General features: G+C 42.2%; 1 protein-coding gene across 1 annotated transcript; it reads right to left on the bottom strand.

The window, feature by feature from the left end:
• Positions 1 to 671: 671 nt before the first annotated feature.
• On the bottom strand, positions 672 to 20,096 carry pld3 (phospholipase D family member 3). Its single transcript, XM_061072763.1, has 11 exons — positions 19,981 to 20,096; positions 5,349 to 5,396; positions 5,039 to 5,196; positions 4,570 to 4,750; positions 4,359 to 4,476; positions 3,942 to 4,069; positions 3,271 to 3,462; positions 3,010 to 3,149; positions 2,424 to 2,589; positions 2,184 to 2,283; positions 672 to 2,082 (listed from the first exon to the last, which is right to left on the bottom strand). The coding sequence occupies exons 1-11, from the start codon at positions 20,038 to 20,040 to the stop codon at positions 1,895 to 1,897; spliced, it is 1,479 nt and encodes a 492-aa protein (XP_060928746.1). The 5' UTR covers positions 20,041 to 20,096; the 3' UTR covers positions 672 to 1,894.
• Between the last annotated feature and the right edge of the window lie 40,852 nt (positions 20,097 to 60,948).

Below are 60,948 nucleotides of genomic sequence, written 5' to 3'. Positions count from 1 at the left end.
CAGGACTCACTGGTGCGTTAATGCACAATAAAGACACATTGGAGATGGAAACAGGTTAAAAACTAATATTCCGACTATGGAAAATGTAGATTTCTTTATATTGTCCTGGATTAAATGTAAATATGTGTCTGTACCTTCATCCCGTTGAAGCAGCCGCTGGTTCGAGGCTCAGTCTGGAAACTTCGCAGCTTCATTCACAGAAAGTTTTGCCGCACCGACCATCAGGAAGAACTAGAACCCGTCCGTGTGGACCACAGACTGTTTACATGTCGACAGGAGGAATCGAACGTTCCGAGCTGGACTCGTTCAGAGAGAAGTTCCTCCAGAGCAGCAGCAGCAGCCATGTCTGTGCTCCTCCTCTGCTGCTGAGCACATGGAGGCTCCAGGGGAAACATATATGGAGGCTAGAGAACTGTGATTGACAGCTCCAGGTTCCATGAGGATATTAATAGTAATAGCTGAGTTCTGCTGAGTGCAGGACAAAGTGTTCAGTATATCTCCTTTTCACTTCTTTACAGTTCATTGAGTTTTAGATTTAATTCTTAAATGATAGAAGATGTCACGTTGTTCATCAACACACACTCAATAACTCACAACAATGACAGAATCAAACGCATTTAAAATAAAAAAACATGAAATATCTCTTTTTATAAAAATTCAGTCAGGAACACTTGTCCTCATTAAATCATTTATTGCAGCAGAAGGAAACAGGCTTGGTGCTGAAGGCTCCAATTGAATTAAAAACTCCCAGGACACTGATGAACATTTAATACTTTGGATCCTTGTTACGACTCTGAACTAGAAAAGGTGGAGGCTTGGATAGTGGAGGTTATTGTAAATGCCTTGGTTGTGAATCAGCTGCTGGAGCACGTGACCGCTCCAGAGCTTTGTCATACACTGTAATGTAATCATACCCATGTACACACGCTTCTTAACAACCATGTCTTCGCTAATTAGAAGTTTGAATTCACTCCACACAGTGGAAAGTAAATTTGATCATCGTCAATCACTACAGCTGCAAACTTCTAACATCTAATGTATTTAAAAACAGTGAGTTTAAAATCCTAAATCCTGATAATTAAAGTACAGGCACAGCAAAGTCCAGCAAAGATAAATGATCCGTTAAGAAAACACAATATTTTCTCCCTGAGATGAGCGAAGATAAGAACCAAGTGATTGATCTTTAAAATGAGAAATCCATCAATTAATATTCATGAGTAATGAAGAGATGTAACAGTGCCCCCTAGTGCTATGGCATGACATAGCACAAACCACTGGATTATTCTAATGTTTAACGTTCATGTTGGTTGAAGTTTTTTTTTGTTTTGTTATTAAACTGTATATAAAGATTTCCCCCCCAAAATGTAGAGGAATTCCTCTTGGTCGCCCCCTGGTGGCTGGCTGTAGTGTAGGTAATAAACTCAGCCCCCTCCATGTTAGCAGATGGGACATTGTTCTTAAAGAAGGTTTATGCTGTTAGGTTTATGTACTTTCTTATCACTTGATGTGATTTCAAGTGTTATTTAAAAAGGGGTGAAACAAAAAGGTCAGTTTTGATCGGAACAGCCAAGAGACGTAAAGACTCTCTCGCCTGAGTAACACTGAAGTAGCCACTGAGCTGTTAAGTGGTTTGAAGGCGTTTTTCCTCTCATGGTGAAGTTTGGCACTAAAACTTGTGATAAAACAAGTCAACTGGAAGTTTTGTTCTCTTTCTTTGGACCCAAGCACACGGAGAAAACGTGGCTCCACCGAGGGCTCGGCTGATGTTTCAGCTCAGGGGTTTTTCTATTTGAGAATCTGAAGGAATAACACTGCACCTCCAGCTCTGTACACGTTAAGCAGAGGAGCTGAACTGTGGAGCAGCTCCGGGGTTTTGAACTATTGGCTGTGGGAACTAACAGACGACCTTGAGGTCTGAGTGTTGGGTGAGAGGCGTGCTGTAGTCGGAGTTCCAGTCCCTCTCGAACACGTCCTTCAGCTGGGACTGGATGGTCGGCTCCGGGGACTGGGATGCGGTCTGATTGACAACCAGTGCCGAGCCAGCGGTGCTCACAAAGTAGTCACCTGACCAGTTCGACGTACCTGGGAACAGAACCACAGCGATCATATTGAAGAGCATTTTTTCACTTTTACTTTGAAAAGGCTGAGAGGACTCATGAATCATAATGCATCTACAGCCGTACCTATATAGGCGACCTTGTCCGTCACCATGTACTTGTTGTGGTTGACTCTGGCGAAGGGAATCTCCTTCTGCTCCGGGCTGGCAGGAACCACAAACAGCCTCTGGACAGGAGGAGAAGAAGAAGAAGAGTTTACTACAGGATTCACAGTGTTGGTTCTACTCCAGGACACACACCACGATATGCACAACTTCCTTTCCAATTTTCTTTTTCCTCGTAAAGAAATAAAGCGGGTGCACTTACCACCTGGATGTCGAGTTTGCTCTTGGGCTCGTAAACGGAGGCCAGAGACTTCAAGAAGGGGATCATGACGGGCTGGGTGCTCGCCCAGCAGCTGATCAGCAGGCGAACTTTGACCCGCTTCTCGTAGGCCACTCTCCTCAGCTGGGTGTCAATGTCAGCCCAGTACCTGCAGGGGGCGCCATGTTAATAGAACCAGGGCATGAGACCATCTCAAATTCATTATTGTATAATTCATTGCATGAGACCATCTCAAATTCATTATTGTATAATTCATTATTGTATAATTTCAAATTCATTATTGTATAATTTCTCTAAAATATAATGTTCTAAATGACACCGGTGCAGTTTCTTTAGATATTAATCAATGTCTCGTTACACTACTTTTATAGATTCTGTATCTATTCTGATTTTCCCTTGTGCTGCTCTGCCAACTTTGAATTTCCTCTTTCTTATCTTATACATATTAGTACTGTGCTGTTATAAAAACCAGCTGACCTAAGAGGATGAAACAGACGCTCTAACCCTCGGACTCTTCTCTACTCTCTCCTGATGGAGCTACAGCTCACACGTCTCTGGGCATCTCTACCTTTTAGGGTGGGAGAACTCCATGGTGGGCAGGTAGTTCATCACAGCGATGTAGATGAAGCTGTCTGCATCGTCCATCACGCTGAGGACGGACTGGAGGTCCGGAGTCCGGCCGGCGGCACAGAACGACGGGGGGGAACTCTGAGAGAACGGTTAGAAAGTTACTGGTTCCTCGTTTAATAAAATAAATGGTTTCAAGAAGATTAAGTAAAAACACAAAGGAGAACATTTCTCTCATCCTTTATCCCTGCGTGTTTCTCACCGATAGATAAACGCTGGCCGGCGTGTTGGTGAGCTGCAGGGGCGTGTCCTTGTTGTAGAGGGTGGAGAACGTGGTTGGCCATGGCGATGGGATCGACTCACTCTCCCCCAGGAACCAATAGGCATCAAAGATCTTACTCAGGTCTTCGGCCAAACAGCTGCAGTTGTAGACGACCACGCCGAGCTCCTTCACCTGGACGCCAACACACCACAACATTCACTTACTCTCAATCACAGAGTTCTGTGTTAAACACGAGATACCAAAATATTACAACTATAATAAAACTATGTTTACAACTAAAAATCAACCTGTTGATTGTCAGATCAGATATTTAAGGATCAGAATAAATCTGAATCACTCAGAAACACATTTTCCTTATTGCATAGTTTTATAGGATGTTCGTGCTGAAATATCTGATGATGTGAGTGAAACTCCGGATGTGGTTTGTGTGTTGAACAAATTTTGATGACTGTGACAGTTTGTCATGTGACCGCAAGTTGAGCCAACGCAAGAACTTTAAGAAGCAGAAGAAACATTCTGTCTGGACTGAGCACCATGGTAACCTCTCACTGCCAGTTCAGGATTTTTGAATGAACTGAAGAAACATGTTTGGGAACCAGGTTATTCTGGTGTGTGTGTGTGCGTGTGTGATTGTGTGGTTGTGTGTGTACCTGTGTGAGGGACCTCCAGTCCATGTTGGCACTGCCGATGTAAATGTGCTTCTTGTCCACGACCCAGAACTTAGTGTGTAGGACGCCTGAAGTGAGTTCTCTCATATTCACCTCCCTGATGTCAGCTCCTGAAACACACACACGGAAACACACACACACGGACACACACACACAAAGACACAGACAAACACACACAGTTCAGAAACATTTATTTGAGTATGATTTACATAAAAAGAAATTCAGATGTGAAGTGTTGACAGGAAACAGAATATACATGAATTGAAGGTCAATTTTAATACCAGATCTACATTTGAAAATTGGTAACAGGAAAATATCCCTATCAATAAAAGGAATACAGCTTTGAGTGAAGTGACCGGAATCAAAATATCTCAAAATGAATAAAGATGATTTTGGAACCTGAGCTGTTGAGCAGCTGGAGGTCGTCCTGAGGTTGACTCGCTTGCGGCGTGTTGACGGCGATACGAACGGACACCTTCCCTGAAAGTTCAGCCAGTTTCTGCAGGACGGTTTCCCCCTGTGCACACAGACACAACAGAGTTCTCATAGTCTGTCATTCAGTCAAAGCTTTTGTCAAATAAAATCCCGTTTGGTTCCAGCTGCGGCCGACCTGATAGGCTGACGGCTCCTGGGTGCCAGTGTCTTTGTTGGTGAGCGTCCAGTAGAAGGAGGCGATGTCGAGACTGCTGCGAGCCTCGGCTGCCAGACCGAGCCAGGCCTGGAAGATGGAGGGGTGGGTGGTGCTGGAGTTGAACTCCAGACCTTCAGGGATACTCTCCACCAGAACAATCCTGACAGACGAGACCAGAGGACATGTCTCAGTGACACTGACTACTACCTGAAATCCTGCTAATCACCAAAGAGCCTGGACGATATGTTGGTCTACTTGAGCTTATTGCTTATACACCATGTTATTCAACATGATATGGAATGAATTTACAGATAAATGATAAGATATAATAGTAGAGAACTATTGTAATGTGAAGAGAAAATACTTTCAATGTTTAAAAAAACTCATATGAAACAGTTGGAGTAAATGTGCCGGCTCCGTGTCCGTGTGTGAGCAGATGTTCTCTCACTTGCAGGGGTCGGAGCAGGACTCGGCCGTGGGCAGACGGAGGCGGCTGCTCGGGGCCGGGTGGGACGAGGTCAACCTGGGCGTGAGGAGGTCATAGATCGCCATGGCAGCCAGCAGCACCGTGGCTAACGTGGCCAGTGCCAGCACCCAGCGGGAGTACTGGAGAGAGTGAACAACACTGAAAATGTCTGTGTGGAGTTTCTCTGCAATGCACTTTATGACACATCTTAATCTGTGTGTGTGAGTGTGTGAGTGTGTGTGTGTGTGTGTGTGTGTGTGTGTGTGTGTGTGTGTGTGTGTGTGTAACATACCATCAGTGTTTTTCTGCTCTCTTGCCTCTTCTCCTCCACGTTCACCAGCTACAAGAATCAAAGGAATAATCAACACAATGTCTGGACAGTATTTTGAGAATCAAAATAAATACTAGGGCTGGAGAAACGGCTCCGAACCACGCCCACTAATCACTCATGACAGTCCACGCCATCACGTGCAGCGCCGTCAGTTTCAGTGCCCACAGACTGATCTGTTTTAGGTCAAAAACAGAAACTCCTGATTCGCTTCAGATCGTATAAATCTCTCATATTTGCAATCAGAGGAGTCTAGGACCCCCCCCCCACCCACACTGTGACATCACAAAGAGGCGACAACTTCGTGTTTTGATGGCGTGTAATCAAACGCCACCTAGTTTGAATCTCCATGTTGTTGAGATGACTTCATTTAAAGTTGTTATAACTTTTATAAAATTGGAAACTTCCTGTTGCATTTTTCCATATCGCCCTGCCATAACATCTTTTCTGTAAATATGTATGCAGCCCTAATTATTTTAGGAGACAGTGGGAGGCCCTATTGGAATTGTAAGGATCATATTTTTTACTATTGTGATTGTTTGATTTCATCTCCAGCATCTTCAGCTGGTTCCTGCAGTAAACTGTCCACGTGTGTCGAGCTCAACTAGAGAACCGAACACATGAGAACCATCAGCTCAACCAAAGCAGCTGCAGGACACTCACACGTCATGAGGTGAGTTCCTGGTAAAAGCTGAATTATTCCCCTGAGCTGCTCCATCTCTAATTTCTTTGAACTTCCTCTTCCTCCCGGCTGATGATGCCGGTTTACAGAAGTCACAGAATGACTTTTAAGCAGAAGTTATGTCTCTTCTTCTATTCTCATGGTTGGATAGTTTTAGTAATAATTTAGGCATCAACATTTTAAAAGAAGCGGTTTCTAAGTAAATCTCTGTTTGTGTTAATTCACACAAGAGCAGCTCCAACATAAAATGTTCCAATATACAGGTCCAACAGCATCAAAAGATCACGCTATTCTTTATTAAAACATTTTAGAATAATGATTTTTTTGTTTTTTATTCAAATATTCAAAGACGAAATAAAACTTTACTGATCCCACACCGGGGAGATTCCTGTGTAACAGCAGCAGTCAGGATGAGGTAGACAAGAGAAGGAAATATGAAAGAATTCAACTGAATGATTATAATAGTAATGCTTTTAATCGTATTGTTTCATTTCATCTCTACAACCCTGACAGCTATTCACTATGTACAGCATGAAAAACCTGAAAACTGCTTTGCATGTCGCTGCTTCCGGGGACGTGTCTCCTAACAGGACAAGTGGAAATCTTCCTGTTAGGAGCTTCACACCGTGGACAGTGAGCAGATCAGCTCAGCAGCTCAGACCTCAGCAGAGCGGCCAGCACCTGGTCCTAAAACTATATTACATTATTATATTTGCTTCTTTCTTTTTCTTTTCAACATTTTTGTTTGTTATGATCATGACTGAAAACAGATCCATCCTGATGAAAAGGAGGCAACTTTTTTATCTGATCTTAATCACAGGTTTGTATTTTCCATAATTGTTTCTGCTGGTATTCAAACTGCTGTGAGGACTTTTCCTGCTGTATGATGTGAATGTAAAATGTATAAAATAAGTATAGACATTGATGTTTTAAATAGGGATAAAGGTTTACTTTTTTAAAGAATGTACAGTAATGTCAGATAAAGGTTAGAAATGATCAATGGATAAAATACTATTTTAGGGGTTAGGGTTGGTGGTATTCAAACTGCTGTGTTAATTTCCCCTGCTCTACAATATGAATTTAAAATGCATAAATTAAATATAGACACTGGTTGGATACAATAATAATTGTGTGGTTGCTGTCGCTGAGGTTCAAACTGTTTTGACTCCACATGCTGTCTCTAATTCTACAGGATTCAGCTCCTTTACGGTGGAATCCTCAGAATTTCACTTTATTAATGAATCAAAGACCTACGATGAAGCAGAGAGTTACTGCAAAGCGAACTACAAGGATTTAGCCAAAGTTAACAGCAAGGCTCATATGAAGAATTTGATCACTTTACTTTCAAAAGCCGCTAACGGAGCCTGGATAGGACTGAATGATACAATTGTGGCATTGGATCAACCTGGCAAAAGGTGTGGTTGTACAAAGTGGAAAATGTTTGTTTGTTGGTGTAAGTGAATCTGTTTGTTTTTTTCACATTACAAAAATTCCTGTTTAAAAGGCAGAACCGCAATGTACTGTATGTGACAAAAAATGTCAATCCTTGGCACTTGCAGGTCCCACTACTCAATCCAGGTCAAGGAGGACTCCGCTTCAGTGCAGGACACTGTCGCTGGTGACAGCAGCCTCAGGGAATCCGAATGAGATTGTGTGGATCCGCGACATGAAAAATCTCTGTAGGAATTGTGACGGAAGCAGCAAGGGACATCAAGACTGTCCTGCTGCCATATTAAAATATGATGGGCATGTGAAAGGCCCGGAGTGCAATACAAATATCACGTTTATCTGTCAGGGGGGTAAGTTGTTGTTCTTTATTGGTAGAATACTGTAGAAAGGTTTCTTCCACAATATACAACAGAGCTACATCTGTCCTCCTCTCAGTGTCTATTCATTCGTTACTGATTTTTACAGCAAGGAAATTAATTCAAGAAGGAGAAACAACTGCCACTGACACGACAACTGCAAATACCACAGATGTCGTACACAGCACCTCAAGCACTGAGGTCAACAACACAACTCATGAGCCAGTGACCAACACTACCCAGAGCACAACACAGCTTTCAACTCATTTAACTTCCAGAGGAAACAACCAGTCTGTTCCTCACGGTTTGTTGACAGCCATGTGCCGTTCGATCATTTTGCATGCTTTGCCAAATTTGCATCCAATGTACTTCCTGCAATACAGATCAAAGGGTTGTTTCTCTTGTTGTCTTCCTAAAGGAAATCTGATACTGATCCAGCAAAACCTGACATGGATTGATGCGATGACTTACTGCAGGGAGCACCACAATGACCTCGTCCAGGTTACCAGCAGCGAAATTCAACTGGAGGCGGCTGAAAAGGCGAAGAACGCCACCTCAGCCCACGTCTGGCTCGGCCTACGCTACACCTGCAAGTTAAAGTTCTGGTTCTGGACCAGGCCGATGTCCACCTGCTACCTGAACTGGGCCGAGGGACAAGGTCCTAACGGGACATATGACTGTGGTTTTACAGGCGCCATTAAGGCCACTGGGGGGCAGTGGGTGGGCTTGCCTGAGACCGACAGACTGAACTTCATCTGCTCTGTATGTGCTGGCTGAGTGGGGACGGCCTGTGACACTGCAGATGAAGTCGAACGTGCAGTTGGAATCATTCTGTGTGAAGGTTATATTCATATTGTTTTTCATTGTTGATCTAACATTCATGATTTTGCCTATTGAAACGCTACTGTCAGCTGTGACGGACTTCAGCAGTGGTATCATGGGTGTTTTAATGTTCACGTGTGATGTCATACTTTTATCTTTGTTAAAACACAGCTGCCTTCTCTATGGTTGAGCCTGAATTTCATTATATCTGATCTGCTCTATGCCTTTCACTCAGGGGGGGGGGGTTACTATTTGCATGATGATCCCTTGGGTTCGGCCCCAAGATTGTCTTTTTTAGATCACCGAAAACTGCAATTATTAGATCTCAAACTGTACAACATGAAAACAACTGACTCTTTTAACTCTCGTCGGACTGACTTATTCACGGCTGTGAAATTTAATTGAATTTTTTTACTTTGTGCAACACAGTACAAGCTTCCTTACTTTTTTGAAATAATATCACCACATACATGTTTGAGTGAGCTTTAGTGCATGTTGGTCTGTGCTGACTTCTTAAACGACCCAATGACAATAAATGTTTTCTAAATCACAAAATATATCTGCTGTGTATTTCTGTCTGGAGAGAAGTGAATGCGATATTTTTAATTATGGCCCGAGGACCTACGATGGGAGGCCCTGTTGTATTTCGAAGGATTTGTATTTCCCCTTTTGGGCTTTTTACTTTTTACATTTTTACTTTGACGAACTTGTCCAAGGGTTTTCATCAGATCAAAGTCAAATTGAGATGAGTGTCATCACAACAAGACGGAGATACAAACTAACCCAAAGATCGATTGTTCGTCACACAGTGTGACCGTGGCGTGGCGTCAAAGTTTGATTAAACGCCATCAAAACACAATGTTCTGGATCTCTGACGTTCAATGCCTATAAAAAGTATTCACTCTCCCCCCCGTTGGATGTTTCACCTTTTTGTTTCTTATATACATGAAATCATGGTCAATATAATTTGGCTTTTTTGACAAGAATTTGCAAAAAGAGCTTCTTTCATGTCAAAGTGAAAACAGATTTTTACAAATTAATGTCTATTAATAAAAAACATATAGTGTAAAATAAGTGTTTGCATTAACATTCACCGTAATGAGCAATTAGAAGGAAAGAATCTACACCATGTGACGGACGCAGGAAGTGAAGTGTTTCTCCTCGCCGCAGTGCAACGCAGAGACTTGGTCATTGATCGCTCTCTCCTGACTTTTAAGCAGAAGTTATGTCTCTTTTTCTATTCTCATGGTTGGATAGCTTTAGTAATAATTTAGGCATCAACATTTTAAAAGAAGCCGTTTCTAAGTAAATCTCTGTGTTTGTGTAAATTCACACAAGAGCAGCTCCAACAAAACATTTTCCAATATACAGGTCCAACAGCATCAAAAGATCACGCTATCCTTCATTTTTTGAATGATAGTGTGATCTGTGATAAAATTTAAATATGATAAGATAAAATAAAACTTTATTGATCCCACACTGGGCTAATTCCCGTGTTACAGCAGCAGACAAGTCAGGATGAGGTAGACAAGAGAATGAAATATGAAATAATTCAACTGAATGATAATAATAGTAATGCTTTTAATCATATTGTTTCATTTCATCTCTACAACCCTGACAGCTATTCACTATGTACAGCATGAAAAACCTGAAAACTGCTTTGCATGTCGCTGCTTCCGGGGACGTGTCTCCTAACAGGACAAGTGGAAATCTTCCTGTTAGGAGCTTCACACCGTGGACAGAGAGCAGATCAGCTCAGCAGCTCAGACCTCAGCAGAGCGGCCAGCACCTGGTCCTTAAACTATATTACATTATTATATTTGCTTCTTTCTTTTTCTTTTCAACATTTTTGTTTGTTATGATCATGACTGAAAACAGATCCATCCTGATGAAAAGGAGGCAACTTTTTTATCTGATCTTAATCACAGGTTTGTATTTTCCATAATTGTTTCTGCTGGTATTCAAACTGCTGTGAGGACTTTTCCTGCTGTATGATGTGAATGTAAAATGTATAAAATAAGTATAGACATTGATGTTTTTAATAGGGATAAAGGTTTATTTTTTAAAGAATGTACAGTAATGTCAGATAAAGGTAAGAAATGATCAATGGATAAAAGACTATTTTTGTGGTTGTTGTTGCTGGTATTTAAACTGCTGTGTAAATTTCCCCTGCTCTACAATATGAATTTAAAATGCATAAATTAAGTATAGACACTGGTTGGATACAATAATAATTGTGTGGTTGCTGTTGCTGAGGTTCAAACTGTTGTGACTCCACACGCTGTCTCTAATTCTACAGGTTTCATCTCCTTTACTGTGGGATCCCCAGAATTTCACTTTATTAATGAATCGAAGACCTACGAGGATGCAGAGAGTTACTGCACAGCGAACTACACCGAATTAGCCAAAGTTCACACCTTGGCTGATATGAAGAATTTGACCACTTTACTTTCAAAAGCCGCTAACGGAGCCTGGATAGGACTGGAGGATGCAATTGCGGCATTGGATCAACCTGGCAATAGGTGTGACTGTGGAAAGTGGGGAACTATTGTGTGTCTTGGTAAGTTAATCTGTTGGTTTTTTTTCACATTCCTGTTTAAAAGCAGAACCGCATTGTACTGTATGTGATAAAACATTTCAATCCTTGGCACTTGCAGGTAACAGTGAACCTAGTGACTCTAGTGACTCTAGTGACTCTAGTGACTCTAGTGACTCTAGTGACTCTAGTGACTCTAGTGACTCTATTGACTCTATTGACTCTATTGACTCTATTGACTCTAGTGACTCTAGTGACTCTAGTGACTCTATTGACTCTAGTGACTCTATTGACTCTATTGACTCTATTGACTCTAGTGACTCTAGTGACTCTAGTGACTCTATTGACTCTAGTGACTCTAGTGACTCTAGTGACTCTAGTGACTCTATTGACTCTATTGACTCTAGTGACTCTAGTGACTCTAGTGACTCTAGTGACTCTAGGGACTCTAGGGGCTCTAGGGGCTCGAAGGGCTTGAGTGACTCGAGTGACTCTAGTGACTCAAGTGACTCTAGTGACTCTAGTGACTCTAGTGACTCTAGGGGCTCGAGTGACTCTAGTGGCTCTAGGGGCTCGAAGGGCTCGAGTGACTCTAGTGACTCTAGTGACTCTAGTGGCTCTAGTGGCTCTAGTGGCTCTAGTGACTCTAGTGACTCTAGTGACTCTAGTGACTCTAGTGACTCTAGTGACTCTATTGACTCTAGTGACTCTAGTGACTCTAGTGACTCTAGGGGCTCTAGGGGCTCGAAGGGCTTGAGTGACTCGAGTGACTCTAGTGACTCAAGTGACTCTAGTGACTCTAGTGACTCTAGTGACTCTAGTGACTCTAGTGACTCTAGTGACTCTAGGGGCTCGAGTGACTCTAGTGGCTCTAGGGGCTCGAAGGGCTCGAGTGACTCTAGTGACTCTAGTGGCTCTAGTGGCTCTAGTGGCTCTAGTGGCTCGAAGGGCTCGAGTGACTCAAGTGACTCAAGTGACTCAAGTGACTCAAATGACTCAAATGACTCAAATGACTCAAATGACTCAAATGACTCAAATGACTCAAATGACTCAAATGACTCAAATGACTCAAATGACTCAAATGACTCTAGTGACTCTAGTGACTCTAGTGACTCTAGTGACTCTAGTGACTCTAGGGCTGGGTCTCACTGCAAGAAACTGTCGCTGGTGAACGTATCCTCAGAGACTCAGGCCATGTCACAAACTGTGTGGATTGGCGACATGAAACATCCCTGTTGGTGTAACGGAAGCAGCACAGTAGATCAGGTCTGTCCTGCTGCCATATCAAGATATGATGTGCAGAAGAATGGCCAGGGGTGCAATCAAACATTCAAGTTTATCTGTCAGGGGGGTAAGTTGTTGTTCTTTATTCGTAGAATACTGTAGGAAAGTTTCTTACACAATATACAACAGAGCTACATCTGACTTCCACAGCTCCTACAAAACAACCAAACACGACTGATGTTGCCACAGATGTCGTACACAGCACCTCAAGCACTGAGGTCAACAACACAACTCATGAGCCAGTGACCAACACTACCCAGAGCCCAACACAGCTTTCAACTCATTTAACTTCCAGAGGAAACGACCAGTCTGTTCCTCCAGGTTTGTTGACAGTCATGTGCCGTTCGATCATTTTGCATGCTTTGCCAAATTTGCATCCAATGTACTTCCTGCAACACAGATCAAAGGGTTGTTTCTCTTGTTGTCTTCCTAAAGGAAATCTGATACTGATCCAGCTAAACCTGACATGGATTGATGCGATGATTTACTGCAGGGAGCACCACTATAACCTCGTCCAGGTTACAACCAGAGAAATTCAAAAGGAAGCGGCTGAAAAGGCGAAGAACGCCACCTCAGCCCACGTCTGGCTCGGCCTACGCTACACCTGCAAGTTAAAGTTTTGGTTCTGGACCAGGCCGATGTCCACCTGCTACCTGAACTGGGCCGAGGGAGAAGGTCCTAACAGGACATATGACTGTGGTTTTACAGGCGCCATTAAGGCCACTGGGGGGCAGTGGGTGGGCTTGCCTGAGACCGACAGACTGAACTTCCTCTGCTCTGTATGTGCTGGCTGAGTGGGGACGGCCTGTGACACTGCAGATGAAGTCGAACGTGCAGTTGGAATCATTCTGTGTGAAGGTTATATTCATATTGTTTTTCATGTTGATCTAACATTCATGATTTTGCCTATTGAAACGCTACGCCTGTCAGCTGTGACGGACTTCAGCAGTGGTATCCTGGGTGTTTTAATGTTCACGTGTGATGTCATACTTTTACCTTTGTTAAAACACAGCTGCCTTCTCTATGGTTGAGCCTGAATTTCATTATATATGGAAAAACTCATGTGGAGGCGTGAACATTCACAGTCATGGGCAGCCAGAGTAATGCGAGAGCAATGATCTGCTCTATGCCTTTCACTCAGCGGAGGGGTTACTATTTGCATGTTGATCGCTTGAGTTCGGCCCCAAGATTGTCTTTTTTAGACCCCCGAAAACTGCAATTATTAGATCTCAAACTGTACAAAATGATAACAACCAACTCTTTTCTCTCTCGTCGGACTGACTTATTTTCTAGGCTGTGAAATTTAACTCGAATTTTTTTACTTGCAAACACAGTACAAGCTTCCTTACTTTTTCTCCACATACATGTTCGAATATAGTGCATGTTGGTCTGTGCTGACTTCTTAAACGACTAACTGACAATAAATGTTTTCTAAATCACAAAATAAATCTGCTGTGTATTTCTGTCTGGAGAGAAGTGAATGTAATATTTTTAATTATGGCCCGAGCACCTACGATGGGAGGCCCGGTTGTATTTAGAAGGATTTGTATTTCCCCTTTTGGGCTTTTTACTTTTTGCATTTTTACTTTGACGAACTTGTCCCAGGGCTTTCATCAGATCAACTTCAAATTGAGATGAGTGTCATCACAACAAGACGGAGATACAAACTAACCCAAAGATCGATTGTTCGTTACACGGTGTGACCGTGGCGTGGCGTCAAAGTTTGATTAAACGCCATCAAAACACAATGTTTTGGATCTTGGACATTCAATGCCTTTAAAAAGTATTCACCCCCTTGGATTTTTCACCCTTTAGTTGCTTTTATACATGAAATCATGGTCAATATAATTTGGCTTTTTTGACAAGAATTTGCAAAAAAAGCTTCTTTCATGCCAAGTGAAAACAGATTTTTACAAATTAATGTCTATTAATAAAAAACATATAGTGTAAAATAAGTGTTTGCATAAACATTCACCGTAATGAGCAATTAGCAGGCAAGAATCAACACCATGTGACGGACGCAGGAAGTGAAGCGTTTCTCCTCGCCGCAGTGCAACGCGGAGACTTGGTCATTGATCGCTCTCTCCTGACTTTTAAGCACAAGTTATGTCTCTTTTTCTATTCTCATGGTTGGATAGCTTTAGTAATAATTTAGGCATCAACATTTTAAAAGAAGCAGTTTCTAAGTAAATCTCTGTGTTTGTGTAAATTCACACAAGAGCAGCTCCAACAAAACATTTTCCAATATACAGGTCCAACAGCATCAAAAGATCACACTTTTCTTTATTTTTTGAATGATAGTGTGATCTGTGATAAAATTTAAATATGATAAGATAAAATAAAACTTTATTGATCCCACACTGGGCTAATTCCCTTGTTACAGCAGCAGACAAGTCAGGATGAGGTAGACAAGAGAATGAAATATGAAATAATTCAACTGAATGATAATAATAGTAATGCTTTTAATCATATTGTTTCATTTCATCTCTACAACCCTGACAGCTATTCACTATGTACAGCATGAAAAACCTGAAAACTGCTTTGCATGTCGCTGCTTCCGGGGACGTGTCTCCTAACAGGACAAGTGGAAATCTTCCTGTTAGGAGCTTCACACCGTGGACAGAGAGCAGATCAGCTCAGCAGCTCAGACCTCAGCAGAGCGGCCAGCACCTGGTCCTTAAACTATATTACATTATTATATTTGCTTCTTTCTTTTTCTTTTCAACATTTTTGTTTGTTATGATCATGACTGAAAACAGATCCATCCTGATGAAAAGGAGGCAACTTTTTTATCTGATCTTAATCACAGGTTTGTTTTTTCCATAATTGTTTCTGCTGGTATTCAAACTGCTGTGAGGACTTTTCCTGCTGTACGATGTGAATGTAAAATGTATAAAATAAGTATAGACATTGATGTTTTAAATAGGGATAAAGGTTTATTTTTTTAAAGAATGTACAGTAATGTCAGATAAAGGTTAGAAATGATCAATGGATAAAAGACTATTTTAGTGGTTGTTGTTGCTGGTATTCAAACTGCTGTGTTGCTCTACAATATGAATTTAAAATGCATAAATTAAATATAGACACTGGTTGGATAACATTATAATTTAGTGGTTGCTGTTGCTGAGGTTCAAACTGTTGTGACTCCACATGCTGTCTCTAATTCTACAGGATTCAGCTCCTTCACTGTGGGATCCAAAGAATTTCACTTTATTAATGAATCAAAGACCTACGAGGAAGCAAAGAGTTACTGCACAACGAACTACACCGATTTAGCCACAGTTGATAACTTGGCTGATATGACGAATTTGACCACTTTACTTTCAAAAGCCGCTAAGGGAGCCTGGATAGGACTGGAGGATGCATGTGTGGCATTGCCTCAAGGTGGCAAGAAGTGTGACTGTGGAAAGTGGGGAACTTTTGTGTGTCGTGGTAAGTGGATCTGTTTTGTTTTTTTTCACATTAGAAAAATTCCTGTTTAAAAGCAGAACCGGATTGTACTGTATGTGATAAAAAAATGTCAATCCTTATCCTTGCAGGTAACGGGACATCTAGTGAATCCAGTAAATCCGGTAAATCCGGTAAATCCGGTAAATCTGGTGAATCCACTGAATCCAGCCCAGGGAACAAGGATCAGACTTACTGCACGAACATAACCTCAGAGAATCACGATGAGGTTATGTTACAATATGTGTGGATCGGCCTCATGAAAGATCCCTGTAGGAGGTGGTCGGACAGAAGCAACTCATCATTCGATCAATGGACATCATGCAAGCCTAACAAAAAAAAGGAACACGACTGTCCTGCTGACATATTAAAACATGGTGGGCAGTGTAATGGGAAGGGGAGTGGCCAGAAGTGCAGGGAAACATTCAAGTTTATCTGTCAGGGGGGTAAGTTGTTTTGTTCTTTATTCGTCGAATACTGTAGAAAAGTTTCTTACACAAAGTACAAGAGAGCTAAATCTGTCCTCCTCTCAGTGTCTATTCATTCGTTACTGATTTTGACAGCAAGGAAATTAATTCCAACAACCAACGAAACAACTGCCACTGACATGACAACTGCAGATACCACAGATGTCGTACACAGCACCTCAAGCACTGAGGTCAACAACACAACTCATGAGCCAGTGACCAACACTACCCAGAGCACAACACAGCTTTCAACTCATTTAACTTCCAGAGGAAACAACCAGTCTGTTCCTTCAGGTTTGTTGACAGTCATGTGCCGTTCGATCATCATTCTAAAAATAAAAATAAAGAATAGCGTGATCTATTGATGCTGTTGGACCTGTATATTGGAAAATGTTTTGTTGGAGTTGTTCTTGTGTGAATTTACACAAACACAGAGATTTACTTAGAAACCGCTTCTTTTAAAATGTTGATGCCTCAATTATAACTAAAACTATCCAACCATGAGAATAGAACAAGAGACATAACTGCTGCTTAAAAGTCAGGAGAGAGCGATCAATGATCAATGCTTGCACTGCGGCGAGGAGAAACACTTCACTTCCTGCGTCAGTCACATGGTGTCGATTCTTGCCTGCTAATTGCATAAATTAAATATAGACACTGGTTGGATACCATTATAATTTAGTGGTTGCTGTCGCTGAGGATCAAACTGTTGTGACTCCACATGCTGTCTCTAATTCTACAGGATTCGGCTCCTTTACTGTGGGATCCAAAGAATTTCACTTTATTAATGAATCGAAGACCTACGAGGATGCAGAGAGTTACTGCACAGCGAACTACACTGAATTAGCCAAAGTTAACGGCTTGCCTCATATAAAGAATTTGATCACTTTACTTTCAAAAGCCGCTAACGGAACCTGGATAAGACTGGGGGATGCAATTGCGGCATTGCCTCAAGGTGACGATAAGAGTGGCTGTGAAGGGTGGAGACGTTTTGTGTGTTGTGGTAAGTGAATAGTTTTGTTTGTTTTTTTTTACATTAGAAAAATTCATGTTTAAAAGCAGAACCGGATTGTACTGTATGTGATAAAAGATGTCAATCCTTGGCACTTGCAGGTAACTGTGCAGCTACTAAATCCAGGTCAAGGAGGAGTCCTACGCGTTGCTGCAGGACACTGTCGCTGGTGAACGTATCCTCAGGGAATCCGAATGAGATTGTGTGGATCCGCGACCTGAATCCCTGTGGGCTGTGTGACGGAAGCGGCAGTGACGGCTGTCCTGCTGCCATATTAAGATATGATGAGCAGGATAATGGCCTGGGGTGCGATGAAAAATTCAAGTTTATCTGTCAGGGGGGTAAGTTTCTGTTCTTTATTCGTCGAATACTGTACAAGAGTTTCTTCCACAATATACAACAGAGCTACATCTGTCCTCCTCTCAGTGTCTAATCATTCGTTACTGATTTTTACAGCAAGGAAATTAATTTCAACAACCACCAGTCTGCCAACGACACAGAAGACGATGACAACAAGTCAACTGCCAACATATACGACGACTCTTTCAAACACCTCTCCTCAAGTGGTCACGACAACATTGACTTCCACTGCTACAAAACAACCAAACACGACTGATGTTGCAACAGAAGGAGAAACAACTGCCACTGACACGACAACTGCAAATACCACAGATGTCGTACACAGCACCTCAAGCACTGAGGTCAACAACACAACTCATGAGCCAGTGACCAACACTACCCAGAGCACAACACAGCTTTCAACTCATTTAACTTCCAGAGGAAACAACCAGTCTGTTCCTCACGGTTTGTTGACAGTCATGTGCCGTTCGATCATTTTGCATGCGTTGCCAAATTTGAATCCAATGTACTTCCTGCAACACAGATCAAAGGGTTGTTTCTCTTGTTGTCTTCCTAAAGGAAATCTGATACTGATCCAGCTAAACCTGACATGGATTGATGCGATGACTTACTGCAGGGAGCACCACAATGACCTCGTCCAGGTTACAACCAGAGAAATTCAAGAGGAAGCGGCTGAAAAGGCGAAGAACGCCACCTCAGCCCACGTCTGGCTCGGCCTACGCTACACCTGCAATTTAAACTTCTGGTTCTGGACCAGGCCGACGTCCACCTGCTACCTGAACTGGGCCGAGGGACAAGGTCCTAACGGGACATATGACTGTGAAGTTACAGGCGCCATTAAGGCCACTGGGGGGCAGTGGGTGGGCTTGCCTGAGACAGACAGACTGAACTTCCTCTGCTCTGTATGTGCTGGCTGAGTGGGGACGGCCTGTGACACTGCAGATGAAGTCGAACGTGCAGTTGGAATCATTCTGTGTGAAGGTTATATTCATATTATTTTTCTTTTGCATTTTGATCCCTTGGATCCCTCTCTACACTCGTCGGACTCACTTATTCACGGCTGTGAAATTTGACTTGTATTTTTCTACTTCTTATTACTCTACTAACACAGTACAAGCTTCCTTACTTTTTTGAAATAATATCTCCACATACATGTTTGAGTGAGCTTTAGTGCATGTTGGTCTGTGCTGACTTCTTAAACGACTAACTGACAATAAAATGTTTTCTAAATCACAAAATATATCTGCTGTGTATTTCTGTCTGGAAAGAAGTGACCGTAGTATTTTTAATTATGGCCCGAGCACCTACGATTGGGAGACCTACAATGTATTTCGAAGGATTTGTATTTCCCCTTTTGCTATTTTTCAGATCCTAGACCTTCTCAAATTCATACCAAAGTTTGCAGGAAACTCAAACCCCCCAAAAGTGATTGTATTCTGGAGTAATTTGAAATGGGTGTGGCAAGACGGCTCAACAGCGCCATCTAAGGAAAGGCCCCTCAGTTAGCTTTCATTATGATTATTATTATAACCATATTTATCATAATTTATATCTTATATCACTCTCTCTCTATCTCTCTCTCTATCTATCTATCTATCTATCTATCTTCCTAAATTGTTGTATTTTTTTTAGAAAAGATTAATTACATTTTTATTAATTTTACATTCATGTATGTATATTTGTCTTTGTTTTCCATTATGTCATAACCTTGAAATTTGGAAGAGGTGTCAATGTTTGTTTACATATATTTCAAGCAATTCTGCAGCTATATGATAAACTAGAGCTTCATTATAAGAAATCCCTCTTTTTTGGAGAATCATCAAAATTTCACGCCACGCCACGGTCACACTGTGTAACGTACACTTAAAATATTATTATTTTACTTATAATCATGAACTCAAGTTATCTCTCAAACTACAAATTCCCCATGTACAACCATCTAAGTTTAACCTTTCACTCCCTTCACATTAGTTTCTTCTTCTCTAAGCAGGTTTGTTTTTAATGTAAATATTCGATTTATTAGGAAACATGAAATCTTCAGGGCTACAACTAATACCTGAAATCAATATATCTGTTAAGTAAAGTCATTGTGCCTTGTTAACTGCTTTAAGTAAATAATCAAACCCAATCGAAGGTGGAAACTATTGAAAAGTTTGACTCGGTCACAGTAGAACATCTTACCTGATTGTAAGGGACGTCCATTTTCATGGTCATGTTCAAAGCAACATCTGACTTCAGCATCAGTCTTGTCCGCTCAGAGCTTCCTGGTGCAGATTCAGTATCAGGTCACTGGGTCTTTGCTGCAGAAACATGAAAACATGAAGAAACGTGAACACATGATGAAACAGTGCGGGTTCTGTTCCTCTGTTTGAAACATGTTTCACTTTCCATGACCGAGGAAAAACAAAACAAAAGAAGTGTGTTGATACTGAAAATTAGAGAAGGGTTCTCAACAAACTGATGTTAACCAAGCTGTGAAGAGATGGAGATAAATATTATGTTTAAAGAAGTATATATATATATATATATATTAGGGCTGGGCAAGTTAACTCGTTTTAATCGAGTTTACTCATCACTTATTTAACTCAGACAATTATTTTATCTCGCATTAACTCAGATTTGATTATTTATTGTTTTATTGTGAAAGTCAGGCTTTTATTTTGTGAAAGTCTGTTGCTGACTGCTGCAGACCAGGAAAAAAGAAAATAATTGGCGGATAAACAGCCATGGATAAGGGTACGGAGCTTTTACATGGCCATTTTCATTTTAAAGTTCTTCCAGACGGCGGAGTCGACAGAACCAAAGTTATTTGTAGCCACTGCCAAGGTGAATTTTCTTATCACCGGAGAACTTCCAGTCTAAAATATCACCTGAATGCAAAACACACAGTTGATATCAGCAAATCACTCAACGAAACAGCGAGCGGAGCGAGGCTTCGGCAGACTACGTTAGACGCAGGGAGGAGTATAGATTCTTCATAACGAAGACGATAACATTAATGCCCTGGCAGTGGCATTGAGCTTTAACTTTGTATTTGCTTTGATAACATTGTTAAGTTGAGATTTACACTGAATATTTTATTTAACTGCTACTGTATTAAATGCTGATGTTAAAAGTGTTTGCACAACAAATGTTATGGCACTTTCGTTCAAATGGCAGAACATTGAAAATAAAATTGCGCTATACACTACTTTTTAATTCATTATTGGATTTTGCGTATACAAATGCGATTAATCGTGATTAATCAGGGAAATCATGCGATTAATTGCGATTAAAACTTTAAATCGTTGCCCAGCCCTAATATATATATATATATATATATAATGAATTTGTCAGTTGAATAATTTGGGAAAAGGGGGGTTTAGCAGCAGAGCAACATGTCAATCTCACCCCCCATTGTCCCTGATTTAAACACATAAAACCACCTCTGCCTAACCTTTCCTGGTTTTACAAAGAGAAGGTTCTAGATGTGCTCAACACCAACAGAGAGAATAACCTGCACAGTTCATCATCTCTGGCACAAAGACACACGAGGGTCCAGCTGCTGACGGAGCCCAGCTAAAAAAAATAACACTGTGCATTAGCTACTGTAAAATGGAGCCTGACCGACATGGATTTATGAAATGTCTTTTCTGCAATGCTTATATTATGAAGCAAAAGTTGTCATATCCCCAAACGTAGATACCATAACTGACATGTCTAAGAAATGCTCAGATCTGATGTTTTAAGGACGATAACTCGGTCAGACTCAGTAACAAGGTTAGAAATGAAACCTAATGAACTGTTCATTGGATTCTGAGGTCTTGTGATGTGAGATTTGATCGAACTGGGAGAATGAGGAAGTTTGGAAAGTCGAACGCTGACAGCAGCGTTTCTAAATGACAGTGGCCGTCACTTCCGAAACAACCCGTGACTCAATGCAGCTGCTGATAAACAAACAAACACTTTCATGGACTGTGGAATAAAAACATTTTAAATTGGAATCTCACAGAAGCATTTGGACATTTTCAAGTCGAGCAAACAAGTTTCTCCAGCGTGTCTGATTTGACACAACTGGATTACACAAACATTTCCTGCTCAAATCTTTCCTCAATGACCAAAACACACTGCTGCTGCTGCAGTCGTTTGATAATCTGTATGTTTTATAAAACAAATCAATAGTTGTGGCAATTTAATTTCAATCAATAGCAATGTAACAACAGTTCAATATGGATAGGTTGAGTTAAAAACTAGAAACCTTCACTCAGGAGCAAAACTCTATCAAACTTCAAAATAATAACGTGGCATTTATTGTGATTTATTGATATTTGTAGATAATGATCACGTCGTCTCAAAGTTACAAAAGTGAACATTAATTAGAGGAGAAGGAGGTTTCACATTTTAAATCTGCACCAGCATTTCAACCACATTGTCCAGAAACAACTTGTGTGGTTTGTCGCACATTTACATGAAAACGGAAGAGATTCAAGCTATTGTGTGATAATGAAAAAACAAATGCTATTGTCTGATGGTTGCTGATTGAACTGATAAGGATTGAAAACGTCAACTCAATGAAAACTCCTGTCACACAACACAGGAAACATACTAAAATCACATTTTAACTTTCTTACTTTGTCCAGATCAAAGGATCGAATCCCTTTCATCTCTACTGAACTACATGATATGGATTTTAAAAGTATTAAAAGTTAACAAAGAGCGACACACGTTTCAGCCACACAAAACAACAACTGGCTGAGGAACACGTGAGTCCAGATGTTTCTGGCTCCAGTTGTGAAGGTGAGTGAGAGCAAAAAAACACACAACAACACAACAGAAGAAGAGCAACACACTCCTTGTGTGAGCTCCACATGGAGTTAGCAGATATCTGAAGGACACACAACACACCGAGGTCATTTATAATCCACTAAATAAAAGTTCTTCTGACTTTAAAGTGTTATAGTGATTTAATTTAGAGAAATAAACAGACTGGAAACAGAGGAAGAGTAGCTGACGATGCAAAACAACAACAACAAACTTCCCTGTCGTGTAGAAACGTGAGTAACTCGCCTGTTGTCATGAGTCCAGCTTCAGCTCGACCTCCAGGAACCTGCTTCCACTCGAGTTCTTCACCAAACTTCAACCACACGAAGGTTTGACAGGAGACTTCATCTGAAACGTGGAGGAAAACAAAGCAGACGCTGCACGACGCTGTTACAGTCCAGACTGGAGCACAGCCGGTCATGTGACCCGGGTCCCGAAAGCTCATTGGAGGAGAGCTGGTCATGTGATGTACGTCCGGCAGCTCATTGGATCAGAGCTGGTCATGTGATGGATGAAGTTACACTGGAGCTAAAAATAAAAGGTCATACAAACAAACTTGGAGAAAATAAGTAAATAAGTAAAAAATATTTATTTTAAATTTTGCAGCAAATAAATGCAGCAAAAAAAAGAGTGAGATTAAATAATTATTATAAATCATTTGTTCTGTCTCCACATGTTTTCCATTCATTATTTATTTTTATAATTAATTTATCCAATAATGGTATTTACACAAGTACTAAAATAATTCTATATTATAAACGGTTAAATAAAAAAAAACACCAGGCTTTCCACCCTCAAAATGAAATATTATTTCCTCTATGTTTTCCTTTCCTTTTTTTTTTAAATATTATTTTTGTTTCGATTTATTTTCAGTCTTCTGTAATAATTTAATTTGCTTATTTTATAAGTTGTGTCGTATCGATCTAAATTTAAACTTGTGTTTTCCCACTGCTCCTGAAATAAAAGTTCTTAGGCTTGACCATCGGAGGGCGTTGTTCATCCATCACACACTTAATTAACCTCTGATCTCACTTCCTGGATGAGCATCCCCTGAGGCTACGTCAGAACCGTGAACAGGTTAGAAGAGTAAACACGTGGTTTTTATTTTAACCTGCTGCTCTTTGTGAATCCATAATAAATGTGTATGAATGAGCTCATCAGCTCCAGAGAAAGACAGACATTGTTTTTGCTGACACCTGCTGGCTGATAAGCTTTATTGGCATCAACATCATCAGCTTCTTCTCATCAAGTTGTTATTCAGTTAAAAGTTAAAACCTTTTAACCTTTTATTTAATGTGCTGAGGCCTCTGAGGCAGCTGGACCGTCACAGGTGAGTTTGTCTGACATCAACTCAATTATCTTGCACATAATTATCTCCTATAAAGTCATTCTGTGGCTTTCAGTTTTAAACCGTAAGTGAATTCATTCTCCCTTTAAATTAAAAACTGTGTTAGATAGTGAGCCATAATCCATATGATTAATTTAACATGCTTTATAAACATAATGTCAAATATTCTAGAATTTGATCAACACTTTAAGACTCTGATTCAGGACCTGGGTGTTAAAATTCTCCTTTTGATGCATTTTTATTTTCTAATTTTACTAAAAACACAGAGCTCCATTTCTTAAATATTTCTCTTGCTTTATGCGTATTTTGTGGAAATATGACATATTAAATATGATAAGACGTAATTCTGCTGCTAGTTTCTCATCTTTACTATTTATTTATGAGTTTTTTAAGTTAGAATTCTAATTCATTTGATTAAAGGTTGGCAGTTTTTTTTGGCACTAATATCTCACTTTCACCATTTTGTTTTATTTTGTGCATTCTGAATACTACTAGTTACAAAGAGAGATGTATTTTTGTTTTGTTATTTATTTGAACTCATTTGCTAAATTCTTCTATCACACCCTTCTCACACACTGACAGCACAGCCTCCAGGGTAATCTGGGGTTCAGTTACTTGCCCACGGACACTTCGGAAGGCCGGCTGGAGGAGCCAGAGATCGCACCAACAACCTTCTGTTGTTTTCTTCTCTTCCTCCTGATCCACAGACACTAACTCTCACATTGTATTCAGTTTAGTCAGAACGTTCTTGTTCAGCTCTATAGTGCATCTCCTTATAATCCAGAGCAGCGTCCAGGTAGATTACAGAGTAGCTCAGTTTAATTAAACTAGTTTTATATAGATATTCTATACAGCGTCTATAACAATTGCCTTTTCTCTTTGTAGCTTCTATTGACCCTTTTCCAGTTTCCTCCGGCTGAGATGACGCAGGAAGGACAAAGACCTGAAGGTGTTTGCACAGCTCCAGGTGAAGAGGTGAGAAACATACAATCCTCAGAAAGAACATCAGGAACCTGTTTAACAAACAGGAACATGAGCAGCTCCACAGTTTCTGTTCCTGAGCAGCTGATCTGAATGAGTTCAGTCAGCTCTGAGGTGATCATCCATCACCAGCCATGGAGCTGTGGTACTCTGCTTCACCATGGCAACGTGTTCAAATAGAGCCTCTGTTTCAAAAGTGAACATAAGTAAAACCTGTATTCTGCAGAGTCCAACCGACCAAATTCTTTATCAGACTTAATTCCCATAAAATAAATAACTGAACTCACTGTTTGTAGGATTCAAATGTTAAATATATATATATATTCAAATGTGAAATGATGAGAACAAAACTGAAATTTATACAATAATCTGAATCTAGTGAATTCAATGTGGTTTCACGAGGCGACTGTTGGGCCTTGGTGGAGGATGGAGCTCTACTGGGGGACATTCCAGTTTAATAACACTAACTACAACTGAATCCACAGGTGGTTGGTAATATTTCAACAGGGGGCGCCATAGTGCAAGCACAGACAGGGATAGCTGAGATCTTCATACATGAGGTGTTGTTGGATATTAAGACGTCAGAGAGGATGATAGAAGGAAAGAGAGAGAGAGAGAGAGAGAGAGAGAGAGAGAGACAGTTTGTGATTCACTCTTCATTATTAGTTATTTTTATTCTGCACTGTGCAGAGTGAGCGAGTTTTAAAAATTCCCCTTGATAAGAGAGAAGGAGCCAAACTGAAAGAATTCAACTTTGACACACACACACACACACACACACACACACACACACACACACACACACACACAGACACACACACACAACTCTTTCCTCTCTTCACTGTTATTTTATTTTGCCGAAACAGAAACACGTGCGCCACTCAACACTGTCACTATTGCTGAGTGTACTTTTTAAGTATGTTTATTCCCACTCCGCGTGTCATGTGCGTCTGTGTAACCATGGAGACAGGCCAAGAATATCCCAGACGGTTTTATTTTTTTACAGCAGCCGAGGCAGAGTTATGACCGAGGTTATAAAAGACTGACTGGCTTCACTTCCGCAGGCGAGATCCCTCCTGTCCTCTGACGCTTCCCTCAGTTACCTGGAAACATGACTAATCCATCTCTCAGTTAGTATTTAATCTGTATCTGCTTGAATGATAAACTGTTTTCTATGAAAGTATGAAACTGTAGAAATGAGAGTCTGACTCATATGAATGATATTTCTATGGAGCAGAGCGACATTCTTGCATTTTACCAGCTTTTTGTTGTGGAAAATGAAAAAGCAGCTTTTGTTACATGAGTGATGATTTAAAAAGTTATTTTACAAGTTGCAGCGTCACTTCTTTAATCTTATGTGAGCACGTCACGTATTCCCTCAGTGAGCCGACAGCCAACAAAGCCACGAGGCCCCTTTTTCTTTCACTTCCTGAATCGTCGGGCGATGGAGGATTAATGTTCTGTGAAGGATTATGTTTTCCTCTTGGTCGAGGTGTGTTTCTCTCCCTGTGATATAACGTGAGGCCTGAGTCACCGAGCAGCTGCCTGATTACACCTGAGATGCTTTTCACCCTAATGACTTTGCCCCTTTTGCATTCTGGGTAACTAATTCTCAACCGACAGTCTTGCAGTTGTTTTCAGGTGCTTGCATTGTATTCATATTTCTCTGTGTGTGTGTGTGTGTGTTTGTGTTATTAAAATGTTTGTGCATCGACCAACAAACCCTGAAAAACGAGCTCAGCACCTTCCAGTTAACTCCATTAAGTCAGATAGAGCAAATCAAACTGAATCAAATCAGCACGTCTTGTTTACACTCGTCTGAAATGTGTGAGTTTATGCAAATAACAAGCTCTTGTCTTTTTTTTCCTTCTGGCTTTTATAAAGTAAAGAGTCTCTCTCAGGTTTTGATTCTGTTTATGACTGTCGGCCATAAAACGCTGTGACATCACCGGAGCAGGCCGCTCACGGCTGGTGATCCTATCGGCAGCGTTACACTTCTACTTTGAGATTGAAAATCTGGATGAAAATAACATTTCATTAGCAGCGTGTGTCAGAATTATTTTATTTCAATGCTCTGATGCTAGAAAAAACTACTTTAAAAATGCATTTGCATATTTAAAACAAATATCATCAGTCTGTCATTTTTCTCCCTCACTCTTCTATAAAATCCCCAAAAATGTTAACATACATAATGACCAACCTTGAAACAAATGTAGATTTTAAATATAATGAATGTAGTAGTCCATAATAAGTTAATCGTAAATTAATCGTTTATTCATTTTATTTGTATATGTTTATCGATTCTTTTACAATATGAAAAACAAAGTGAAGATAACAATCGATGGTTTAGAACCTAATGTCACTTATTTATTCCAGGTTTTCAAACAGTTACAGTTGTTCTATTCTAATCTGTCTGTAGATCTACATATTTAAATCTATGTCTTTTAAATACGGCCGTTGGTCAGATAGAACAAACTGTGAGGACGTCTCCTCAGGCTGTGGATCCCCCCCCCCATTTCTGGCCCCTTTTGTAGACTGAATTTAATAAGTTTGATAATAAGTAACAATTAATTAATACTTACTTATGTACTGACTTAGTTCAAATAATAAGTAAGTGATAAGTAAAATTATTCCTTTGCAGTTGATTTCATTAACAGATTATTTATTTTTAGATAACTTAGATAAATAACTAATTTAATCCAGTTTGTTATTAGTGAGAATTTGCTGCTGTTCTTTCTCTAATGTGAATTTTAATTAATCCATCAAATCCAAGACGACAAATATCAGTTGTTTTTTTTCTAAATTCTATCCTGGTTCAAACAGACACGCATCCTGATCCTGGTTAGTTAACACACGACTGATCACCAGAGTTCTACTGTAGTTTGGACGTGTGGTTTATAAACTGTGCTGTTAACTAAACAAGGTTTAATTCTCTTAAAGAGTCGGAGGTTCACGCCCACACGGTTCGATGTTCTGTGGTGACTCACGACTTCCTGCTCCGTTCATTAGTCACTCATATTGATCTGTTGTTCTCGTTCTGTCCTCCTCGGGCGCTCTCTCTCTCTCTCTCTCTCTCTCTCTCTCTCTCTCTCTCTCTCTCTCTCTCACTCAGCTTCCCGGATCTTAGGAAAGCCCTCCACCTGTGCAGTTAAAGGATGTGGAGAAGGAAGTGGAAGGACTGGTGGAGCTGTTACTAACCAGTCACCACCCAGCAGAGCGCTGACAGGTTGAGTGACTCGTTAACGCGCCCACAGGCAGATTCAGCCTCTTGTCACCCGAGCTTTTTACAGCTTCTTTACGTGACTCCAACCGAAATACAGACCAATAAAACTATTTTAATAAAGGAAGGAAGAAAATGTCAAAAAATTCCATTCTTGACAAACACGCAGGTAAAAGAGAGCCCACCTACATTAGTGGGACACACCCAGCTCTCCCAGCTCTCCCAGCCTAGTGTGCCACAACAAAACATTCCTACAAGACCCAGTTGCTCAACCCCGACGCATGATAACGTTTTATTATCAGGGTGAAAACTATACATTCCTGCGCTCTAACCTCATACGTGTCTGCGGCCCTGTTGTTAAATGTCCCTCCCTCTATAGACGCCTCAGGTTCGAGCTTTTAATAAACGCCACGTGAAACTTGGATGAATTTCTCTTATTGCTGATTTTCCTTTGAGCAACTGTGCAGAGACTCGGTCGAGACTCTGTTGCTGACACGCGTCACCTCAGCGGATAAATTAAAGAGTAAATAAAACAAGGAGCAATTGATTTTGACTTGGGGCCCAGTTCATTCTGTTCATCCTCCACCCACGTCTGACGGAGCTGGACTCGGTGACCAGGGGCGGGGGGGTACGGAGGGGGGTGACAATGGTGGGATGGCAGCGGAGAGAACGAGGAGAGCAAAGAGAACAGGTTGTTCAGCCCCAGGTGAAGGCTGACAGATAACCCACTTACTGGTCCGGGGGTCAGAGACTGCACCGGGCGGCTGCTACACTCTTAAAGTTGTGGTTAGTTTCGGACAGTTTGTGCTAATTGAGATTTGTAAATATCTCCAGAGCAGCAGTTGTAGCTGCAGGCGCCACAGTCCGGTCAAAGTTGGTTTAGTTAAGAGGATGTTAAATAGAACCTGTAGAAGAGTAGATCTTTTTATAGAGTTATTTAGAACGTGAAAATTTGTTTGTTTTTTATTCTTTTCTAAGTAACTATAGGTAATAAATTTGTGTATGTGGTCAAAGGTCAAATTGTCCGGCTCGTGAAGTTAACATTGAAATAAGTTTTTGAAATGTGCTCAAGTTTGGTTTTAATTATTTATTTGATATTAAAAAACCCGGGTGAAACTTTCTGATTGACAGCTGAGACTAACGAGCGATTGAGGTGTGACCTCAGCTCCCTCCCTCCCTCTCCACACACTCCAAAATGATGTCATCATAGGATAAAGTTGCATTTCTGGCCAGTTTGAGGAAGTAGAGACGTGTCATCCATCTTTATTTACAGTCTATGGATGTGAAGCTGAAACGTTTCCAGACTTAAATAAAGTGCTCGTGAGCTGCCTCCATGTTTCTCATTGCACCTGATAAGAAAACATCAGCTGAAGCCGTAACATTAACCATTTGTAAGATTCTATATGTTCATAAGTCTTTCAATGTGTGGCAGTTCAACATTATCCAGAGGAAAATGGCCCCAGTGTCAGTGTGTCGTCCTGGTGGTCGTTAGAGGAAGGAGCTGCTCGGGGGAGAAGTGGCTGCAGCGGTTGGGAATTGGAGGAGGAGCAGATATGGTTCAGGTGGATAGAGGGAGATACTGAGATAAGAGACAAAGAAAGTCTGAGGCCGTGTGGACCCACACACACAAAGTGGATTCACTACAAGATGCTTTCCTTCCATTCACGTTAAATCTGGAATTTTTAATAATCGAGCGCTTTGGAAAACGAAGCTTTCTGAAGTGTCTGCAGTGGGATGTGGAGTGTGGTCGTTTCCAAAGACTCAGCTGAGTGTAAATTTGTCGTGATCGTATAGACTGCATCGGCCCACCTGAAGATTAATTAGTAACTCGCTTGCTGCTCAGCTTTGCATATTTCTTTGCTCCAGTTATTTCACCGACCAATCACAGAGCACCTCTAAACAAAACTGGATTCAAATCAATGGGACATTTACAACGTGCTGAATAATTCGGCTTCAAGTTTGAAGCTCTGTGTTTCAGGCACAAACAAACTTCCACTTGTCTTTATAAAGTTAGTATTCATGTTGCTCATCACATTTGGTCAATAGAACAAAAAACACACAAAAAGAAAGAAGTCACAAAGTGCGTGTGAAGCTGGGATGTGAAAACACAATGTCATAAAACCACACACACTATTCCAAAGTGTCATTTTGACATATCCACTGTAGTTTGTACATGAGTCGTTTTTAAGTGGACTTTGGGGTTTGTGTGTGTGTGTGTGTGTGTGTGTGTGTGTCTGTGTGTGTGTCTGTGTGTGTGTGTAGTGGGCTATGTGGGTAGCACAGGTCAGCTGGAGCAGGTAACTGATTACCCAGTCCGGTCGAACCAGGTCTGTGTGTGGGACGAGGAGGGAGCCGCTGCATCCTGAGGTATATCTTTATATCCTCATTAGTTTAACCCCTCAAAGCTCCCGACCCTAAACTTTACACCCTGGCCGTGAATGCGGAGGATTTCCTCTGCATTGTTGCGTTTAAAGTCGGCTTTTGTTCCGTTAAGACGCAAGAAAAACAGAGTGCGGAGCCGAGCTCTTTAGGAAGGTGAAGATTCTGTGGTTTGGACAAACAAGATTTGGCCTCAGAGGGTTTCAAATATCAACCTGCAGAGATGGTTTCAATTGAAGAAAGGATTTCTGTCACTCAAATCTACTTAAGTTATCAAAACAAGTTTCCTCGTGTCAGAGTCTTGTGAAGAGAAAGACGAGGAAATTAAATAGATTAAACAAACCAAAGATGCTCTTAAATTTTCCAATATTAGAGGAAAAATTGCAGCATCAGCAGAGTCCTTGTAATGATGGTATCTATAGATGAACTGATTGAAAATGTTCCTGATGCCAATCTCCCTCCGGTTTCCCCCCCGTCTCGCTGTCTACAACGAGCAAGTGAAGCTAAAGTGCCGAGGTCAAAGGTGACGCTGGTTGTCGTGGCGACCTCTGTAAGGTCAGTATCTGGGGGTCTTATCTCTGAACGTCTCTCCCTGACGGTGCAGAGATCAACGTGGTTCACCTTCACATTCCTGCTCGCTCCACCGCGGCAGAGAGAGACCGAGGGAGGATGAGGTGGGCCACGTCTGAAGCGTTCCACTCGGGGGTGCAACAGTGACTCCAGCTGCAGGACGCAGAGCCGCTCTCTGATTGGTCCGTGTGTTACGTTAATTACTGTAAATCAGCCGCAGGTGGAACCTCCCACTTTGAGATCAATAAACCAGGACTTTGCTGCCGCTAATGTTAGCATTAACTCGGCAATCACAAATACTAATACTACGATATTACTTCTTCTGTTACTCATTGAAATAAGTTTCCTACGTCTGGGATTTCTACCATCACTACTTATGCATCTACCATTAACGTTACTACTACTTTTAATACTTTTAACTACTTTATTACAACTACTTCATTACCGCTGAAGTAAAGAATCGACATTCACATTTTTTTTAGCTTTACAACATTTAGGAGCATAATGAGTATAAAAATGTAGGTGTTCAATATGAAATATTACAGTTTTAATTTATTTAATTAAAAAAAATTTATGATTAATGTTCTTTTATTTTAAGAAATTCATTATATTTAATAAAATAAATATTCAATTTTTGTCTAACATCTAAAAACTTTATCTTAATCGAATATAGTCCAGAAATAAAAGTACAAGTTCCTCAGGGCTAAATACAAATTGACCCTGATGCGTCTCTGCAGCTATAATAATAATAATAATGCTGCTGTTGTAACTACAACTTTATTACAAATGCTACTTATCTACTGTCTCTGCTGTTACTAACACCACAACTTCTGTGTTTACTCTCATCTCGACCAACACAGGCCTATTCCTGTAGTATCACTGTTAAGATTGTGTCTATTAAAAATACTGTAGTCTTCTATACACACTGTAATCTTATAAAGTAGGTGAACGTGAGTGAGAGGTGAACGTGTTCTCTTCTGTTGTTTATTTAACTGAACACTAATTGGGTTAAATGTCAGCACCGTACTTTCCCTCGTTCGATATTCTCTCGTCTGAACAGATTATCATTGGTCGAAGCTAAGTGATGAAACCAATTGACGTCATGTGTAAAAATTCTTCGCTGTGGCTGCATTTTGATGAAGTCAAGGACTGAAAAGTGCAAACTGTTGTTTTCATATCACAGCACTTCATCTACATCCAGGGAGCTGGCGTCTGCGTCAACATTGTGTTCTGCGCTCAAGACTTATATGTTATGTTTATATGAATATGAATATGTTTGGTCTTATGATCAGATTGAAATGATTTTAAAAGGCTGCAAATCATTGGAGGTTTATTTTCTCCTGCGAACCATCGAGTGCTTGTAAACGAGTTCTAACACAACTTCCTCCAGCCTCCAACAGGGGGCCTCGGTTTTCCCCTGATAAGCTTCCTCCACTTCTACACAACTACATCTACACAACTACACAAAACATATCATATAAATAAGATCGCTGATAGGTTCACATGCAGACGACAGCGCTCCGGTCCCTCTCTGTCTGGCTCTACCTGTCCTGCACCCCATAAAACTCACCCTACCTTCCCCTCTTATCAGTGTGCGTCCCGGCCAACCCCCCCGCCCACCCCACCTGCAGCGCCAAACCACATCAGCGCAGTTACTCATTAACCAGGACTTCCTTTTATCCAGCCCAGACAACCCCGAGGTCACTGCCCGACCCACTCTGCTCAGTATCAGATGTGCTGCAGATATTACGCCCACTGCCCGACCCGGAGATACGAGCACAAAACAAAAATATGGAACGAGGATGTAGAAAGAGTCAAAGATCCTTTCAGAGATATGTGGAAGTTGCACTTGCTGAGCTACACTGAGTTTTAATTCTCATTTTTGTTACACAACAAAAGACTGAGAGCTCTGAATAAAAGTTTAGGAGTCACTCACGCTTCGGTGTCCATCATAGACTTTAAATCAAAATGGAAGACATGACACACGCCCGGAAAAGAGAAGTCAAAGTGTGTTGTTCACCTTTGGCTTTATTTTCTGGAGCTGCATCATCCATCTTTATTTACAGTCGTATCATACAAGGAGAAGAGAAGAGAAACTCCCAGATGTGCAGTAAAGTGATGAGTGAATTAAATGACCAGGACAGGGTGACACTGCTGATGCTCAATTAACTTTCATGTATTTGTTTTGCCTCTAATATTTAATCCAACCTTTTCTTTTGCTTTTGAATTTAACCAAACGTCTGGAAAACACAAGAAAAGTGGAGTTGAACAAAAAACCTCCTGCATCTGCCCCTTGATCTAGATCTGCACCAAACTCCACCGGGTTCCTCCTCTTCATGTCCCTGCACAGGAGTACATGGAAATCTGTTCAGTAGTATTTTGCGTAATCCTGCTGAAAAACAAACAAACAGATGAAACCTTGTTGGAGGTAATTATTGAATCTGATGCTGTTGTAACTAGAACACAACTAGTGGCTGTTGATGCATTATGTCACGTTAGAGCTGCACATGCACTTGTGGGTCGTTAGGTGTGCAGTGGTGTGCAGCACGCTGTGAACAGATGCCACTGTGGATAAATACCCCCCCCCCCCACCCCCACCCCCCCCGCAGTGCTGTCAGAGCCACTGTCGCCTGTTTGATGTTAATGAGAGTTTGACTCCTGCTTGTTTAGTCCGTACGTTTTCAGAATATACGACACTTCATATAATTTGTTCCTCCAGTTTGCCGTCTGTTCAATTTAATGTTTTACAATAGAGGCCGAATCGGAGCCGTTAAAGTCATGAATAGATCCCTGGCCTCCCTTGATAAGATGTAGTTTGTGCCGGGTGCATGAAGGATAAAGAGTGATGTTAAAATAAAGAGCCTGGGCGAGGGCAGGAGGCAGGGCTGAGCAATCATTAATGCAGCAGGTATGCCCCGCGTTGTTATCAGCTGGCAGCGAGCCAGGACCCGAGTGGAGAACAACACAAAAAACAGGTCTTATCGTCCGAGGTCGGGCCGGCTCCTGCCCGGCCAGGCCTTGAGACCTGAGAGAGAAACACGGGCCTCAACCTCTGAAGGGAAAGCTGGGAAACAAACGAGGCCTCCGGCGCCGGCGCCATTATCCACCGAGACGTTGGAAAACACACACGTGAGATTAGGGTGAGGCACGTGTGCAGTGTACAGGTATACACACAGATAAAGGAATAAAGGGTTTTTTATTTTTTAGTCCTGGAGAATATGAGGAAAGGTTTCGTCTGCACCAAAAAAAAATGTTGGTTTTACTGAAATCCATGGTTTAGTTTTTCTACCTTATTTAAAATCACCTGGAAACAAACCCGACCTTAAAAATCAAACACTGAAGTTCACTGGTCAATTCTTCAAGTTTAACAAAGTAAATGATTTTATTTATCGATACAGTAACACATCTACATGAGTACTGAGACTCCAAGGTTTTTTAAACGAGCATCAGAAATGTGTGTTTCTCTTGAACCAACAGAGACTTGATTCTCATAACAAATATTGTCAGTGCAAAAGTCTGATAACACAACACTGGGCTGAGTGATATATTACTTCATTACCATGAACACACACATTGTCGTTTATTATCGTGATTCAACCCCACATTCACCGTCCTGCAGCTGGAAACAATCGGCAGAGCAACAAACACTGTGGCTGTCGACCCGCTGCTGAAACACTGCCTGTGTCCAGAGGACGTTTGTTTTTAGGTTGGTTTTCAAGCAAGATTACACAAAAACAACTGAAACACAAAGCTTGTTGGAAGGATGAGGCACAGGAGTGAATCCTGCTCATTGGGCGGAACCAGGAATCATTTCAAACTTCCTTTAACATTTTCAACGTTTCCCCCAGAGAAACTTTCATGGATCTTGATGGGAAAACCAAATCTTGCATATTTAGGGATGTGATATCTGTGAGTGTGTGTAACTTGCTGCAGCTTGATTGGATTCAAGGTGACCGGGGAGATACGAGCTCCATTCAGGGACGTTCGGATAATGAAACTACCAGCGGGAGCCAATGGGCTCGGAGTCGCTGCCACAGAGAGTCGGCTGATGTTTAACCTCAGAGATGAACTCACACACGTCGGTTTTGTGTTTTAAATGATTTGTTAACGTCAAGGAAAGAATAGAATCTTGTTTTGTTGAAAGTTATTTGGGGTTAAAACATTTTGGCACCAGACGGATGTTCCTCCTGCTGAACGACAGCACCTGGGTACTGAGGTTGTTCCTTAACTTTTTGAAGAATGACCAGTCACACACACACACACACACACACACACACACACACACACACACACACAGACACACACTCTCATACCCCTCTTTTCTCAGCCTTGTCGATCAAACATGGGTGGGGTTGGGGCAGGGTCACTCCGAGGCTTCCAACTGATCCCATCAAAACCCATCAACTGTGGCTGCTTTGTGTGTGTGTGTGTATTTGCACAGTAGTAAAAACCTGAAAGAACCCCCCACCACCCCCTCCTCTTTCTACTCCATAAACCCTCCCCTCCACTGAGAACCTCCCAGGACACCCAGGTGTGACTGGACACACACACGCACACACACAACAGTGGCAACACACACACGGACACACACCATTTAGAATAAAAACATTAACGGAACATACAAACCTCACCCTCTCCTAGTTTTATTTTTTTTTTTGCGTTAGTGTCCTGCAGATAACTGTGGGACTGCATGCTGCTGTTTCTGACTGTGTGTGTCTGTGTGTGTTTGTGTGTGTGTGAGAGTGTGTGTGTCTGTGGGCTGAGACCCCCGTCCCCTGCACTGACAGATAGAGCTGGTGCTATTAGCTCAGTGCCAGGTGAGTCTGTGAGTAAACACAGGAGACAATAGATCCGGCCCATCTCCTCCTGTCAGCCCAGCTCTGTCAAAGCCGTCCATTGTTCTGCATACCCACTGTGTGTGTGTGTGTCCGTGTGTGTGTGTGTGTGTGACCTAACTGAGAATCACTGTATACAGCTACACACACACTGACATGCACGATTCATGCACACGTGTAACATACGTGTGTGCAGGCGCAGCTCATTTGGAGCAGCAGTCCTTCAACGAGGCTAAAACCTTGTGAAACTCACACGATGCAGGTTTCTGATGATGTTCATGTTTCTCTACGTTTATAAGAAGAAAACATTTGTATATTTTTTTGAGACCTTGGGACAAAACCTTGAACATCTGGGGCGAATATATTTGTTGTATTTTAAACATCTGTCTTCTTCATTCGTATGTATTAGAGATATGGGTAAAACCAGCGGGATGTATCACACATTGACACATTAACACATTTATAAAAAAACAGAAAGTGAAGAAAATATATATTTCAAATATACAAAATTATCAGAATTTAAAATAAACTAATTTCCAGAGGGCTGGTTTGTAAACTACTCTAAAAAGCAAACAAAAATAATTATATTATGATGTTAAGAAAGAGGTTTTCCTTGTGAAAGGCCCGACAGTCCCCTGATGAAACCACATATCTACCATATCTTCTGGAAGAAATGTTTCCAAACGACTTCAAAACAATCTCGCAATGTTAAAGAAAGTGGAAGAAACAATCCTAGATCCGCCTAAATCCCCCCTAAGTTTAAATTGTTCCTCCCTGACCCATAATACATCTTTTCATAAAGCATTGTGTTGAAGTGTCCAGTGTTTTTTGTGTTATCCTGCTTAATAACAAATGTCCTCCAGAGGTGATGAACTTTAAACACTCTAATCAAACATGTTCAGGCTGAGTCTGAGTTTGTGGCTCAGTTACAAATTTAATTTAAGGCTAAAAGTGGATTATCTTTGCTGACGTCTCAGGAAATTTGGTTCATATTTCCAAGTACTGGTTTAATGGTTTCATCCCACACGGTCCACATTGTGTAGTGGAAACACCAGAAGTTTGTCATGTTCGTGGCGTAATTTCCCTTCAGTCATAAACGATGACACCGACTTTTATTGCAGCACAAATACAGAAGTGCGACACAACGGAGCAGATCAGAAGCTATCGGCTCATCACACATTATTCAGGTAGATCGCATCAATCCTGGGATAGTGAGCGGCAGCTGATGAGGTTTTCTGTGGTAGTTTAAACAGAGGAGAGAACATCCCTGCTCCTCCTCTTCTTCCTCCTCCTCCTCCTCCTCCTCCTCCTCCTCCTCCTCTTCCTCCTCCTCCTCCTCCCAGCCATCATATTGTGCAAACACACCATGTAAACAGCTGCCAACAGCATGTCCGTGTGTGTGAGTGTGTGTGTGAGTGTGTGTGTGAGTGTGTGTGTGTCTGTGTCTGAAAGTAGAAAAATTAAAAAGAAGTAAAGGACTTGGACACAAAAGGAAAGAGAAACAAAATGAGATCGTGAGGATTAAAAGTCAGAGATAGAAACACAGAGGGTCTTTGTCTCTTATCCTCTCCTCATAGGTGTCTCACACTTTAACCCCGTGACTTCTTCACCTCTCAAACCCCCGATCTCCCCCTCTCTCCCTCCACGCCCTGCCCCATTCATCCCTCCATCTCGGCCTCCCTCGCTCCGCCCTGCACTCCATCCCAGTGCAAACACTCCTCAGCGCTGCGGGAACAAAGCACGGATGAATAATGGCAGTGAAATGTCACCGTTTCTCCGTGGGCCTCCACCTCCTCCACCTCCTCCCTCCTCCACCTCCTCCACCTCCTCCCCTCGCTGTCCGCCAGGGCCGAGCCCGGCGTTAACCATTAACCAGCCGACACGGCACCTGAAGCTGGAACAATGAACAGAAAGAGAGAGGGAGGGAAAGAGAGAGGGAAGAGAGAGAATGAACTGTACGGCAGGTTTATGTTGAAAACAGTTTGTTACACAACACGTCGCATCCTGACCAACTTATAGGATTCAGACCATTTGCTCAAAGTCACTTTTTCTGCAAGACAGTTTAAAAATAAGTATTGTCTAATGTGATGAACTATTTTGATTGAACTCTTTTGTAGACTGTTATTAACATTAAAAACTCTATCACGTCTTTGTTCTGTGTTAAAGTTTATTTCTCACTTCACTATCGATCACTCGTCCCTGTGATGCTTGTGAGGTTTGGTCGGTGTCGCTGAAAAACAACGATACGATTTACTTTAAAACATTCAAACAAGCTAACGCACATGAACGTCACGCAAATAGAGTTAGGAAAACAGAAATCTGTCACATTTTCATGATCGTTTTATATCGATTGATTTTCCAAATAACAAACAATAAAAACTCCTCTATTGGTTGTTTTAGAGACGAGATCTAAAACTATATGAATAATAAAATAAAAGCTCATTCAGGTTCAGCTCATTATTTATCCATCCAGACCAAACCTTCAGCAGCTCCACCTTTCTCCTGAAAAAAATCTTCTCGTGATAAACTTTTCTAAGTATTTCAAGAAGATCAAAAACATCCATAATCTATGAAAGTTCAGGACAAAAGTTTGACAGACACAAGATGTTTGTTTGAAAGTTCTTAATGTTTGTGCTTGTGAGGTTTAGTTTTCACGTGTTTGTTTGATTTCAGACAAATTTCCAATCACAAGCATTTATCTGAACCCTGAACCCAGAAGGCTGCAGCTGATGGTGTTCAACAAACTGTTAGTTCTCTTTAACTTCACCTACAGAGTTTATTGATATTTGCTGCGTCACACATCTCATACCTCTGATAGTTTCTGGGTTTTTTCCAGATGCATCCAGATGTGTTTCTATCCCCGACTCACTTTGGAAATCAAGAATAAACTGACATAAGTTTTATTATTTTCCTGTTTCAGAGAAATAAAAAACTCATCAGATTGTGTGGGAGTAACTTTATTTAAACACGTATTTGGGCCTTTTGGTAACAGGACAGCGTTGAGTGTGAGATGCAGTGAGAGGGCGGGGGGGGGCAAAGCTCCGGGTCGGAATCGAACCTGCAGCCTCTCAGGCATGACACCGGATTTAAGATATCAAATATCAAACGGCATCTTCTCGACCCTGTGATAACATTTGGTGTCACTGTTTGCTCTGAGGATTTGAATGATTCACCCTGGTCCCTGTCTCCACCCTTTTAATCACCAGAACATAACGACTCGAAGCTCTACTGCACAAACAAGACAAACAGAATTTAAACCGATGGGAAATTTAAGTGTTGCCAATTAATCTTACGCCCGAGTCGTGGGAGGAGAGAGAGAGAGAACCGGGACCTGAGCTGAACCGAACGCTGTTCAGATCACGACAACAACAACTATCACGCTCTCTTATTGTGTACTTGTCTTATTCCTCCATGAGCAGCAGACTCCTCCCTCCTCCTCCACCGCTGCTCGCTACTTTCTTCACTATAAATACCTCCGCAGCCCCCCCCCCCTCTCAGGCCTGTAGCTTACACTGGTACCTTTGTACAGCTAACACGCCAGATGAGACTAAAATTAAACGCACTTTAATTACTGCTTGTGTGTGTGTGTGTGAGAGGTTTGGAGGATTTAAAGAGAGGAAATGATATTTTGAGTCTGAGATCTGGCGGCGACGACTCGTTTCTGTTTGATGAGCGAAGGAGAGAAACAATCAGGACGTCTTATCCAGAACCTCAGAGGTTCTCCAGGAGGGAACCACAGTGAGAACCTGTGTGCAGAACAGGAACTCAGGGATGAAGTGAACTCTGTGTGAGAATGTTCCAGGAGATATTCAAACTACACAAGAGAAACTTCACTTTCCTCTCTGTCACATTGTGATCTGTCTGTCTCCATCTCCTCCTTCGTACGTTAGAAGTGCTCGATAATTATCTAGACAGTGGCGGAGAACCTTCATTTATTTAACCATAGTGAACCAAAAGAAATTGACACTTCTCATGATAATATCAGAGATCTCTGACTTGATGTTTTGCTCCTGTGCAGAGAGTCAGATCTCATAATTTAAACTACAGCTGTGGGATTCTTCTCTTTCACTCTTTCAACTTTAATTCAGAATCTGTTGCATGTCACAGCCTCGTTCCAACTCTTCCAAACTCTGCTTCCACGATTAGATTGAATGAATTCTGCTGGAAATGCTGCAGAGAAAGTAAAAGAAAATTTAGGTTTATAATTTATTCGGATTTGCACCTCAATCTAAATCGTTCTTTTCTGACCCATCGAGTTTCGTGAAAATCCTTCAAGTAGATTTAATCAATCAAACTATCAGACACAACGAAAACCCAAACTCCACAGCGCAGGTAATAACATTGTTATTGCACTTTTAGCACTAAAAGTTATGTTGAAATAGTTTTTTATATTTTTCCTGAAGCCAATAATAGCTAAAAATCCATTGAACGTTTTAGTAAATAATAATTTTCATGATATTAAGTGTTTATTTATCTTTAGATGATACGTTTAAGTCCTGTAAGAGCAACTGAAGTTACCGGACTAAAAATAACTGTAAGAACCGCAGTTGCTTATTTATTCTCATGTGTAGTTTTCTTTTCCCCGTTAAGAAATCAGAGGGCTCATTGAGTCCTGGTGGTTTTCTACAGAACCACCATGGCAACCAAAGACCTTTACAGAACCTTCCTCTCTGTGGGCGTACGAGAAGAGACAGAGGAGGAGACCGGGAGCGGAGGGGAGAGACGGGTGGGGTGATGGTGGTGGGCCGAGGAGGAGGAGGAGGAGGAGGAGGAGAGGGGGCTGCTCTGTAAATAAGATGTCTAATTCATGGAGCGGATGTTTTGAAGGAAACAGACTGAGGATGGAGCTGCACTCACTCTCCCCTCTGGGTCTCTCTCTCTGTTTTCTCTCTGGAAACGAACTGAACTGGACCTGTTCTGTTTGGCTTCTCGCTGGAACCTCACCTGTACCTGCAGCAGGACACTTTCTCCATTGATACACTTCATTTCCTTCTGTCTCCATTTAAAGCTCGCTGGCACAGCAACAGTGAGTCCACTTCCAGAATGTCCCACTCATTACTCCGGCTTCACCGCCGCCAGACGCCGAGCTGCGGCCGGCGCTCGTCTCCGTGAAACAGAAATCTGTGTGAGAGACGAGGGACGGATTGAAATGTCCGTCGTTACCTCGGCTCGGTGTTTCCTGTTGAAGGCTGCGAAACAAGACGGGAGGCGACTTCATCCGAATCCTCATGAAGTCCTGAGTGAGCTTCCTGTCATGAAGACATTTATATAAAAGTATTTAAAGGTCCTAATCCAGATGCAGATGTGTTTGTCCATTTAAAACTATGAGCTTCTAAACATCTGCATGGATCCAGGAACGCACACGAGCATGATAGGACATTTCAAATCTGTTAATCTGTTAATCATTTGTCAGCAGCATTGCACAAAAACTACATATTTCCACGAAACTTGGTGGAAGGTCGGGACACGGGCCCAGAAAGAAGACATTTAAATGTCCTGAACTAAGGGACAGACACAGGAGATTCTTCTAAAATTATCATATTCATATTCAGAGGACTGATATCGATGAGTGTGTGTGTGTAGATTGAATTTAACAGGATGGTTGGACCTTGGCCGAGGTTTGAGTTCGACTCTGTGTTATTCTAATTATCAACTGAGCTCAGAATACGTACATTTGAAACCTTCAAGATAAACTTCTGATATAAGTCGCAATAAATCTCAACAACTATTAACACCATCTTTTGCGGCTGTGTCACAGTAGGTAGAACGGGTCGTCCACTAACCGGACAGTCGGTGGTTCAATACCCAGCTCCTCCTTTCCACAAGCCGAAGTGTCCATGGGCAAGACACAGAACCCTAAACCCCCCCCCCTCCAGAGGACGTGCTGCACAGAGGTGCACTGTGAGAATATGTGTGTGAATAGATGAATGAGTTATTGTTGTCATCATTTATTTTATTTATCAAAACAAACAAACACAACCAGTATCTGACAGCGTATGTACGGGTCTGTGGTTCCAGTATTTGTAGTATATGATATAATAAACATAATAGACTCTACGGATCAGACTCATTTTCACCGTTATGTCATAAGATCGTAGACAAGTCAAAGGAAAAGGAAAACGAGAACCTCTATAATTATTTCATTCTGCTTCTGTCGACCTGAGTCACGACTCGTTTCACATTCAAACCAGTAATAAAATCAGTAACATGGAAAAAAGACGCTCGACATTTAAAACTTTTCACACAATAAACAGAAGAAGCAGCACATTCATCCACTTTGTATTTATTCAAATGTCCGTGTTTTTCTTTCTGGTCAATATTTATTTTAAAGTATTAATAGAGAGAGAACAAGGAAAAACGTGACTCCTGTGTCTCCCCAGTGGTGAAGAGATGTTTCCTCTCAGGCTGAGTTCAGTGATGTCTCCTGTCTCCTCACTGAATCACATCCATTCACATCTCCAGCTACAAGGAGGTGATGGTTTCCCCCCCCCCCGTCCGATTATCAGATGGGTTTAAAACCACTAAACAGATTTCCATGAATCTTGGTGAGAGGATGGAACATGAACTTAGAAAGGAATATTGATGCAGATCCAGTAGTTTTTCTATCACTTTATTTACATTTTGTGATGGAACATTTCCCCAATTTCCCAAGAAACGATAAGAAGTTTTTCACTTATGCTTTAATTAATCAGTTTTGCTGGTGTTAGCCTGAGCAGCCTTTGTGAATCTTTACTTAAATCCTACAGAATGTGACGCTGCTTTGAAACCTGCACTGAACTCCAGATATTCTCCTGAAATCATCCAGAGAGTGTGTGAGGACGCTAATGTCCAAGTCAGTTGCTCCGTGAGTGTTTTCTACCAACACTGAAGTAAACACTCAGGAGAATGTCTGACTGAGCCCATGTGAGAATAAAGTTGATGACGTTTCTGACACACGGACGTAAAACTGAAAAATTAAATCTATACACATATCTCAGGATGAAGAGGAGACGCCGACAAAGACGTCAGATCCTGTGGTGACTTCTTAAAGCCTTCTTAAAGACGAGGGGAATCCTGAGGTCCAGTGCGATTACGATGTCTTGTGATTCTGTCCTTCAGAGCTGGAACCTGAACGCATTCTGAGAAGCATCAGGCCACTGGCACCAGTGTGGAGGTGAATCCTTCCAGTCCGCTGTGGGTCAGTTGAGGTGTGTGTTTCTTCTCAGGCGTCTGAGCGCCGCTCTGACCTCTCTCACTTCAACCGGGTCCTTTTAAAAACCCACTCTGTGTTGATTCTGCTATTTATGTCCAAAATGTGCGGGGAAGCCGAGCGTGTTTTCACTGTGTGTGTGTTTGTGTGTTTAGTGCATGTGTGCATCACTCAGCGTGTGTGTTCGCTCTGCGTGTGTCCACATGTGAACATGTATGTTCCTGACGCGTGTTTGCTCTGTGTTGTCGGTGGGTTGTTGCTGTTTGAGTGGGTCGACATCTTCACTCGTGTGTGTGTGTGTGTGTGTTTTTCTCAGTGCACACCAGTAGAAAGGAAAGGAAACTGGTGGTGGAGGGAGAAGTGAATGAATGGTGGTGTTATTTATTTGGTTTGGCGAACTGCACCTTTAGCAGTGAATAACCAAAACTTCGTATAACTAATTCCATCTTTTTCACAACTTACTAATGGACCCTGAGAAGTTGTGTTGTTTTTTTTAACCTGATACACACACAGGATAAAAAACATCGTTATCAAAGTGGTTGTACAGTCACGGCTTCACGAGGGAATATTAGAGCAACTTTTTTATGGTTTCATAAATCATCTTTGTGCCATTTGAATATAATGCGGTAATATGACCATATACATTTAGCGCAGGTGGTAAACGCCGACCACGTCTCATTATCAACGAATGTTTGAGCAGCTGCAGAATCACCTCTTCTCTCCCCTGAAGATTTATAAGACTAATATTATAAATCACCGACATGTAATGATTTTGTTTACATTACGATATTTCAGTTGAAGTGAGTCACTGTAAAACAGGGGGGGGGGGGCATACAAACACAGACAGACCCCGAACTGGGATACGATCACAAACTGTCCCTGGTCCCTTATTGATTTAATAGTAATGAAAATGCTTCATGTATCTTTCTACACATTACAGAAGGTGCATTTGATAATAAAAAAGTGTATAAGTATTGATATTGATGATTCTGGACCCGGTGTTATTGGTATGAGAACGGATCCAAATCGTCTGTTCCTTCCCATCATTTCATAAATACTCCAAGAAACTCATCTTCCAAGACTTTGCTCCATTCCCTTTATTTTCATAACATTTTGTACTTATTTTTATATATGACATTATACACAATAGCTCGTCGTCTAAAAGCCGTGTGATGATGAGCATTTAACAAGCTGCTCTGGCACCTGAGGGTTCATTTAATCTGTCACTTCTCATAATTCATCTAATTCTTTCCAACAAGCAAACAAGGCCGGAGGCGTTTTATTTGGCTTCTGTCGGCCGCATTCAACTTCAAACAAAGCCCGGCTGCTGGGAAGGGAAGGCAGGTGCTGGGTGGGTGATACTGGGGAAATGATCATATTGGAAAGGTAATTTAAAAAATGCTGACCGTGAATTTTTTCTTTTCATGTGGCGAACAGTGGAAGATGATCCATAATGTTAACTTTACCTTTAAAAATGGCTGATATTGTCTTAATGAATAATGGCTACTACTTCCCCATCTTCTCCCATGAACACACATAGAAAGTCGCCTCCTCTTATTCTTTCCTCTTATAGTTTGCGTATTAATTTTATTCAGATTTGATATTTCAGGGTTTCTGAAAAGGTTTTTATCCTCAGTTTTTTCCAGCTGCCTTCATCCGCACAGGATCCAGGACAGAAACCCTGTTGGATGGGATCTGGAGCAGAAACCAGTCGGACCGGTTCTGTCTCTGTTTGCTCTGAACCGGCGTCGCTGTCGACGACACGTTTAATTGAACCTTTGCACAATTACTCTGTCTACGTTTTAATAAGAGCGGATATGAGACATGTTGGAGTTTTTAATAAACAAATTTACGTTCTAAATTTCGCAAATGTTGCATTAGTTAAATGTCAAAGGTAATTAGTAATGAAAGTCTTGTTTTATTCTTAATCAGTAAAAATGTGTCTTAACTTTGTTGAGTCGCCTCTTTATCTGTTTTTTTATTTTAATATAGGACAAGATGTTTAAAATCCCTTTAATGTTTGAAGGTCGTAGTTTGTGTTTCTTCAAACTCCATCTCCGTTCCTGTCCTCAACAATTTCACTGAAAGGGTTCATCATGAGTTTGAGTGTGTTTACTAACTCTCCCACAATGCAGCACTCAAGGGAAATGAAGGAGCTGTCCACAAACTTCAAACTAAATGTGAACGGTGATAAAACAGGAAAAACAACTATTATTAGAGAATAAATATTTGCCCTTTCTTTGTTTAATTGAGATATTCCTTCTGGTTTTATTGACTTGTATCTGTGCAATCTTATAAATTAACTAAAGATACTATAATTGAGTAAACGGAAGAATTTTAGAATTACAACTGATTCTCATTCATGTTTTTTACGTGGATGTCACGACTTAAAACTTTGTATTTTCTGTCATTTAAAGAAACTTAATTTAAATCTTCGGGTGGAACAACCTCACGTCCTTGAACAGCTCCAGTTTCTGCAGACCCTTGGTTTCCGTGTGGCGACGGCGATGTGCTCCGCGCCTGAATGAGTCTATAGATACACACACGGGGCTTCTGGCTAAACTGGGGTTGAGGAGAAATTACGATGAGGCGAAATGCAGCCTTTATGAAAGAAACATTGACTGCACTTGATTGCCCCGAGATGATGGAGGCTGCACAGAGAGCGGAGTCATGAGTGTGTGAGGAGACGACAGGACGGGAAACTGAAGAGCAACAGGCCCGGCTGAAGAGAGGTGGCTGCACAGACACTCACTCAGGTGCACACACACACACACACACACATGAAAACACATGAAAACACACATATCATGAAGGCTTCTGAGAGAGAGAGAGAGAGAGAGAGAGAGAGAGAGAGAGAGAGAGAGAGAGAGAGAGAGAGAGAGAGGTGGAGGGAAAGAAGGGGGGACAGGGAGCAGGGAGAAAGACTGATGTGAGTGTGTGTGTGTGTGTGCATGTGTGTCTGTGTGTGTGTGTGAGTGTGTGTGTGCGTGTGCGTGTGTGTGTGTGTGAGTGTGTGTGTGTGTGTGTGTGTGTGTGTGTGTGTGTGTGTGTGTGTGTGTGTGTGTGTGTGTGTGTGTGTGTGTGTGTGTGTGTGAGTCATGCATGAGTACACATTGTTAGTACGGTGAAAATCCTCACAGGTTCCTGGAAGGAATTAAAAAGGCTGACGTGACACCAGGATGCAAGACTGCAGGTCCCACCCCTCTGCTGATCCAAGTCAGGGTGTGTGTGTCTGTGTGTGTGTCTGTGTGTGTGTCTGTGTGTGTGTGTGTGTGTGTGTGTGTGTGTGTGTGTGTGTGTGTGTGACACTTCTTCATGGGAAGCTCCACCTGAAACAAAGTCTGCACATTTCATCCCTGCCAGTGGAAATAAGAAATTATCTTTTTCTGAAACATTTTGAGATCTTTTTTTTACTAATGTACCAAAGAAGAACTTATAAATGTTGAAAAGAATCAGAATCAATCGAGGTCTGATATCTGTGTGTGTCATGTGCGGGTTGATTGAATTTAAAGGTTCTGTTGAGCCTTGGCGGAGTCTTGTGAGTTTCACTCATTCCAGTTTGAGTGGCGTTTAATTTATGTAAATACAGTTTGAGTTCTTACTCTGATGTGCTTCAGTTGACTCGATTTATTAACACATTCATTAACTTTGGGAACTTTTAATTTCTTGGGCTCCTCCTCTGACATTTCATTGGGTTTTCCATGTCCCAGGTTGCCCCCCCTCCCACCCCACCGCTGCCCAGAACCCCGACCCTCCCCTGCGAGCTTCCTCCATGTTGATTTGATCTTTATTTGGCCTTTTTACCGCAGCTCTTTGAATAAAGCTACTCAACACGTTTACGGGAAGCGCACAACGCAGCATCACAACCAACCCCCCCCCCCCACACACACACTCTCCCTTCCAAACCGAACCTCTCCAACTTGGTTTTCACAGAACCTGCCAATGCACGGGGACGAGTTTAGAAACTTCCCTCTCTGTCTCTCCTGCTCCGGGACGAGCTGTAGAACGAGCCGTGGCCCCAAAGAGGGCGATTCTAAATTTAAACCTGCAAAAAGGTCGCTTTGTAAACCCCACGGTGGCTTCAGAGGGAGATCTGGAGGGAGGAGGGGAGGATCAAGGAAGAAAAACAGGCTGGAAGAGGAGTGTGAGGAGGTGCAGCAGGCCGGAAACCACTGAGCGTAAAGGAGTTAATAATTTAATGATTTGGAAATCACAAATATGTGAAGAGTTTTCCTCTAGGACGGTTATGATGTGTTCAGGAGTCATAGTGACTTCTGCTGATGAAGAGGAGGGAACCTGATAAATAAAGAAGATAAAAACAGGTGAAGATTTTTAAAACACATTATTTCCAAGGACGAGTCTGAATAATATCACAAACCAGTGTAACACAAAATACATGAACTCTGGACTTGATTCAAATTCATTAAAACAGTGCCACATGAATGGACACGCCTCTGTTCTAATCAATACAATTTTAATGGTAAATCCTGGATCACGTTTCCTTCCTTCCTAAGTCTAACTACACTGATCGTATTCTGGTTCGTGACTGATGCTGAATCCACTCGACCCTGCAGTTGTGTGTAGACGCCATCTTTCTGCTGCATCCACTTCCTCCATCTTCTACATTTTATATTTTTAAATGCATCACTCCTTCTTTTTACAGAGATGTTTAGAAATGACGACTCTGGTGTGAATCCTGATCAGGTCACGACTCGACTGACAGCGACTGGAGGCTAAACTGTTCGCTTTGTATCGAGACTCATATTTTTAATGTGGCCTCTCTCTAGTTTGCTGACTCCTCTTATTCACTTTAAGGCAAAAAATACCTTTAAGAGATACATTATTCATATTCTTATTACAACACTGCTACAACAGGAGCGACAAGATACGGATACAGAAACCAAAATGGCCGTCTGTGTTGAAACTGGCAGTTTATCCGATGGCAGCGATGAACAAGTGGCACCGAAAACACACACGTTAGAAAACAGAAGCAGAAAAGGAGCCGGAGCGGGTCCGGGGAGGGAGAGACATTCCCCGTGCCGCGGCGGAGGAGCCGCTGGACAGGCGGCGTTCTCTCCGGCCCATGAAAGGTGGGATTGTCCCGCGGCTTCCCCGAGCCAGGAAAGTTCCCCCGGCGGCGGTCGGCGGCCCCCTCTATCTGCCAGGAACGCAGAGAGAGAGAAACCAATGGCCGGTTATGTCAGATACCACGCCGGGGCATGGGGGGGAGGAGGAGGTGAAGGAGGAGGAGGAGGGGGGCGGGGTGTTAAAAAAAAGCTGCTTTTCAATGTGAGTTATAAATACTTGGGAGAAACATGCACTCAGGAGGACAGCGGGTCCCTAACTGAGGCGGCTCGGAGCGCCTGAATGAAGAGAAGAGGCAGCGCTCTGTGTTTATTTTGACAGGAGGGAGTGAGATTTGAGAGGGGGAGGGTGCCGGGGGGCTGAGGGGGAGACATAAATGGAGGGATGAGGGAAAGAAATGGAGTCAGAGGAGGAGGTGGAAGAATCTCAGACTCTGACATTCCTTTGCTTCCAAAGACTGAGAGAGCCCAGGCGTTTTATTTTGAAAGGGGGATTCAGGGCCAATAACGGGGACTCGCTCGATGATTAAGTGTCTGGTGGGTGAGGAGGAGAAGTGGAGAGGTGGAGAGGTGGAGGAGTGGAGAGGTGGAGGAGTGGAGGTATGGAGAGGTGGAGGAGACAGTGGAGATGTCTCATATCTGCAGGACAGAACTGATGCTGCTCTCCTGAGTTCATCCACTTCCTGGTTCTTAACGTTCTTCCTCCTGATGTTCAGATGTTTAATGAACATCCATATTGAACATTCCTTTGAGACGATGACATCACTCACCTCCACCTCCGTGTAGCTAGTGTTACGTTTGGCTGTTTGGAATTTAAATGTGTTGTCATTTAGTTCAGATAGTTTGTCACTTGTTTCTGGAAGTTTTAAGTTGTCTGGTTTGGTGCTTAAAGTTTTAATTGGAAGTTTAATGTCAAGTTTATTACGAGAAAACGCGAAAAGGACATTTTCTCTGCACCGGTAACTGGCGTCCATCTTTGTTCTGGTCCATACGTCTGATCTCCAGCTCCACACTCCTATAGTCTTCTTCTACACGTCTTCATTTGAGATCTCTTCAGGCCAGAAGAGGAATCTACTGTGGAAGCCGTTGAATATATATTTCTATTTTTAGTTATTTCCATTCATTACATTATTATTGATTCAGCAATTTCAATATATTCAGTCCACCACAAGTGTAGGAAACAACAAACTCCAACAAGTTTCATTTCGAGACTGCAGATGAACAAACAAACTTTGAAACATCTGAAGATTCGGTTGAAAAGGTAAAACTCATCATCAGGTCTCAGTTTGGTTTCTACGGTGGCTGCAGAGGATCAAACCGAGCGCCGGGGTTTTCAGCCTGAGCTGTGGAAAGAAGTGGAGCTTGTGTACCTGAGCGTGAGAGGCTGCTTGAGGAGCTCTGTTCACACACACACACACACACACACACGCACACGCACACGCACACACACACACACACACACACACACACACACACACACACACACACACACACACACACACACACACACACACACACACACACACACACAGTCCGCAGCCAGCAGACATAGTAGAACTCATTCATCCTCTGGCAGCAGCCGCCTCACCCCTCTCCTCCTCACCTCCCCCTCCATTGGCCTTCAGTCCTTGCCTCTTCTTTTTTCGTCAGTCCACCCTCCTCCTCCTCTTCTCCTCCTCCTCCTCTCCTCCTCCTCTCCTCCATCCCCCGGCTCACACCACGTCCATTTTGGGGTTTTGGAAAGTAGAAAAACAGTGTGACGAGGGAACAGACAGGACGGATGCGTACACAACACAACCGGTACAGACACCAGCAGACGCCAAACCCTATGAGACTGTGTCCGGTGTCCTGGTCTGGTCGGACATGCGTTCCTAAGAATAACTACAGGTACAGCAGCAGTCGTCTGTAACTGTTCTCGATTAAGATAAACAAAAACGAAATTAGCAGATTTAGAAATATCCCAAAAACATGAAATATTACAGATTGAGTTTGGCAGTTGTAGCGGTTTCAGACACGACCTGCGGAGGATCTCCAGAGAACTGGGTCTGGACTCTCTCTGCAGTTTTCCTTTCACACATTCACAACACAGCAGGAGGTTCTGTGCGTAGACACTTTCACATCAGAAGCAAATATCAGCAGGATTCAGGAAAGGACTGGTGCAGCAGGAGGCAACAAACTGCAGACTCTGGAGAATGTGTGAGCAAGTGACAGACGCAAAAAATGAAAAATACAAAAGACTACAAATATCTCGGGATGAAAAAGCGCTGGCGCACACATAGCGGAATGATGAGGATCGATAACAAACATCCACAAATATCGTTGTTGGAGCTGCAGTGCGAAAGTGCAGAGGTTCTTCTTCTTTGGTTTTTGGCAGTTACCACACATCCTCAGGTTGGTGACCCCCACCCTCTGGAACCAGGATTTGCATGAAGCTCAGAAAAAAACGCAGATTAAGATCAGAACCTGTAAGAAGGTGGTTTTAGTCCGAGATCTCTTGTGTTGCCTTTAAGGAACTCGTCTTCACTTCTTTAGGGAACTCTAACAGACACACAGAAGCAGGCGTTTGGGTCAAAGTTCAGGAGAGTTGAACACCCTGCGATTGACCTGGTGACAGGAAGCATTTCACCCGCCTCCTCTCTCCCTGAACAGGAGGTGAAGGTTGCTACATTCTCGTATGTGTGAAGCAAACAGACGGTAGAGCGCTGCCTCAGGGTGCGACCTGGAGACGGCTGCTGGCGTTCTTCAGTCCGACGTGTGACGTAAGAGACTCTCTGACATCAGCTGTCGACGATGAGGAGAAACATCGATGTCATCAGATTGTGCGTCTGTAACTTTTAACCCGGAACCAGGAGGGAGAATAAAGGCGCCACATTCCCGCCTGGAAGTGACTCTCGTGTGTAGGTGTGATCTTTACCCCCGGTTATCGGGGCAGCACAATAGGCGGGTGGAGGGTCACTAATCTGCCACACCTGGGTGCTGCCATATATCGCATATTAATGTGTGTGTGTGTGTGTGTGTGTGTGTGTGTGTGTGTGTGTGTGTGTGTGTGTGTGTGTGTGTGTGTGTGTTTGTGTGTGTGTTTTGCTGTTAATTGGTCCTAGCCAGGGGGCCTCTGATTGGAGGAGGTGAAAAAACAAATCAGCTGCAGTAACAGATAGTTGAAAGTGAGAGGGACCTCCAAGTGTGTGTGTGTGTGTGTGTGTGTGTGTGTGTGTGTGTGTGTGTGTGTGTGTGTGTGTGTGTAACTAACTCCTGGATGCATTATTTAAGACTTAACATAACTTCAGAGAAAGTTTCCTTCTTGAAAGTAAGATAAGATTTGGTAATACAGTAATTTTAGGGAAGATACAGTACACATGGTGTATTGGTGCATATTTAATTAATTTGGTTGTGTACACTGAAATAATTTTTTTCAAAACAAAAACAGGAAATCGGTTCAATTTTTGTGAAAATTAAGATTAAGTGTTATCTATTTCTCTTATTGCTTGAACAGATAATACTGTTTCTTATTTTAAGTTTGTTTTTTTGTTTCTTGACACTGATCAGTCCAACAGAAAATCACAATGTGCAGAAATTAAATATATTTTCAAAGCTTCATAAGTGAATGAATCCATTGGTTTAAAAAACACTTCCCGTAATACATACATGTATTTCCTCCCTTGTCCCGCCTCTTCAGGTGAAGGTAATACAAGAGCTGTCAATCATCCGTGTGTGCTCACGTCCTGACAGCATCATGTGACCTGTTCACCTGCTTCCACCTGACGACAGGTGCACAGGCCGCTCACGCCTGGCTTCATTAATATGATCTTTACATGAAATCTCTTCTTTTTGCATGTTTGTGTTGCCGCTGCCTCAGATACACAACACACCCACCGACCCCCAACGTCTGTCACATTTAGATTTTCTGTATTTAAATTTTTTATTTAGATTTGGTTCAGAACTGAATGAGTGAATCTGCAAACTGCCTGATGAAGGTGGAACTCACACGTTCACGTGCGGGACCTGAGTCCGGCTGACGTTAAAGATCTCAAAGTCTAACATTCGATTTGTAACAACAGTGTGAGTTTGGTGAGGAGATGTTCTGTGATGATACATCTTGAGTTTGTGTTCTTTTCTTGCTTTAAGTGTCCTGCAGACTTTATTAATCTGATATTAATGTCCGTATTAATATACGTTTGTTTACTCTCACCCAGAAGCTTTTCTAGTCTGAGCCTTTGATGAACACAAAACACTTTGTGGTTAAACCTTCTCCTCAGAGAGAATCCTTCACGGTGCTGGTCTGTAGATCATAAGATAAGATAAGATAAAATAAGATCATCCTTAATTAATCCCACTTTACAGCGTTACAGCAGCGAGTGGTGAGGTAACAATAGGAAACATCAGTGTAAATGCAGAACAAACACAGTCGCCTGTATACAATGTAAAGAGAATAAATACAGTGTTAACACAGCAGATATTTAAATTAAAGTGTTTCACAGTTAAATGAAGTTTTACCTGAATCTGCTTCTTTAACCTCTCGGCTACTTTTGTCTTGGCAGCGCTTCAGACCACAGCCCCAGCTGTTATATTGTTCCTCCTCTACATGTGTGTGAGTGTGTGTGTGTGTCTGTGTGTGTGTGTGTGTGTGTGTGTTTGTGTATCCAGCTGTACACACACACAGCTAATGAACTCTAAGTGCCTGGCTGCAGTTGTCACAGTGGCGTGACTGTCTCCGCAGATTCAGTCAAAGGCCAGAAAACAGCTCGATTTCACCTTGTTCTGGTTGAAGTGGTCGAAGAGAACAGATCCAATGAAGAAGATTCACAAACTAACAAATCAGAAGTAAATTTTTACATCTTTCCAGGATCTTATTTACCAATAAAGAGCCGAGTTCTAGATTTGGAGAGAACTTCTCACTCGTTAGTTGTTTAAAATCACTTTCAGACTCTTTTTCTAATGCACACATTTGTATTTGTGCATTTAATAATCTCTGAGCCGTCAGCTGTCGTCTGGTGATGAATCAGCCTCTGAGCGCTGCGGCTGATGTTTCCGGGTGGAGACAGGATCTCTGGGCCATTCGTCGTTCACTGTTTACAGTTCGACTCGTTTTATCAAGCGAGTCGAACAAAACTCCAAACAAACAGAAACAGTGAAACCTTAGGTTGGTGTTTTAGTTTCTGACAACATTTTGCCTAATTTTTATTCACAGGTATCTGCGTATGAAGGCAGATCAATCAAAAAGCTGATTGCCAACATAGTTCAGGGCTGACATATAGAATACATCCACAATTGTAAATTTAAAATTGTCTTTTTACCTCTGTCCAGATGTTTCAGCTCTGAATCAGAGCTGATCTCCGTCCATGACACCTGTAAACACATGTCACATATGCACTGGTCGTGTGTGTGTTGGTGTAAACGGGCAACTGATTGTCTACTTGGCAGTTGGAGAACATTCTACGAAAGAGAAACCCTGAAAGTAAGAGGAGGGATTTCTCTTCTTTGGACTGACAACGAGGAAGATCTGTTCCTGATGAATATGAATATACTTCCTCATTGTTTCTATACGCATCAGAACCAGCAGTGTTTTCATGAATTCCCTGAATTAGACATTAAAAAACTTGTAACCTAAACGTAGCAACAGTGATCCATCTATTTATCTAGACCGCTTATCCTGAGGGTCCCAGGGGGAGTTTAGGCCAATCCCAGTTGACAGTGAACAACCTTTCCCACTCACATTCCAAACCTGCAGGAGATGTAGAGTCTCCAATGAATGCTCATGTCTGTGGAGAGTGGGAGGAAGCTGGATTACTGGCACACACGCCAAGAACATGTAAACTCCACATGGAGCGGCTCGGGTCGACCATCAGGTTCAAATCCGGGTGTTTAACTCTTGTGCATGTATCGTATTGACAAGTTAATCAAAGTAAATTTGTTTTAATCAAATATCTTCAAATGATGACAAAGTAAAACCAGATCTGCAGATTTCAGCCTGATGTTGATTGATGATGATTCTCTAGTGCTCAAATCACATGACGGAAAAAACCTTAGATACATTATGACTTATCCTAAATATACACACATTCCCTACAAGAATGTTTCTAAACTCATGAGAGCTAATGACATCTGTACCTTAATATAGTGTTTGATCTCTCTCTTCTCATCTCTTTATTCTCATCTCTTTATTCTCATCCCTGTGCTGTGGCTCTATATCCTGAGCCTGTAAAGATAAACCGATCATAAACTTCAGTTACTCTGTTGCCTTATATAAAAAAGAGTTACAGTTACAATGGATATTGACACAGACTTACAATATGCATGTATGTTAATGTGGGTAATAACGCACTTGGTGAACAGTCACATATGCATAAACACACACTGCACTGTAGAGTCTAACACGCAAATGTGCGCACACACACTCGCACACAAGTGTCCACACTTAACAAGAAACCAGTACTGGGTGGGGTCGCCTTCACATGCACACCTGTGATGACTGATAAGATAACTGCAGGGCATGATGTCCGTGTGTGTGTGTCTGTGTGTGTGTGTGTGTGTGTGTGTGTGTGTGTGTGTGTGTGTGTGTGTGTGTGTGTGTGTGTCACAGGCTCCTTCAGGGGAAACTTTCAGAATGAAAACACTTCGATGTGGATGTTTTATCAAGGAGATAAAAACCTATTAGTGAAAAGCTCCTGAATGGTCAGTTGGGGGGGGGGGGTGGGGGGGGCTGAATCTGTTTCATCCTCAAATCATCCTTTAAAAAAGTCATGATTCTATTCTGTTTTATTTCATTTACTTTATTTATTAATAAAAATCAAAAACAACTTGACATTTAAAAATGGATTTAAATAAACGTCGATGGAAATTTTATAAAATGACATTTTTGTAAATAAATTGGTAAAAAAAAGAACCTGATTAAACTGAAATCATCAAGTCAAAGAGAAGTGTGGCAGGTTTGTTTCAAGTGGAGTTAATGCATGTGTACACACTCTACAGCACCGGCTCACTGTACAACACATGCAGTTGTGTTCCTCTCGGTGCAGACTCACTTTGCTCGGAGCCTCGAGGCCGTCACACAGCAGCAGCTCCATCACACTGTATTAAAAACAATCTCTGTAAATTTGGTTTTCAACTGGCATAATATTAAACAATCAGAGATTGTCTGCGCTGTAAATAAAGATTAATTCTCTGATTTGCAGCAAATATTTGCAGCAAATAATCAGAGTCAATGAGGATATTTGCCTTCCTCTCCATACGGCCGCGTCCTCACACACAGATCCACTCTGAGCCGAGGCTCATTCATATTTTTGATTTGCACGATTTGGTAAAATGAATAGTTTGTGTCTGTGAATGTTTTACGTGGAATCGTTCATCAGGTTGAACTCACTCAGGCCGAACATCGACCCTGAATCCTCTACAGTTCCTTCATCAAATGTATTTTCATTAGTTATAAATGTTTAATGTTGTAACCATGTTAATGAATATCCTCTAACTTTCAGGAAGTTCTTTTACGATGACCCAATCGTGACTGATCCACAAGCTTCACTGCATTTTTATCACTGTAGCCATGGCAACGGAGGTCAGTTACACCTGCCCCACTGCCAAGGGATGAAATCATCCATGAGATTATGAGACGGTCCAGAGAAACTTCTCTGTGTTTTTAATCAGCTGATACCAAGCTGGAAACTCCTGCTCGATGGTCCCAGAAAATAATTCAGCATCAGTAACGTTTAAAATCAAATTAATTAATAAATATATATATTTACAGTGAGCTCTCACTGATCCTTCAGAATTCTGTCACAGAGATGAGAGGAAATTAGACATCATATTATTTGGAGGAGATGACTGGAGATCGGCTTTTACCTTTATTCTTTGTTGTTTTGAAGAAAATATATTCTTTTGATATAAATTATTGTTTTGTTGATTCATTTATGACGTTTGGTCGAACAAAACAAACAATTTGTTGGAGCTTCTGAAGTTTTGAAAAGTTTTTATTGGCATGTTGAACTGTTTTCAGATTTTCCAATTGAGCTAACAATCATATTTGTTGAGTAATTAATAAGCAGTTGAATAAATTGTTTTAATTAGTTATCTAATCCAGCTAACTGTCTCACTGCTTTTCTCTTTCTTCTCTTTACTTCAAACTTTATTTAAACGAGTTGAGATTGACATTTCAGTAAAGAGCTGTTTGGTAGAAAGCTGTTGACGCTGTTCAAGGCTCGGACTCGACCTCCCACTGCTCTCGATCTGTTTTTATAAAACAAGATAAACCTATAAAACGTCTCAGAGAAACTTGGCCGGACCTCGGACAGAAGAAATGTCGTCTACTCACACGAGTAGAAAAACAAACTTGAAAACAGAACAAGTTAGAAATTAGAGTCTGATTTCAAGCTGCTTCTCACCCGGCGTCGGGTCGGGTTCGATGCCCGAGCCGAGCCAGGTTCAACAGAACACATTCCTCCATCAGATCCCGTCGTTTGGCAAAGGATGAACCCCCACTGTCTTCATCCAGCTGTGTGTGTGTGTGTGTGTGTGTGTGTGTGTGTGTGTGTGTGTGTGTGTGTGTGTGTGTGTGTGTGTGTGTGTGTGTGTGTGTGTGTGTGTGTGTGTGTGTGTGTGTGTGTGTGTGTGTGTGTGTGTGTGTGTGTGTGTGTGTGTGTGATTTACAAGGCAGTGGACAGTGGTAGTTGTCATGTCAGTTCAAGTAGTGTTGTCTTAAAGTCTAGCCAGTAGCTCTCTCTCTCTCTCTCTCTCTCTCTCTCTCGCTCACACACACACCCACACACACACACACCCACACACACACACACACACACGCACGCACACACTCTGACTGTGTGACCCAACACATGCTCTCCAGATGCTGGAGAACATTCCTGAAGGTCTCTTCACACTCGTGGACATTGTATGTCTCCTCACACTGTCCTGAAACTGTCACTGTCCACTTCTCTCTTTGTTCCAGTCTAAAGCAGCTCTGAGGAGACGGGACGTCCACTCTGCCTCAGGTCCGAACCACCGACCTGGAACTCTTTAGTTTTGGCTGAATGAAACACTTTGGGATTATTATAACAATCGAGCTGCCAAAGATATGTGTTGGCTCGACGGTAAATCTATCACCATGGTTGAAATGTCTTTCTCGAGTCGTATCCGTATCGGTAAGCTGTCATAAGTCGTGCACAAATACAGACCAAGCAAACGCACAGTACAGACAACGGGCTCCATCTGTTTCTGTATCTGAGGTTAAACATACATCTGCCTTTACTGTACACACACCTGATTGGCAGATAAAGGTACCAAGGTGTTAAAATGACAGACTCGTCTCCAAGTCTTTTGAGGCTAAACGGTCATAAAAAGACTTCGAGCTTTGTTTAAAACCTTTGCAGGTGCAGACTCGTCTCTCGTGCTTCTAATCATCTGCTCAACATCAGCAGGTTTTTCTTTTTTTGTGGAGTCAGGAGTATGATTTGAAAAGTGTGTGTTAAAACCTGGATTCACCTAATAGAGTCAATGTGACGTGGTTTGTGCCTTGCTCAAGGGTTTGTCCTCTGAGTGTGAAGGGTATTGAGGATATGAGCATTCAGCCAGGACCAGTGGGATTCCAGCGGTGTTAGCTTCTCCCAGGAGGAAGAGACACTGTGATTAGAGTTGGTTTGCATGTCGCAGTGGGTTTATCCTGGAGATGGTTCTGCCCGATATCCCCTGATTTGGTTGATGGTGGTTTATGTGACTGATCAGTAACAGGCCGCCTGGGGTTTCCCCTCAGCGCTGCAGCTCAGCTCCCGACATCATAAAATCCAACCCGAGGCTCCCGGAGACACACGAGAAGGAGACAATAGTACAAAGTCCCGAGGATATTGAACTTCCCAACCCCTCCGCTGCATATCTAAACATCCTGGAACCACAGAGAAGGAGTTTGACCGGTATTCTAATTTCTGATGAGACAGATTCTTATCGCTCGGTGTAAGACGATGCCTCATGAAACAGACGGATACTTTTCAAACAAGAAAAAACATGTGACTTTTATTTTGAAATCCACAGCGTCTCATGTTGCAGATTACACTTGACAAGCCGGGCAGGTGCTGTGTGATCACAACAGAAACAATGCTACACACAGATAAGATAAGATGGAGCTGTTAGTGATTCCTGAGGAGAAACTGGGTCAGTGCAAACAGACGAGACGCTCACAAGGGAAATGAGGAAGTGAAATTAGAACAGGAAGAAGAAATTATAAAAATTATACTGAGACTTGTTGTCACTACTGCCGATATTTGTTTTTTAACAAATATGTCCTGCTCTGTTTGGAGAAAAATAAATCTCCCTCCACATGACCTTCGTTTTGCAAAATATCTTCGTCCAGCTGAGAACACTAAAAACCTACCGGGCCAGTAGGGGGCGATATAGTCTACATCAAAGATCCTTTAAATAACACAGAGGAAAGATGTGGTTCATGTAATGTGTTGATGCTAAATTTGTAATTAGACAGAGAAGTTGCGAATCAAACGTAGAGAAACAGGCACATCGCCGCAATTATTGTTGTTCCTGGAGCGTCAAGTCGAGCCGATCTCACGGGAAGAAACATCAGAGTCCGAGAGAAACCCGAGTCCGACTTGAACCGGACAAGCATCCGAACCGGACTCGAGCCTGATGCCGTTAATATCAGCTGTTGTTACCTCGACCTTCAGAGGCAGCGGCTTCCAATCAAACGCTGATCAGAGGCTTTTGTCTGCAACTATCAAAACTTGTCTGCAACGACAAATCGTCCAAAAGATCGTACAGTGGGAACTAGACTCAAGCTTCAGGATCCACAGGAGTCAGTTCTGGAAAGTCGGCTGTGGACCAGAGGGTGAAACGACAGTTTGTTTTGTGACAAACAGGACGTTAAACTCATCAGGGGATCAAACAAACATCACTTTACACCTAAAGCTGGATGAATGTAAATTTTGTTTTCCTTCTGAGCATTTATTACGCACGCTCGCACCTGAAGTCGTACATTTTTGGCTCGGGGGGGCGAGTTAATGTTTACGAAGCAAAGAGCGTCACCTGAGCCGGGACTCGGGGATTAGGCTCAACGTCTTTTTTCGTCACAAACCTGCTCCACTGCTTCTTCTTGCTCAACAGCACAGAGGCAGCTTGGCCATCTTTTTGTGTGTCTGTTTTTTAGCCTGTGTCGATGGCCCTGGTTAGATCGATACTGTCCCTACACACAGACACACACACACACACACACAGACACACACACACACACACACACACACACACACACACACACACACACACAGTCAGGTTAAATGTAATCAGCAGCCTCCTCTGTGTTCCTCTCGCAGGCCAGCACTTTTATCTCAGGCCTCTTTGCAACACCCAGAGCTGAGGGAGCAAAGTCCAACCTGCTTATCTGCTGCTCTGCTGTCCAGTGGCGCTTAGTGCCTGTCTACCTACCTGTCTGTCTGTCTACCTGTCGCTCTGCCTACCTGTCTGTCTATCTGCATGATGGACTAACTGACTGTCTCTTCTCTACAGGCCGCTGCTCTTCTTGTCTGAATATCTCTGTCCTAATATCTTCCTGACTGTTTTATCAACATCTTTTTCTTCATCTGACTCTTCAGAGTAACAGGACGTTTCCTTTTCATCACCTCTTGATTGCATCACATCCTCTTGACCTGCGGCTTCGCCCGTCTCTGCTAAAACCTCCAGAGCAAACGACTGAGGAACAACACACTTCTAACCAGTTGACCAGCTGCAGTGGTGCTGAGAACAACAACTCCCATGATCCCACTCTGCCTCATGATGTCATCAAACTCGGCTTTTGATATAGTTTTAATTGAGTGACCCCTGGAAGCTGAAGTTGTATATTGTACGTTGAAAGAAAACTATGACTGATGAATAATCTGTTTGTAAAAATGAGTTGTCTCCCTCTTCTTCATGTTCCTCCGATACAGAACCTGTCTCTCTCTCTGTCTAACTGTCTCTCTGTCTCACTGTCTCTCTGTCTCACCGTCTCTCTGTCTCTCTGTCTCTCTGTCTCTCTGTCTCTCTGTCTCTCTGTCTCACTGTCTCTTTGTCTCACTGTCTCACTGTCTCTCTGTCTCTCTGTCTCTCTGTCTCCCTGTCTCTCTGTCTCTCTGTCTCTCTGTCTCACTGTCTCTCTGTCTCACTGACTCTCTGTCTCACTGTCTCACTGACTCTCTGTCTCTCTGTCTCACTGTCTCACTATCTCTCTGTCCCACTGTCTCTCTGTCTCTCTGTCTCACTGTCTCTCTGTCTCACTGACTCTCTGTCTCTCTGTCTCACTGTCTCACTGACTCTCTGTCTCTCTGTCTCTCTGTCTCACTGTCTCACCGTCTCAATGTCTCACTGTCTCACTGACTCTCTGTCTCACTGTCCCTCTGTCTCTCTGTCTCACTGTCTCACTGACTGTCTGTCTCTCTGTCTCACTGTCTCACTATCTCTCTGTCCCACTGTCTCTCTGTCTCTCTGTCTCTCTGTCTCACTGACTCTCTGTCTCTCTGTCTCACTGTCTCACTGACTCTCTGTCTCTCTGTCTCACTGTCTCACTGTCTCACTGTCTCACTGTCTCTCTGTCTCTCTGTCTCTCTGTCTCACTGTCTCACTGTCTCACTGTCTCACTGTCTCTCTGTCTCTCTGTCTCTCTGTCTCTCTGTCTCACTGTCTCACCGTCTCTTTGTCTCACTGTCTCTCTGTCTCCCTGTCTCTCTGTCTCTCTGTCTCCCTGTCTCACTGTCTCTCTGTCTCTCTGTCTCCCTGTCTCTCTG

Source organism: Limanda limanda, chromosome 6 (assembly GCF_963576545.1).
Source record: "Limanda limanda chromosome 6, fLimLim1.1, whole genome shotgun sequence".
NCBI classification, from domain to species: domain Eukaryota; kingdom Metazoa; phylum Chordata; class Actinopteri; order Pleuronectiformes; family Pleuronectidae; genus Limanda; species Limanda limanda.
Note: the sequence above shows the minus strand (reverse complement) of the source record. Positions and strands in the feature narration are given on the sequence as shown.

What these genes read in the sequence shown, in the direction of transcription:
- pld3 (XM_061072763.1), bottom strand. Translation starts at nt 20,040, where the DNA reads ATGCTGAAGTCAGATGTTGCTTTGAACATGACCATGAAAATGGACGTC. An exon ending in AGAGCAGAAAAACACTGATG is followed by an intron (nt 5,197 to 5,348) that starts GTATGTTACACA and finishes CACTCTCTCCAG; the next exon opens with TACTCCCGCTGGGTGCTGGC. An exon ending in CCAGCTGCTCAACAGCTCAG is followed by an intron (nt 4,070 to 4,358) that starts GTTCCAAAATCA and finishes TGTGTGTTTCAG; the next exon opens with GAGCTGACATCAGGGAGGTG.